Source organism: Erpetoichthys calabaricus, chromosome 1 (genome assembly GCF_900747795.2).
Source record: "Erpetoichthys calabaricus chromosome 1, fErpCal1.3, whole genome shotgun sequence".
Classification (NCBI taxonomy): domain Eukaryota; kingdom Metazoa; phylum Chordata; class Cladistia; order Polypteriformes; family Polypteridae; genus Erpetoichthys; species Erpetoichthys calabaricus.
In genome coordinates, this window is record NC_041394.2 from 36218053 (window position 1) to 36290141 (window position 72089).

At 39.8% G+C, this 72089-nt stretch overlaps 2 protein-coding genes across 2 annotated transcripts; one reads left to right on the forward strand and one right to left on the reverse strand.

Moving 5' to 3' along the window:
- Positions 1 to 33550: 33550 nt before the first annotated feature.
- Positions 33551 to 34545, reverse strand: purbb (purine-rich element binding protein Bb). The gene has a single exon (XM_051919014.1). The coding sequence runs from the start codon at positions 34507 to 34509 to the stop codon at positions 33601 to 33603; it is 909 nt and encodes a 302-aa protein (XP_051774974.1). The 5' UTR covers positions 34510 to 34545; the 3' UTR covers positions 33551 to 33600.
- An 888-nt stretch (positions 34546 to 35433) lies between these two features.
- LOC114648650 (histone H2A.V) lies at positions 35434 to 41468 on the forward strand. Its single transcript, XM_028797803.2, has 5 exons — positions 35434 to 35599; positions 37832 to 37909; positions 38346 to 38459; positions 40317 to 40446; positions 40720 to 41468. Exons 1-5 carry the CDS (start codon positions 35597 to 35599, stop codon positions 40779 to 40781), a joined length of 387 nt encoding a protein of 128 aa, XP_028653636.1. The 5' UTR covers positions 35434 to 35596; the 3' UTR covers positions 40782 to 41468.
- The last annotated feature ends 30621 nt before the right edge of the window (positions 41469 to 72089 follow it).

Sequence of the window (72089 nt, forward strand, 5' to 3'; positions counted from 1 at the left end):
TACTAACCCCTACTTTCTCTTCTGTTCTTTTTCCAGTTTTCTGTGGTGGCGGTCTGCGCCACCACCACCTGATCAAAGCACCGTGATGTCCTTACTTTGATGGATTAAAGGCCAGAAGTCCACATACTGTAACTGTCATAATCAAATTCTTCCATGAAGACCATGAATACAATGAGGACTGATTGAGGTCATTTATGTTGGGTAGAATGCCTGGAGGGTGCTGGGTGGTCTCGTGGCCTGGAACCCCTGCAGATTTTATTTTTTTCTCCAGCCGTCTGGAATTTTTTTTTGTTTTTTCTGTCCTCTCTGGCCTTCGGACCTTACTTTTATTCTATGTTAATTAGTGTTCCCTTATTTTAACTCTTATTTATTTTGTCTTTTTTTCTCTTTCTTCATCATGTAAAGCACTTTGAGCTACATTATTTGTATGAAAATGTGCTATATAGATACTGTAAATGTTGTTGTTGTTGTTTACATCATGCATTTCTGCACGCCGTGTGTTGCATGTCTGCTTTGTGTTGCTGGGTTGTGAAACTGTAATTTCGAACGTGGGTATATTTTCAGTACTAAAATCAGATCTGATTATTTTTGCTCATTGACACCAGTAATGAAATTAGCTGCAACAAATTTAGGTTTACTGTAAGTGAAGTTTGCTTGCATCCAGATGATGTGTTACTATGAAAAGCCACTAATGCATCCATGAACTCCAGTGCCAAAGTGTGTGTGTGTATCATAGCTGATACTGTGCCAAATATAATTTGGTACCCTTCTTCAGAGTCTCCTTTGTCTTCTTTAAAAAATGCCCTCTGGGTCCAAACATGAGTGAAGTTCATACACAACATAAGCAGACTGTGGAAGATTGTGGGTTCGCTTCCCGGTTCCTCCCTGTGTGGATAGCGCTTTGAGTACTGAGAAAAGCACTATATAAATGTAATGAATTATTATTTATTATTAACATCTCTAATGACCAGCAATCCAGTCATCATGCGTTATAAAATAAGCTAAATGTTAAGCTATATGTTTATCCTTTGGGGAAAGGAAGCATTTTATCTTCTTGAGATCTTGAGAAAATAATTCTATTACCTTGAGAAAACAATTAAAAGAAGCAATTGTATTCCACATCCTCTCTTGACTTCCATAAATTACGCCATACCACCATTCTTACAATGCAAAAATATAATTTGATTAAAGAAATATTTGGCGTACATAAAAAAATTAAAAGACACCGATCCCCACATATAAATATCTGTAATCACAAAATCCCCTGATGCAATGCATGGGTTAAAAAATGTTAATTTTAGTTATACCTAGTAAGAGTCCAGTACTTAACAATTTAAGAACTTTTCAGTTCTTGGAGGGAGTAATGCCATGAAAAAGGGCTGAGAACCCCTGGCCCAGAGATACCACATATTCGTCAATATTCTACTGTAGTTCAGCATTCGCTTTGATGTTGACGGGTCTACTATTATACAACAGCATGCAGTGTGACTACTGTTAGCAGTGCCCAAGATCCAAGATCACACTCCACTTCGCAGCATCGGATTTGTAAAAGTGGGGGCACAGACCAGATGGTACAACATTTTGGGGAGCCTTGACTTAAAAAAGTTTGGGAATCATCCTGATTCTAATACTGAACATTTCAGATAAATAATGTGACAGTCTTTTACCTGTTGAAAAGCCACAATCTGACATTAAAAAACTTTAAGATAATTTTGCCTGTGTTTGCTTTCTTAGTATTTTGAACATATTCACAGCACTTACATCTCAAGTAACAAACTCTGCTGTATGCTTTCTTTCAGTATTCGACTTGCTACACTAAAGCTTGTGGCATTCAAGAGATAAAGGTGGATTTAAAGTGAGTATGAAACACTTTCATAGCTGGTCTACATTCATTTGCATTATTAATATATTTGTATTAAGCAGATGCATTTTTCTGTTTCAGTTTACAAAAATGAGTCATTGCACATGGGTGAAAAGCAAGGAAAAGCCAGAAAGTAACAACAGCGCACAAGAAGTGTATTAGTAGTAGCAGTCAGAGTAACACTTTAGTTTACGTACTGCAAAAATGCATCTATTACTCCTTTAATCTTATGTAAGAGTACCTTAACAAAGGATTCTTTTGGTGTTAATTATGTTTATAAGGCATCAGTAAAGTGGTTAGTCATCTCAGTACAGCACGGCATTTTAAGAGCCTTGTAAAATTACTTATGAATGTGAAAGATTTACAGGTCTTATACTGAAATATGCAATATCAGGAGAAATACAGTATGTCTGACTTAAGCCACTCGTGACCATTTCACATTTTTTAATAGGCGACGTTGCACAGATAAATACTTTACTGATGCTTTGTAAGTGTAATGATCATCACAATATGCTTTTATTTGTGTCTTGTTACTTAATAGTATATGAGTAATAGATGCATTTTTGCAGTACCTAAACTAAATGTTTTACTGTAGCAAGAATGTAATAAAACACATAATTGTATTTAATAGAACAGAACCTGATGTACTCCTTACCTCTGTTTTCATATCATTCTTTCTTTTATGCTCTCAGTTCCTGGAACCATGCAGGTAAAAAAAACCCTGAGAAAAACTTCAGCACTGTTTTGTTGACTTGACATATCTGCAGGCTGCTACATGAAAGTGCCCTTTGAGGGTACAATGTATGGGCTATTTTAGGCCAGGGTTAAAATTTAGTAAAAAAAAAAAATCAATCTTTTTAATTTTTTTTCTAGTATGGTTAGCCACGCAGGTAGGTGAAGGCAAAAATGCTTGGTGGCTGATTGGTTCTGTCCAGCTATGGATATCTAGGAGGAGAGCAGAAAGACAGAACGTTTAAGCTGTCTCAAGATTCTTTGTCCTCAAAAGATACATGAACATTGGAATATTAGTGGCAGTTCAGATAGATGGGAATGTCACTCTACAGCTTGAAAGTTTAAACTGAGAAGCAACATTTGTCTTTACCACATCTGGTGGGAAAAGGGAATGTCAGCTCACAGGCCAAAGCAGATCAGAAATGTCTTGGAGGAGCATACAGCATGTTGAGACTAGAGACTGTGTTATGAATAGCATTTGTGTGGCATTTTTAATGTCATTCATTACATTACATGCATCATGGGAAAATTAATGGAAGGAATTATTAAGGATAAGATTGAGCAACACATGGCAAGGACAGGAGTTATTCTGAACAGTCAGCATGGGTTCAGAAGAGGGAGGTCATGTTTTACTAACATGCTGAAATTCTATAAGGAGGCAATAAAAGGATACGATCAAAGTGGAGAATATGATATTATTTATTTTGACTTTCAGAAAGCATTTGATAAGGTGCCACATGAGAGGTTGGGCATCAAATTAAAATAAGTGGGAGTTCAGGGTGATGTTTTTAGATGGGTGCAGAATTGGCTCAGACACAGGAAGCAGAGGGTGATGGTGCGAGGAACCTCATCAGAATTGGCCAATGTTAAGAGTGGCGTTCCACAGGGGTGAGTGCTAGGGCCGCTGCTATTTGTAATATATAGAAATGATTTAGATAGGATTATAAGTAACAAGCTGATTAAGTTTGTAGATAATACCAAGATAGGTGGATTAGCAGATAATTTGGAATCCGTTATATCACTACAGAAGGACTTGGATAGTATACAGGCTTGGACAGATTTGTGGCAGATGAAATTTAATGTCATCCATCCATCCAACCATCCATCCATCCATCCATGTTCCAACCCGCTGAATCCGAACACAGGGTCACGGGGGTCTGCTGGAGCCAATCCCAGCCAACACAGGGCACAAAGCAGGAACCAATCCCGGGCAGGGTGCCAACCCACCGCAGGACACACACAAACACACCCACACACCAAGCACACACTAGGGCCAATTTAGAATCGCCAATCCACCTAACTTGCATGTCTTTGGACTGTGGGAGGAAACCGGAGCGCCCGGAGGAAACCCACGCAGACACAGGGAGAACATGCAAACTCCACGCAGGGAGGACCCGGGAAACGAACCCGGGTCCCCAGGTCTCCCAACTGCGAGGCAGCAGCGCTACCCACTGCGCCACCGTGCCGCCCAATTTAATGTCAGTAGATGTAAAATATTACACATAGGAAGTAAAAATGTTAGGTTTGAAAACACAATGGGCGGTCGGAAAATCGAGAGTACAGCTTATGAGAAGGATTTAGGAATCATAGTGGACTCTAAGCTATCGACTTCCAGACAGTGTTCAGAAGCCATTATGAAGGCTAACAGAATGTCAGGTTATATAGCGCCTTGACGTGTGGAGTACAAGTCCAAGGAGGTTCTGCTCAAGCTTTATAATGCACTGGTGAGGCCTCATCTTGAGTCCTGTGTGCAGTTTTGGTCTCCAGGCTACAAAAAGGACATAGCAGCACTAGAAAATGTCCGGAGAAAAGTGACTAGGCTCAATCCTTCACTTAATAATTCCTTCCATTAATTTACTGGTGATGCATGTTAAGTTTACCGGCCCAATAGTTGCTTGGATCTGATGAATAATGTCAGAGTCAATGTAAAGCTGAAAGAATTTGCAGCGATATTTGTAAAAAATGTAGTACAAAATATGCTTTCTAAATAAACGGTCTGTCACATTCCATCAAAGGGAACTAAAAGGAACTGCTGATAAGAGAGCTGATCAAAGCCAATGCCTGAATCTGTAAATGTGCCTAACATCACTGACATCGCTCCAGAAGAAACATGGACAAGGCTGCACAGCATTCACCTTCTGACGACATGTCTAAATGAATACTTAAAGCAAGTTAACATTACTGTCTAATTGGAAATGCAAACATGCCATGCCAGCATTGTAACATGTAGTAAATCCATAGACCATAATGTTTATTTAAACTCTGTTTGTTGTTGTCGTGCCATAGTGATGCAACAGTCAAAATGACAGAAAGATATTATAGGAGAAAGAAGCACTTCTCAAACATGTGAGGCCAAGTACCTGCCATGATCTACAGTCATATGAATAAGTTTGTGAACCCCTCTCTGCCTGCATAATAATTGACTCTACTTTCAACAAAAAAGATAACAGTGGTATGTCTTTCATTTCCTAGGAACATCTGAGTACTGGGGTGTTTTCCGAGCAAAGATTTTTAGTGAAGCAGTATTTAGTTGTATGAAATGAAATCAAATGTGAAAAACTGGCAGTGCAAACATGTGGGTCCCCTTGTAATTTTGCTGATCTGAATGCCTGTCACTGCTCAATACTGATTACTTGTAACACCAAATTGGTTGGATGAGCTCATTAAGCCTTGAACTTCATAGACTGGTGTGTCCAATCATAAGAAAAGGTATTTAAGGTGGTCAATTGCAAGTTGTGCTTCCCTTTGACTCTCCTCTGAAGAGTGACAGCATGGGATCCTCAAAGCAGCTCTCGAAAGATCTGAAAGCAAAGATTGTTCAGTCTGATGGTTTAGGAGAAGGCTACAAAAAGCTATCTCAGAGGTTTAAACTGTCAGTTTCAACTGTAAGGAATGTAATCAGGAAATGGAAGACCACAGGCACAGTTGCCGTTAAACCAGGTCTGGCAGGCTAAGAAAAATACAGGAGCAGCATATGCACAGGATTGTGAGAATGGTTACAGACAACCCACAGTTCACCTCCAAAGACCTGCAAGAACATCTTGCTGCAGATGGTGTATCTGTACATCATTCTACAATTCAGCGCAATTTGCACAAAGAACATCTGTATGGCAGGATGATGAGAAAGAAGCCCTTTCTGCAATCACACCACAAACAGAGTCACTTGTTGTATGCAAATGCTCATTTAGACAAACCAGATTCATTTTGGAACAAAGTGCTTTGGACTGATGAGACAAAAATTGAGTTATTTGGACATAACAAAAAGCGCTTTGCATGGTGGAAGAAGAACACCTCATTCCAAGAAAACATCTGCTACGTACTGTCAAATTTGGTGGAGATTCCATCATGCTGTGGAGCTGTGTGGCTAATTCAGGGACTGGGCCCTTGTTAAAGTCGAGGGTCAGATGAATTCAACCCAATATCAACAAATTCTTCAGGATAATGTTCAAGCATCAGTCACAAAGTTGAATTTACACAGGGGATATGGATATTCCAACAAGACAATCAATGACCCAAAACACAGTTCGAAATCTACAAAGGCATTCATGCAGAGGGAGAAATACAATGTTCTGGAATGGCCGTCACAGTCGCCTGACTTGAATATCATCGAAAATCTATGGGATGATTTGAAGCAGGCTGTCCATGCTCAGCAACCATCAAATTAAACTGAACTGGAGAGATTTTCTATGGAAGAATTGCTAAAAATACCTCCATCCAGAATCCAGACACTCATCAAAGGCTACAGAAGGCGTCTAGAGGCTGTTATATTTTTTACAAAAGGAGGCTCAACTAAGTATTGATGTAATATTTCTGTTGGGGTGCCCAAATTTATGCACCTGTCTAATTTTGTTATGATGCATATTGCATATTTTCTGTTAATCCAATAAACTTGTCAAAAATGTCACTGCTGAAATACTACTGTTTCCATAAGGTATATCATATATTAAAAGGAAGTTGCTACTTTGAAAGCTCAGCCAATGATAAACAAAAATCAAAAGAATTAAGAGGGGTTCCCAAACTTTATCATATGACTGTACATGTACGTGTGTGTGTGTGTGTGTGTGTGTGTGTGTCTCTCTCTCTCTTCTGTCACTGTCCTCATTACAATATACAAATTAATCATTCAGCTTCAGTAACCTGCAGTGGGCTGGCGTCCTGCCCGTGGTTTGTTCCTGCCTTGCACCCTGTGCTGGCTGGGATTGGCTCCAGCAGACCCCTGTGACCCTGTGTTAGGATATAGCGGGTTGGAAAATGACTGACTGACTGGCTTTAGTAACCTTGTGCTTCAGAGCTCCAGAATTGATTACAGTAGTTTTAGCTTTCGATTGCTTCTCCATGTCAAGTCCTTTGTTCACTTTCTTTTTGTCTCTCCCTGTCTTTCTATAGTTATTTTACACATTTTCTAATACATGAGTAGAAGTGGGACACTGTGGCCCAAATGCTTAAAGTGCATGGACTTGAGGCAATCATGGTGGGTTTTTAGGAAGAAACCCTGTGAATGGAGTGTTTTTAGCAGAGAATTCTGCAGCTGTTTGCTACAAATGTTTTAGCAAGTTGTCCCCAGACGTTTGTTCTTGTTTGAGAATCAAGTCTGGCCCCGGAACACTATATTCTGTCTAACTGATCATATATTTAGCCTGCAGGTCTTTTTCTTCTTTTATTCTGCATTTAAAAAATAGCAATAGAATGAGATTTAATTTTTCCATAGCTTTAAGTTCATCATAATTTTAAATAGGGATCAAGTAAAGGTCTGCAATCAAAAATCAGTCATACCTTTTGCCAAACCCCAATCAGAAACTAATTAGCATATAGCATGGATATTAATTTGAGAAAATTAAAGTGAGAAGCTTGTATTTCAGTACCTGGAAACAAGCAAGAAGAAAAGCGCACCACACATATTTATCTGGTGACATCACAGGCCGTAACCTTCACTTATCCTGCACAGCTAGTTTCTGAACGAGAGATAAGTCCAAAATAGCTCATATGCGCATAGCACAAAAATGGCATTGTGATAAATGTTATAATAAACAAACAACTTTAAACATGTTTCAAACTAACCTTTAAAGAGCAGAATGAGAATTCAGAATTCAGCATATGTCAGAACCCTCACAAACAAAAAGAAATTCCAGAAAAGGTACATAATGAACCAGGAACCTGTTTAAACAGAAATTGAATAATAATATTGTGATGATGCCAGTCCCCTACAAACTTCCTTTTCCCACAGGGGAGTCTGCTGAACCAACACTGTCGATAGTTATGACCGAGATGAAATGACAAATGAGGACAAATTCTCTGATGATGCCAGAGGATGGTGGAAAAAGTGATCAAGTGCTTTTATTAAAAACAGTCAAAACAAAAGTAAAATCAACAAGTGTCAATTGTGCAGTGTTCTAAAAAACAGTACATATATAAATCCATAAAAAACATTGCGAAAAGTGGGGATAAAAATAATCAATAAATAAACCCATTAAAAATCTGAGGTTAAAATGCAGACTAACTGTTTCTGATTTCAGCCCACCTCCTTCTAATTCTCCCCGGCTCACCCATTGCTCCTTTAAGCCAACCTCCATCTTGGCTGCCTCCAGGCATCACGGCCAGACCGTCCGAGGTCGGCTCTCCTCCCTTCTTCCTTCGCGCTCACGTGGTTGCACCTTGGAAGCCTAGGGGGGGCACCTGCCTTGCTCGCCACACTCCACCTGAATGTTCAATGGGGCGAACTAGCTCCTAGAGCGCAACAGCTAACGCTCCTTCACAGGGCCCCAGCTCATACTACTTCCTCCTTCCAGGTGGCCAGATCAATCGCCAAGACTTCCTTTAACGTCTTTTAACCTCTGTCTGTCTTTTTCCTTTTCTTTGACTCCTCTCCCCTCTTTTTGTGCCGGCCAGTATATACACATACACTTGTCTCCGTGGGCACAGTGCCTTAATCACATGCCACAGGAAGCCAATGAAGCAATTGAGAACTCGCCCCAACCACCCCATTAACTCCCCGCGGTTGTGCAATCATGCCCACGGAGAGTGACACGGCTTTACGGATTTAAAATCTGACCCAATTTTTTTTGAAGCCATGGACCCGACATACCACATACCTCCCCCCTTAAGCTCCAGCTGAATGGGAAGGTTCCATGCCACTACCAACCCAGTGCAACTGGCAGCCCAGATCCTCGGCTCAGCCACACTACCACTGCACTAAAACCAGCAATAAATAATAAAAGCACTAAAACAATCCAATATTAAAAACAACCCAAGCCCCCTTTGTAAAAACAGGACATTAAAAGAATAAGAACCTTTAAAAGACAGTAAAATAGCAAAAAATAAATGTCTCTCAAAAAAGCTCAGTCCTTTTTAAATATCTTCCTCCGGTTTGGGTCAGTGGGTTCTTTAGATTCCAATTCATCTGCCACCATTCCAGCTGGCTCATTGATCTCCTGCTCTTCAGTCCCCACTGCCGGCTCATCCCACCGCTGCCACCTAATTGTGACGATGCCGGTCCCCTACAGACTCCCACGCGGGAAGAGGGATTCTGTAGGGGACCGGCATTGTCACAAATATTACCCTAATTTTGACAATTAGTGGCAGTTGGAACAAATGTCATTGAATGATAAGCTGCAGCCTCATCAGTGTCCAAGCAACTGGCATGATCATTTCTGGTTTAAATAACCAGAAAACCTGGAAAACCAGAATGAAAACCATGATGATGATGAATATGTTGAAAACCATGATGTCAAATACTAAATCATCTGCAGGTAACATATTAATGCTTCCTACACCTCAATCAAAAAAAAAACAATTTTTTGACACCCATGCACGCCCAACCTACCAGGAAGGGGGGTCTCATTCTGATTGCCTTTTTCTTATCTTCTTAAGGAGTCAAGGATGTGGAACTGTCAAGAAACAGCCTGATAAAGCCCACTGAGACATTCCCAATGTGATTTTGGGTATACAAGGAATACATTTTTGTTGTTGCTGAAAATGTTTGCAGAAAGCAGAATTTTTAACCATTGCAAAAAGAATTGCATAAACCAATAATAAAAGGAATTGAACTGGAAATTATTTGTACCTAACGTTAGACAGAAAAACTCAAACAGAAACTAGTGGCTTAAAAGGACCCAGGCAGAATAGTGAAGAGAAAGTGACTTGTAGAGGTCTGCACTCTCGTGGGACCCGATGCTGCACTGCTTTTCAGTAATGCGGGTGGGAGCAGGCGGTTGACACTCGTGTGCATTCAGAGCTGTGGAAAGCACATTAAAAAAATCGGGAGTGGTCTCCCCTATAGACTTTCTCGTATACTCAGATATGGGGATGGGTATTTGAGGAGTAAACCGCAAGACAATTATTATATTTTTTGTATTATGTCCAATAATGAACCATCAACAACAAATCAAATTAATGCTGTATTGAACAATTATTATAAAAGTAAAATTGAATAAAACGAACTCTGCGGCTGCCTGAATAAAAGGTAAAGTACCACTTCCGGTTAGAGGAAATAGCCCAAAAGTTGATAGAAATGTACGTTTTGTACCTGATACTTGTATGCAAAACTTGATTGTCCTAGGAGAAAGCGCACTCGGATTATCGCGTTTACACACACACACAAACACGGACATAATTCCAAGAATGGTACTTTCGGGCTCAGGGAGGCCTAAAACGTCGAGATTCATCAAAATCTCGTCATCGAATTTCTGGACGATTACAATACTTTCCCTATACTTCGTATACGAGAAAGTAATAAAGGAGAGTACAAGACTGCAAAACTCATTAAATGGACGAGATGTAACTCACTTCCAATTGATGTTGCTGGCGATGGCAAACAAATGCAGTTTACTTGTTGGCAATAAATGTGCGAAAGTGCCATACAGTGGGCACAAGTCAGGAACCTCTGGTTTAAAATGTCGCGCGTGCTAAGTAACAAAGACTCAAACTAAAATTCACATTCTTGCTAAACCTGCCAAAATAACAATAATAACTAAAGCTTAACGTGAAGCACATGATGAATGTGTAGATTGTATTTGCAAGGCATAAGGCATTACGACGCAGTGTCTGGTGATTACTTTCAATTTGAACAGCACCTCGTTAACAAGTTTAAAGAGATACTGAGAAGGGATATTGTATATGAAATACTAGTGACCGACAGGGCGTGCTGTCACAACTGATATTTGTACCGAAAACCTCTTTCAGCTACCATCCATCATATAACTGCACTGTCATAAGAGTGCTTTTTGCGACTCCGTTCGAACCAGGTACGGTTAAAACGGGTGAAAACATTTGTGCTTATACAGTACTGTTTGAAAAACTGAAGAGTTTTCGGAATTGACTTCACTCACGGCAAATAAGATTGCCTTTGTTCCTGACCGAGGAGCAAACGATCGCTGCCTTGCACGGCTACAGCAGATTAATTCTCTCAAGTGCATTTGCACCAGCAGTGATGGAGAAAACACCCGAGGCTGCACAGCTTCTGGTAAATTAAAAAATAAAAAGTTACTCAGGTATTTCTAGCATTCTGTACAGCACAGCGAGCTTACGAGGTCACACAAACAGTTCATGGAGACAGATGGAAGTCTACTTTCGATTTGCTAGATTCAGTGTTGCAGCAATTTGACGACTGACCGCATCAACAAAAATATACAACTGTGGTCTCTTCTGAGGTGCGTCGACTCGTGACAATTGAACCAAACTCGTTTGTGTGAGATGTCTAAAATAACTTGTCCGCGTACCGTTCAGCGCCAGCTCCTATTCACATGCTCTGCAAAGTAGCAACATTTCTCAGCCCAAAACTTCTCCTTCTATATCTATTATTTATTTTATATATAGGATATAGGAGAGGATTACCATAAAGTCAAAGGAACAAGATGATATTTGTAATAATTTGTAATAATCAGATTTGTAATAATTTGCAATAATCACGCGTTAATCCTACTGGCCTCTTCCACTAAATTAAAGAGTGCAGTGACATTCATTAATTCATTAATCAGTTGTTAGTAAAGCCGTCTTTCCTCTCAGAGCTAGCGAGCAGACGAGGAGATGCTAGGCAGTACGTTTACAGTGCCTTGTTTGGTTGATAAACAATTATATATATTATCCAATACTTTTTGAAAGTGTGAAGTGTTTGTTAACAGTAATATGTCGACTATAACACTCGTGTTTTATGCAAAATATGTGAGGCTTGTACGTAGACAGCACCTACCTTCCTTGTCAGAACGTCACATTTTTGTGGAATGGATAAGGTATACTGAGACCAGCTATGTTATATTGGTTGGAAGCGGTGGCACTAACTAAAACACAGGAGAAAGAGTTGGAGGTGGCAGAGTTAAAGATGTTAAGATTTACATTGGGCGTGACGAGGATGGACAGGATTAGAAATGAGTACATTAGAGGGTCAGCTCAAGTTGGACGGTTGGAAGACAAAATCAGAGAGGCAAGATTGCGTTGGTTTGAACATGTGTAGAGGAGAAATGCTGGGTATATTGGGAGAAGGATGTTAGAAGAAGAAGAAGAAGAAGAAGAAGAAGAAGAAGAAGAAGAGTAATTATTAACATAGATCTACTTTATTTCCATATGCAATAGTAAGCGGTTGCCTACTTACAAAGTTTTAATAAAACACGTTGCTTACACTGCTCTTTTCTGATACTTTCAGTTCCATTGGAGATCTGTATTAAATATTAATGACGCAGAACTGTGGCAAAAAAGTGAAAAGGGCAACTGGGCCAACAAGAGGGGAAAGCTTCAGTCCTCTCCTTGTACACGATCATGTTAAATAAGCTTATCAACCATATATGACTTTTTACTTAATGACAGCAATGTGTTTCAGCTGGCGGAAGCGGGACAAATAAGGCCAAGTGTATTCGGGAGTGGACTGGCACGTGCCTGTTTAAAAAATCAGTCCCGGCACAGACCTCTAGTGACATGCCACACTGCCCTGAACTTTGGTGTATTTGCATGATGCCAAATGAAGTTGTTATAGTCTGATGATGGCAGCCTTCTGCTGCTTCTCTCCATAAAGCTGCACAGGGCTGGCCACTTGCCTGCAGGTTACTTGACTGCTGCGCCACCGCCTTACCCGATTCTTGTGTCTTCTTCACTGACTTGATTGTTGCATGTGGATAAAAAGCACATTTTCATTCCCACTTGTTTTAAATGCGGCCATAAGTAACGGAAACGCTCCAGTGCCGAATCCAGAAGATAACAAAGTAGTTTCTGTAATTAAGTTATGAAAAAAATGTTTGCAACAATTAATTCTGCATTATACAAATTCCTTTTTAGATATTATGTTTCAGAAATACATAGTAAGTTTATGCATAATTTAAAAAAATTAATACTCGTTGGGAAGTGAACAGCTTTTGTCATCAAAATATTTGCAATGACAAATTCTTTTGGGTAGAAATTGTTGGCAATTATTTATTCTTAAAAAATAGACTCATTTTATGTTATATGATTAACAAATGCAGACACTAAAAATAACTTTAATTCGATAAAAACACTCAGGCGGATGTTGAAATGGCTTCTTGATTTTGTATTATGCTTCAGAAAACAGCACTAGCATAACAGCACTAGCAGAAAAAATGATTTTGTTAATAAATTAAAGTTCAAGAACAAGCGCCTTTGTTAAGACTGCTGCAAAAGTACAAGCCAAAGAATATCATGTAGGGGAGCTTTATATATTCATGTGGTTCACTGGGGGACCTTGGAGGAATTGAGAACCATGAGAATGTTGTGAACGATGAGAATGTTGTGTCAAAGTATATAAATCACCAAAGCCTTGATTCATTTAGAACAGCGTCTCCCATCTTATATTTATAGTCGATAATCCTTTTGCCCATATCTAGCACTTTACACTTTTCTAAGCGTTTTCCCGGTTCATAAGATTATCTCAGTATCTGTTATTGGGCCAATTTTAGTACCATCTGTGAATTTCACAAGTTTATTAACTCCACCAAAATCTGTGTCATTAATATAAATTAGACAGACTAGCAGTCCAACGGCAGACCCCTGAAGGTCTCCACTGAAGATCTCACTCCATATGAAGCCTTCTCCTCCTATATCTGTGCCCTTATTCATTTGTGTGCTTATTAGTCAGAATCAGTGGCTGTGGGTTGAGTTCTGTGGACCACAGTAACTGCAGGCCAGGGCCGGATTTTCCTATAGGCTAACTAGGCTTCAGCCTAGGGCCTCAAGATCAAGAGGGGCCTACATTCAAATTGTTAGCAAAATTAAAATTACACTATTCTAAAAACAGTGAACACTATAACACTGAACTGAAAATAAGGAGAAATTCTACGCATATGACTAATAAACAAACATAAAAATGTATTGGTTAAGATCAACGCATATTACGTATTTTATTATCTCTCATGTAATTTACAAATTTAAAAATGGAAGGTGAAAGGGCCTCATAAGTGGAATAGCCTAGGGCCTCTTTTCATATAAATCCGGCCCTGCTGCAGGCGTTCATCAAAACCCGTTTCTGCTTTTTGCTGCACTCACTTTGTCATTAAAGAATCCTCTCCTATTGATCAGAGTCAAAAAACCAAATCCAATCCACTGTGACTCAATGTTGTATCACAATAAAAAGTGAAAACGTCCAAGGAGATTTTCTAAACACGGTTAGCAGGTTTGAGATGGTAATGTTACGTTGTAAGCAGTGACCTATGCCTCCATGTGCAAGACCTAATGAATGCTATGAAGGGACCCAACAGCTCCCAGTGAATGACACATACACTTGTCTACTGGGGGCTGGCATATTTACATGGGGGGTTGGGGGGCACATTTGTGTTACAAATCCACCCATCAACAAGTCTTTGGTTTGTTGGAGAGCAAATGGATTGTATTGGACTCACCTGCTAAATTTAAATTCTTATTTATCTTTTACATTAATTTCAAAAAACCTCCAGATTTGAATTGTTTTCCTTCAAGTTAGAAGTTCATGTTTTTATGGTTTACTAAATGCGTGTGGTCTTCAGGACAAAAAACAACCCGAAGACTCCCTAACACTTTTAGTATATTGGTGAACTTGCAGAGGTATCAGCTAAGTGGGCCAGAAACGGTTGTATCTTGTCCAGGATGGATGTGTAGTCGAGTGCAACTGTAGCACAAACTGAGCAGGACAGGCTGGAACCTGGCTCAGGCAAAAGTATGGCAGCTCATTGTGTGAACGTACAACATGCATGTACCACAAATCTGAGTTTGTCTGCTTGGGCTGAATGAGAAATGAGGTGCATGCAAGTGCTGAAAAAATTTAAAAGTGTAAGCATCATCTCATCAAGTGCAAGTCTCTCTTGTATAAGCATCTACATCGAATTCACACCAACTCCAGTGGATGTGGTTGAGCGTGAACAGAGCAGACAGCTCCACACACACACACACACACACACACACATATTTCATAGTGAGAACGGAGGTGCATGCAAACTCCAAACAAAATGTAAAAGTGCACACATGCGCCATCTAGTGGCTGTGGTTGAGCGTGAGCAGAACAGATTACTCTACACCAGGGGTCTCCAACTCCAGTCCTGGAGAGCAACTGTGGCTGCAGGTTTTCATTCTAACCCTTTTTCTTAATTAGTGACCATTTTTTGCTGCTAATTAACTATTTCCCTTTATTTTAATTGACTTTTCTTGAGACTCTGACAGCTGAATTGATTCTTTTTTTCCTTAAATGGCACCTAAACATAAATTTGAGGTGAAGTGAGCCAACCAACAGATGACCAACTAAGTTGTGGCCTGAAACTCCAACCTTCATTCAGTTTCTTAATTTGAAGCCATTTCTCGCTGTTAATTAAACCCGTTATTTAATTCCATGGCACTCATTCTGCCATGGCAGACATTTCCCAAACTGTTGATTTTCTTTTTTAAGAGCGCTGGCAGAATGTTTTGTGGACCTGAGCAGATCAACATTACTGAGGCCTTCTACCTTTCTTTATTTTCAGTTATTGTGTGATGGACACAGGTTGTTGTTTATGTGTTGGTTCATTTTGTGTCTTAATATTGTTTGGTTGCTAATTAAGGAAAAAATAAATAATTAAGGGGCCTGAGTCTTAAGTTGTGCATCAATTAAAATTAAGGCAAAGAGTTAATTAGCAGCAAAATCTGGTCACTAATTAAGAAAAAGGGTTAGAATGAAAACCTGCAGCCACAGTAGCTCTCCAGGACTGGAGTTGGAGACCCCTGGTCTACACACATGCACACACACGCACACACACACACACACGCACACAAACACACACACAGAGACATATTTCATAGTGAGAACTGAGGTGCATGCAAGCTGTAAACAAAATGTAAAAGTGCACACATGCGTCATCTAGTGGCTGTGGTTTAGCGTGAGCAGATTGTACTGCTCCATACACAGACACACACACACATACAGGCCTTTCGTTTATATATGTCTAATAAGACAGAAATGTCTGTTTTTTGTCATTTTAGTTTAGGCCCACTCCACTATTTTTAAATGGCAGACTATGAGGAAGGAAGTACGCATTAGCTAAAGTTTAACCCTTTATTGAAATCAATTGTAAATCATAGACCTATTACAAAACTGACATTATCACTAATAACCTCCAAGTCTGTAATGCAACGTTGGGGTGGTGATTAGTGACTAGCTGACCTTCAAGGACCTTGCTACCATGGTCTGTTGGTCTTGCAGATTCACCCCATACAACATCCATATGTGACAGAGTATGTGACCAACCCCTGGTGCCGGCTTTGGTGTTTTTTAGTGTCAAGACAACTGCAACTCTCCCAGCATGTGTCACCAAGTCACTGCAGATGATTCAAAATGCTGTGGCACATCTGGCATTTAACCAGTTGAGGTGGGCACATGTCACCCCTCTCTCCAGTTCATTACATTGGCTCCCTATAGCAGCAGATATTAAGTTCAAATGGTGGGTACTTACTTACAGTGTAGTGAATGGGTCAACATCTATAAGTATGGGGACACTTTTGGGGTCCCGTGTTCCTTCTAAGCCACTCAGGTCTGCTGATTAACAATATCTGGTGATCCCACCTCTGTGTAGTATTGTATCTCAATCCAGACTCTTCAAGTGTACCTAAGGTCCTACTTGGTGGAATGAGCTTCCCAACTTCATTTGAAATTCTGATCCCTCAATGTGTTTAGGAAGTGTTTGCAGACTCTCATTTGGTAAATGTCTGTCTATCTGATAGGTTTTATAACCTAGGAGTTGTAACTCGCTTGTGTTCTGTTCCGCCATCTTAACTTGTGGTGATCAATTCTGTAACCTTGTCCTGAAACACTTGTTCCCAAACAGTCCCTCAGATTTATGTTAACTTGATTATATTAGTAAGTCAATTTGGATAAAAGTGTCTATTAAGCAAATAAATATAAATGTAAGTGATTCAATCTGTGTCTCCAGCTTAGATAGTGTTGCCACTTTACTGCTTGCCTTTTCCACAAACAGACTCTGGTCACAGAACAAGTTGTCTCTACATTCACCTTTACATTTATTCATTTAGCAGGCGCCTTTATCCAAAGTGACTTACAAAAGAGTTCAACATAATCAAGTAAACATCAGCCTGGGGGAGTGTTTGGGAACAAGTGTTACAAGCGTCTCTGCTCAGAAATTCGTTCAGGGTGATACCACCACTTGTCATATCTCAGCCAGGGTTTCTCCTCTGGCTGGGATTCAAGTTCATGATGAATGTCTCTTTTGTTCATTTTTGATTTTGTAAATGTATCTACAGTACATAAAGTTTATTCTTTATTTTCAGTTTTGTCTGGGTTCATATGTAGCCTGTGTTATGTTCCATGTGTTTTAGAGGTGGTTCTCCAAGAGGCAGGGACCCCTGACAATCACCGCAAGGAACTGCCCCACACCCTATAAACTGGAGGGTCTTTCATAGACCCTGGAAGTTCATTTCAATATGCACTAGGGAGTTTGTGGTCAGTATTTTTTGCTTTGCCTTGTGCTTATTAGGATGTATTGGAACATTTTGACCTTCTGCTCTTCTTTTGACTTCACCTTTCTGTATTGTTTCCTTTGGATTGCCTTGCCTTTTCCGGCAACTCTTTTTTGTACTCCATGCAGCATTTTTGTTAAAAATAAATCTTTTATTTAACAAAGATTCTTCCACACTCTCTTTGTTTCTTGTTGGGGTGTTAATGTTAAGTCCCCCTTTTAGTAAACTATTTTTCAAGTATTTATGTGACTTATGTGCTTTTGGGACTCCCAGTTCGTGACTCATCTCAGCTGCTGATCCTTCCTGATATGACTGAAGCAGGACATGGAGCCAGGTAAAGGAAAACCACCTTTAGTATTTTAGTAGAGAAGGGTCTTCTGTAATGCCAAGACCCTGAAGTCAAGTCCTTTAACAGAGGATTGTCAGATGAGAGGGGATGACCCTGAGTGAACATCTGTGCAAGGACACCATTCTAAAAAAGACTGCAGAATTAAGTTTGTCAATGGACTGGCATGGTTGGATGGTGCTTAATAATAATAATACATTTTATTTATATAGCGCCTTTCCCATGCTCAAGGCACTTCACAGAGTTTAAGAAAGAACGGCATTGTATACAGTATGTAGCATTGTACAAACCAGATAAATAAATAAAGAAGATTAAGACAGTAAATTCAGAGAAAAAAAGCCTAAGAGACAACATAATTGATGGTCTAGCCCACACACACAGGTTACATGAGCATCTTGACATAAAGGTAAACTGAGAGAAGGGTAATAAAGTCAAGTAGAGCTAAAAGCCTTCCTGAACAGATGAGTTTTGAGTTGTTTTTTAAAAAGAATTCATGGAGTCAGCTGATCTAATTAATTTCAGTAGGTCATTCCAGAGTCTGGGCGCTATACAGCTGAAGGCCCTGTCACCCATGGAGTGTAGATTAGTGTGGGGCACAACAAGATTGCCAGAATCAAACAACCTTAGTGGGCGGACAGGCACATACAGTAGTGATGGAGAAGGTCACTGATGAAGTTTGGCGCAAGGTCGTTTAAGGCTTTGTTGGTTATTAGTAGGATTTTATATTCGATTCTGTAAGACACAGGGAGCCAGTGAAGGCGGAGCAGGATGGGTGTGATGTGCTCGCTGCTGCTGGTTCATGTAAGGACTCTTGTGGCCGAGTTTTGAATAAGCTGGAGTTGTGATATAAGATTAGAAATGGCACCTGCCAGCAGTGAGTTACAATAATCGATTCGGATGTGATAAAAGCATGGACAAGTTTCTCAGCATTAGAGAAGGAGAGGAAGGAGCGAACACGGGATATGTTACGGAGGTGAAAGTAAGAATGTTTCTTAATGTGATTTATGTGGGCGGAGTAAGAAAGGGAGGAATCAAAAATGACACCAAGATTCTTTGCAGTAGAGGCAGGTCTGATGAGATCACCACCAAGATGGACTGGGAAGGAGCTCATTTTATTGAGTTGCACTTTAGTCCCAATTTGCAGGAGTTCAGTTTTGTTGCAATTTAATTTTAAAGAGTTCTGCTCCATCCAGGTTTTAATTTCACTAAGGCAGGTTGTGAGCCGAGAAAGCTCTGATGAAGTTGCACTTTTAACATTAAAACAGAGTTGAGTGTCATCTGCATAAAAATGATAACCCAGTCCATAGCTACGAATAATATGGCCAAGGGGAAGCATATAAATACAGAAAAGAAGAGGGCCGGGGACAGAGCCCTGAGGAACTCCTTGTGTGACTGGCGCTGAGCTGGATCTGCTGTTGCCAAGACTAGCAAACTCTTGACTATCAGTCAGATAGGACTTGAACCACTGGAGGGCAGTGCCAGAGATACCCAGCTTAGCCCTGTAGTTTCATGGATTCAGCATTCTTGGTTGCAATCAAGCAACTGCTCATTGGCCATGTGGAGTTTGCATGTTCTCCTGGTGTCAGTGTCACCTTTCCTCGCTCTTCCTCAAAGATGTACATATTAGGTTGATCACCAACTTTAAATTTGTCCCATTTGGGGGTGAGTGTGACCTGCAATGTACTGGAAGTGGTATTTTGTCTTAATTCTAGTTATTGTCTCTTATTCTAATTTAAAGCTTTGTGTTTCTTGTACTTATCTTTTTTTAGTGTTTTATGTTGATATTACTTTGCATTTAATATTGTGCATTTGATCTTCAACACTTTTTCCCTATTGTTCATTTTTGACACTCTGTGAAAGGCTTTGAGCATTGAAAAGGTGCTATATACTGTGAATTCATCCATCCATCCATCCATTTTCCAACCCGCTGAATCCAAACACAGGGTCACGGGGGTCTGCTGGAGCCAATCCCAGCCAACACAGGGCAAAAGGCAGGAACCAATCCTGGGCAGGGTGCCAACCCACCGCAGTGTGAATTCATTCATTTTTTAAATTTTATTAATTCAAATATACTGCAACAAATTTATTATTATTATTATTACTTTATTAATTAATACCCAAGTTACTACTGCTAATTTAGCATACTCTCTCGCCTCAATGATTAAATACTTTCAACTTCTTTTCTTTTTTTTAATCTAATCTGAAGCCAAACAATAATGACATGCAAAGCAAACCTTCCTCAGTCCTGCACCCCAAACTAAATGCTGAAACTCTTGAAGTTTATTTTTCTATATTAAGATCATTTTGCAATTTCTGCATAATATACATTATCATTATAAACATTATTATATACATATCATTATTATACATTATGAATAATTGTATTACTTTTCCTAGGAGTATGTATTATGTATGTATTACTTATTGATTGTATTATTGTATTGATTACATACATTATTATTCATTATGATTGAGTGCATTATTTGTCCTAGGAGTATTTATTATTTATTAATTGTATTATTATAGTGATTATATGCATTATCATTATTATACATTATGATTGAGTGTATTATTTGTCCTAGGAGTATGTATTATTTATTGATTGTATTATTATATTGATTACTACAGGGATCCACCCCCTGCTCGCTTCGCTCACCCACCCCCGGGTTTGGTTTACTGGATATAAAATTTAAAGAGATTGTTATTTTCATGGGAATTGTTACATATGCATTATTTTCACTTTTACTTTAAAACTTGCGTAAAAAAAAATACTGTACTTGTCCTTTATTTCTGGCCCCGGGAGTGGTTAAATCTCTTTCTCGCAGGACTTATAACACTGCTTGCATTGTGAAGGGGGGGGGGCGACTGAACACACGCTAAGGAGAAGCGGTTGGATCATCTGCTGGCTTGTTGCTACTGCTGCTGCTGGCGAGCTGCGTGTTCTGCTTATTGCGCTACACATCGATCATTTAAAAGCCTGTACAGCAGCTTTCCTTTTGCTCTATTGTGTCTCTACCGCTTGCGTTGTGAAGGGGGTGGGGAGGCTTGGTTTGGCTGAACGCATGCTAAGGAGACTCGGTCAGATCATGTGCTGGCTTGCTGCTGCTGGCGAGCTGCATGTTCTGCTTGTCATTGTTTAAAGAGCTGGGAGTATATGAAGCGTGTCTGCCAAAAGCATTCCAGCAACTGCTAGGTTAGATGTCCATGAACTTGTTTTAAATGTTGTCTCACTGCTTTGTTTCGCGGGACGTTAAAGTGTCTCTCATGGGACGTCAAATTGTCTTCCGAGAAGATCATGTCTCGTCTCTCTTCCAAGATTTCTTTTTATAATAGTGAGATATACATTATCATTATTATACATTATGATTGAGTGTATTAGTTGTCCTAGGAGTATGTATTACTTATTGATTGAATTATTGCATAGATTATATATATTATCATTATTATACATTATGATTGATTGTATTATTTGTCCTAGGAGTCTGTATTCTTGTTTTTTGCATTTCTACTGCTGTATGCATCTAAATTTCTCTTCTGATTAAATGAGAAGTGAAGCAAAGTGACCCCTTTTATTGGCCAACTGAACAGATCACAATATGCAAGCTTTCAAGGGATCTCAGGCCCCTCCTTCAATCAAGGGGGTCATTTTTCTTCACTTCTCATTCCATTCATAATGGCTAACATGGTACATCACCTTACTACTCTTGGAATTAATAAAGTTAATCTGTTCTTATCTAATTTAATGTAATCTAATCTGAGCCAATAGATTACCAGCTAAGTAACGGGCCTCAAACAGTCCTGGAGGGCCGCCATTTTCATTCCTCTTGAAATGTTCATGAAATCCATTATTTAATTCTGTGTCTTGTTAGTGTACACCTTCTGCCACACCCATCATTTCTAAAACTGATTTTCTATTTGTCTAGAATCATCATCCAAATGCTTTTTTTTTGGTTTACTTTATTTATCCCAGAGGATGCATGACCTTTGGGGGTCATAGTACAGGGTCAGCCATTTTGAAACACCCCTGGAGCAATTTGCGAGTTAAGGGTGTTGCTCAAGGGCCCAACAGAGTAAGATGCCTTCTGGCAGTAACGGGATTTGAACCAGCAACTTTCCAGATAGTTGAGAACAACAACAGATGCACACCATTTCTTTATTTTCAAACTAGGGGGCTCTGCCCCTTGCTCGCCCATCCCCAGGTTTGGTTATCCAGATAAACAATTTAAAGAGAGTGCTATTTTAATGGGATATGTAAATACTCTTTTGATTCTCTGTTGCATCACTTCTCCATGATCATAAATATACACCTGACCGAATTGTGGTTTCTTCAAAATTAAACTTGTCGTAGCTTTAATTGTTGCGGGACCTCAGATTCTCAAAGCGTATGGTCCATTATTGTGTAAATTTTCATTTTGAGCATTGAATGATGCCACGTGAACAAATTATTGTAGATTCTGATTTTCTGCCTGTAGTGTGTGTGGATTTCACTTTCATCATACAACAAATCTTTTAATTCTCACGGATACGCCTCTTCATTGAGAGGCAACACTACTTTTCCTATATGGCAACACGAAATAGGCGATCTACAAGTCTCCGACTTAAAATTTAAAGCCTTACAATATCTACATACTTCTATCATATTACCTATGTCCGTATATTCAATCTCTTTTTGCTGTTCCATTATTTCACCGAGTAATCATTTACGTTTGTTTGTGCTAATGCAATTTTTACTTTCTTTTTTTTTTGATACTTTCACATTTTACTACTTTCATAATCTCTAACCTGCTTTGCTTGTGTATCGTGCCAACGTTTTTGAACGTCTTTATGAAGTCTTTTATTTCTGATCCTGATTGGACCTACAAGGTTTTCAATTCCACTTGGTCCAGGCAGATTATTTCTCTCCTTATTTTCAGAATTTGCACATAGCTGCTGTTTCTTCTTTGCTTAGTTGTTGACGTGCCATATAGAATGTATATAATTTTTAAGAGCTGGGAGCACATGAAGTGTGTCTGCCAAAAGTATTTCAACAACTGAGAGGTTAGATGTCCGTGATCTTGTTTTAAATTGTTTGTAAGTAAGGCGTGACGTCTAAAAGTGACCGTCTCACAGGTTTTGTTTCCATATGTTGTAAATTCTAGTCTTGCGGGACGTCAAAGTTTCTTTCCGAGTAGATCACGTCTTGACATTTTTTTTACTATAATAGAGAGATATTTAATATGAAAAGTATTAAAGACACAGGCGCAGAAGTGATTTGAGTTAGCTTGTTCAACTGTTGGCTTGCTTTACATTTCATTGTTGTTTGACTGCTAACTAAGAAAAAAAAAAGTAAAATGTAAGTCAATTAAGGCAACCTAGCATGTTCCATTAGCATCGGTAATTGGTTACTGATGGAGAACGTGGTGGCTGGAAGATAAACCTGCAGCCATTATTGTGCTCCAGGACCTGAATTTGGTTAGTGAGCTGAACTACCTCAACTTGAAACATCTGGCTTCCTTACCTAAAAATTCTCAGAATGCAGTAACCATTTGTGCATTGAGAACATTAGACATAGAGAAGTGAACAATATTACTTGAAGACTACTTATCAATGAGAAAGAGGACAAAAAAGTGTTCTTAATACCACTTAATGCATGATTTTTCATCAGATAAGTTAAAGGAACGATTCCAAAAATGGTTTGTTGAAGCTTGTCTTTCTAAGGTATGGCCACAAGTAGCGGGGGGGGGGGGCGCTTGTGTGTGTGTTTGGGGGGGTTGGCATGTCTCACCAGCTTAGATCAGAACCCACACACTTGTACTATGTCAACTTCATGGCCATGTCACATTCCATCACGTTTTCAGGGGTTTCCAGTCGTACAGTCCATTAACATAATTTTAGTGAGTTGGAGTCAGGCTCCTGTGATCGTTGGTCGTGTAGTGTGACATCCTCAGCATCCTGCCCTGACAAACTTAAAACAGGCTTGTCATAAGTCAGGGAAGCGGGCGCTTAGTGCATGAGATCTGATAGTCACTGAGCACTCAGCTGTAAGTACAGTACAATGCACAGAGTGCAGCAATGAGGATTAACAAATATGGATGTCGTGGACCTCGAAGAACAGAAAAGTAGCTCGCCTGTCTGATGTCATGTGTTTTATGTACCACACACAAAAAAAAAACGGATAAAAGAAAAATGGCTGAGACTGAGGCTGACCTTGCACACCTGTTAACCCTTTGCATGGACACTGCCTCTGTCAGGTAGCATGTTATTAGCTATCAGAAAAACGGGTGAGCTAGCAGTGCTTTAGAAATGTGAAACTGTACTGTGAAACTCTAAATGCAATCAGAGCTTACTTCTCCTCTGGAAACACCAAGACTATTTTAAGTGGAGGTGTCCTTTCATCGCAATGTGATTAAGTCTGTTATCACTTCCAGCTTCATTGTCTGGTTTAGTGGTCTATGAGACCGAAATTCAAAAAAGCTCCAGCAGATTACCAAACCTGCAGCTAAAGTTATTGGGGCTGATGCAGATGATTGGGTAAGTGTGTGTGTGAGGGCAATGATGGAAAAGAAAAAAATAAATAAACGGAAATCAACTCAACTGGTGACAGGCACCCATTACACACAGAGGATAGTCGCTTTGAAAGCCCACACAAATTGTTGCAGCAATTCCATTCCTCCCAGTGCCTTTTTAATAAGGAATATCAGAGCTAGAAGTGTACAGTTTTTCTTACATATTATGTTACCATTTCTCTAACAAGAAACTCATTTTCTTAATGTATCTCGTGTTTGTTTTAATAATTTCCTTTCTGTCTGCTATTGGATGCAACTGAGAAGGCAAATGTTATGTTTTTGTCTGTAAACATGAGTAACTATAAAAACGTTACGGAAAGTCATTATACAATTTTGACAGTTTTACTGTCAGTCTAGAAATGCAAAACAGGATTTGACTTTATAAAGGAATTGCACAAGTATAATTAAAAGCAGGCTATGTTACTTTATGTGACTTTTCCAGTGTTTATCAGTCATAGTCTTCATTTACATAATCTTAGCAAGTGAGTGATGGCCGACAGCAGTGGCGTAGCTGGAGTTCGTGCCACCCTCCAACATATCTGAATATGTTAACCTATTTACAGTAAATAGAAAATTTATCTTAATTTTTTGTTTTAATTTTTCATAGATTTATTCATATATAGAGAAACAGTAATAATTTTTCACATAATTATTTATAAGGATCAATTAGACAAGAATATAGTATAGATGCACTGATAAGCTGTGTTCTATTAGTTTAATATAATTACGCTGCGTAAACCAGAACCAGTGTAGTGTACAAGTGATAGGTGGGGATGTTTTCTGCGCATAGCAAGAACACATTCGGATTGATAACGAAACAAAATTATAAATTAGTTATCTTCCTAGAAATTATTATCGGTGTAATGTTTCTTTATTTTTGTTATTGTCTCATGAATTTCAACTGCTGGGTCTGATGCCGTCACAGTAGGATAGTCTGAAAATTATTTTTGAAGCATTTGTGGATAAAAATCAGAGAATTTTACTTTTTTCATTCACGAGTGATATTTTTCCAAACTGTGCTGCTTACACATGAATTGTACTGAGCCTTTTGGCCAATAATGCCATCCCCAAAAATTTGCTGCCTGGCGCAGACTGCCCCCTCTGCCACTGTCCAACAGTGCACTCCCATGAAGACCAGCCGCCTAGTCGGACGTATTAAGCAACTCAGTCCAAACAGTTCATATTTTGTCCTGAACAAGTCAAACAGGTTTGATTTTGTCTTTAGTGAGAGGGGTGGGCTGTGTGTGTGAGAGATCTGACCACCAATGAACGCTCATCTTGAAGTACAATGTAACGCAGCAACAAAGAATAAAGAACGTGGATGTTCTAGACCTCACAAACTGAAGATAATGTTATCTGTCTGAAGTTCTGGTGTTTAATGTATCACGACAGAATAGGAAAAAGAAAAAAAGGACCAAGCTTGTGGCTGAACTTACCATACCAATTATTGCTTCACACAGCAGCAAGCTTTTGAAACGAAGAGCCTCTTCACCCCCAGTACGTTGGCCAAGTGTTCTGTCTTCCATCCTGTGTGAGATGGTCTTGGGTTGTGGGACCGTTTGTTTTAAATGAGGAACCAGTTGAACAGTATTATAGCTCAAAATGCACGTTTTGAGTATTCCACTGGATGACTCTGTGGATTATGCGACACAAGTAACGCAAGATTTTTTCATGGACGTTTGCCATTCCCAGCGTTGGCCGCTATCCACGTCCATTGAAGCATAAACCTTACTGGCTTGGTTTTGCATTAAAACATAAGGTTAAGGCCATCACTACAAAATACATGGGGTATGTAACATTTAAAATATATTTCTGGGTGGAGTATTCTTTTAAATAACAATGGCATTTCAAAATAAAAAACAGCAAAATTTCAAGATCTGGAAAATGTCATTGTATTTTTTTTTTTAATTTTTGATAAAAAATAAATGTGTGATTTTGTAACAACACAATAAAGATCTAATGCAGTATATATGGGTGTGCTTAATTAAAACAGGAGTTCAAGTTAAAAGTGGGTTTGAGTGGCACAAACCCCCCCCCCCCCCCCCCCCCAAAACCACTTCTTCCCTGCATGGACTGAGTCAAGTAGCTTGGCTCTAGAGCAGGGGTGTCAAACTCAGATCCCCAGAGGGCTGCAGGCTTTTGTTTCAGCCTCTTTCTTCTTAATTAGTAATTAATTAATTAATGCTGCTCATTTAACAGATGTCTTTTTGCCAAATTTTATTTGACGTGCTTTTTAAGAATCAGCATTTTTTTTTGTTTTTTTCCTTAACTGGCAGCCAAACAAAATTGAGATACAAAGTAAGCAAACTGTTGACCAGCTAAGCTGAGGGTGTCCAACTCTAGCCAGTTTCTTAATTAGAAGCCCATTTTTGTTTATATTGGAAATTTCCAAAACTGTATATTTTCATTTCTTGTAGGGCAACATTAAAATGTTCTGTTGACTAGAGTAGACTGACATTTGTTAGATCTTATTGAAACAGATGTTCCATGGACACATTAGATCAGGAGGGCTGATCACGTCTTGGCCTGCTTAGAACCTTATTATTGTTCATCCAGTAATTAAAGAATCAAGAAGTCAGACACTTACAAAAACAAAACAAAAAAAAAACACTTAAAATGAAGACAAAAGAAATCTGTTTCATTGGCAACAGTAACTGGGTGGCAATGAAGAAAAGTGGCTGGAATGTAGCTGCTGTGGAGCTCCAGGATCTGAGTTTGGCACCCCTGCTCTACAGAAAACCCACATGAATAATCGATAAAACATGTAAAAACTCTAGATATCAAAGAAGCTGGAAATCAAACCACCGCCACTCGAAATGTACGATTTGACAGTGCTAAACCACGCTGCCCCTTCTGCCGACTGGAAAGCGTCAAAACAACAATGCAATCAAATATGGACTGATTTTTAAACTTTTTGACACTCTTTGATGATCTAAGTTTGTGAATGAATAACGGTTCTTAAAAAGTGACACCATGTTATAAAAAGATACAGAAAATGAAACAAACTGAAATATTGGGAGTTTTAGACTTCTGGCATTATAATCAGGTATGACAAAAAAGTAGACGGGGGTAAAAAAATACGTTGGCAGGCTAATTTATGTTTTTTTTTTAATAAATAAAATATAGTTCTGTATTTTAACATAGTCTTAATCATTTTGCTGGAAAGTGACAACATGTTGCATGCTGGATGAAAATTTCATTTGAGCAAGAATGTCCCTGTAATATATAAGACAATACTGCCATTAGTAGACAACTTGTTCTATTGTCAGCCTTAATGTACAAATATTTTCATTGGAAAACCTTTAACTTGCAAGAGTGAAGGTTTGTTTTGCACATTAGGGGTTAAATATAAATACTGCCTAACAACACCTGCTTGATTTTGTATTTAATATACTTAGTCATTAGAAATTATAGTATTAATAATAATAATCTAAGTAAATGTGGTATATCTTTGGTTTTGTTGGTTAATCTGTGGAAAGCACATTGAGTTGTATGTAGATATATGATAAGATGATATATAAAAGTTATTAACTACTAATTGTACATAACTGAGTATTCTATGTGTAAGAATGAATGTTATCTATGGTATGTCCTAATATCAGACTGATAAAATTGCAGAGCAAAGTGAAGATAAAGTAATAGACTACCTCTTCACACCTTACTCAACCTCTGTTCTGCAGATATTATGCTTAGTTTTCTAAAAAGAAATTAAAGAAAATATTCTATTTTCAGATGATTATCGACAAAATCTGGAAATTGCTGTTGTGCTCAGAACCAAAACCCTGCTGACAACAATGAGCCATTAATCTCAGTAATTCCCATGTAGATTGCCTTTTGTTACATGTGAGCAATAGGTGCAGTCATTGTGGCTTACTAGACTGGCGGTCTCTAGGCCTCCACTTACTACTGTAGAGACCAACCGAAATATTTTCCTTCTTATGTTATTGTCCATAACAAATACTGTAACAAAAAAAATATATATATTATAAATTGAAAATTAAAAAAAAAAGTGTCAATAAAAATATCTGAACAAGTTCCCCACCCACCTTTATGAGATATACAGTGTGTTAGTTCCAGCCACAATAACAGAGTAAGAGCCTTACCATAACTACTTGCCACAAACATGTGAACTGGGCAATTACTGCAATAACAAAAAAAAATATTTTTTATAGAAAAAATGAAGAAAAGAAAGCTGTTTCTACACTTTGCTACTATTCTGAAATGATTCATGATGAATGCTGTAAAAACCTTGGATGGAAACAGAGCAGGTCTTATTGGTAATCCTTACGTCAAAAGATCAAGGCCAGGGTTGTCTTTGCAGCGCTGATCCAAGCAAGATGGTCACACAATTCTGTCATTAATTATACTTTCTTTATTTGATACAAACATACATTACACTTCTAAATATAGACTGTAAAACTCCATTTGCAAAAAATTGCTAGTAAAAGGATTGCCAACTAGCAGAATGAAATGCGGACTTTTTCCGTTCGACTAGTTGATTAGTGGTACGTCCAGGCCCTCTTCGCGCTGTGCTGTGTTCACCACTCTGAGATGATGGGGCTACAACATCTCTTCCTTCCCATCCACCATTCTGCTTGGGCAAGCCAATGTGGTGGCAGGAGTGGAAGAGTAAACCAATAGTCTATTTAGGAAAATATATATATATCCCCCCCCCCCCCCAATATACCCCAGCCCATGAAATTTAGCTCATTTAAGCACAGCTTCATAACACCAACACCCACAGATCCTGCCCCATTAAGATTTCTTGCAAAAATCACAGCATTACATGCAGCCGTGGACAAAGAACACTGGCAGGACTTGCCCTAAGAGTTCTTTTATCTGGAAGTTTTTTTATGTCTTTACTTTAAAAACGCCATCTTACAGCAGCACAAATAGCAATACTTTAAAACCAAAAGAGTAACCTAGCAAGCATTTCTGAACTAAACTGAAAACAGGCCTAGTGACCATTACAAATGACCACAAAAGAATCGTTAGGATTCCACATTTCATAAAAGTTTGCGATTTTTTTTTTTATATAATAGTTATTTTTTCCTTTGCGTTTTACGCAGTGCTGATACAGCACTGGCAGTTCAAATTACCTTAAGGATGCTGTTTAAGGCTTACATATTGAAGGGGCTGTCAGGGTTTGCTGGTTGTCTGACATGAAGGTCACTGGTTGACTCTGTGTCTCATTGTGAGGTAGTGCAGAAAACCCATTTGTGGGCTTCTAAATTCTAATGTTTTAAACATCCCCCTTCCCTCCACCTCCACAAATAATATTCTGTTACAAGCAAATGCACTTACTAAAAAAAAAATTGTTTTTTATAAGAAAGACAAATTCTAAAAGTGCCATAACTGCAGCAGAGCTCATCTGAAGATTCTGACAGCACTCTTATGCAATACAGAAATAAAATGCTTGCTCCCTCAATCGCCAGAGTTCAACAGCTGCAACTGTGGACAGCTGAAGCCCCTGTGTGAGGCTAGCAGGGCCAGCTGGCAGCAACAGGAAGACACAGCAGATAGCTCCAACCTCAGCTGCCTGGGCAAACAGACCAGACACTTGTGCCACTCAGGCAAAAAAGCCAGGCTCTGAGAAGCGCAGCCTATCTGAACATATTCATTTTATATGGCCAGAGACTCCAGAGTCAACTACATCAGAAATTATATATAGCAGCTTAACAAGAGAATAAGGATCTCTTCCTGAGTTTGAAAAAAATGGATATTAATAGTTTTGAATAAATCCAAACACTTAAAACACCTAAAAAAATAGATCAAATTTAGCTTTTGCTTGAACCTCCTGCCCCTGGACGGAAGAGCTCCCCCCCCACACCCCGACACTAATCAAGCTCACAGAGTGAACACAGCACTGACCGCTCCTCTTTTGGCCAGAAGGTGCCCCAGAGACGGCTGCCAACCACACACACACCCCTCCCACCCTGAACACTCCCCATATCTGTTCCTTCAGGCTGAGAACTCCAAAGAGCACCATCTCCAAAACTGCGTCCTAACATCTTGCTGCAAAGCATTTGCGTGATCCTACAAAGCCAAGAAAACACCAAGATGCAATTCTTCTTCCACACTAAAGGTGACTTTGCAACAAAAACAACTGTTATTGTAAGACAATTCAACATTTCTGTGTATGGACCTTGTCTATTTTTACTGTGTCAGCAAAGACTTTTCAGATCACAAGCACTAGTGGGTTACATGATCTAACCAAGGATGAAGAACACCATTCACATCAACTAATTGGTCTTCAGTTAGCTACTTTTGCTGGTTTTGGTTTCAATGGGAAGGGAAAAAAAAAATACAAAAACACCACCACAGAAGTCTCAGTCACCCTTAGGACAGCAGTGACCAATGCACTCTGAGAAGTGTCACCCACAGCATATTTTAAGGATGGGGTTGTTTAGATGTTTAACTGACATTAGTACTAAACGTCAATACTCAGTCAATAAAAACCCACATTGATCTCTAAAACAGAAGAACTTTTTCTGACATGCTGAGAGGTGCCGACATCACACTTGTAGCACATTTTACAAACAAGTGCAACAAATGAGTATCTCAATTGTTCTTTAAGGGGGGCAGCAGAGAAACCCAAGTCTCCAAAATGACCAAAGAGTTTGTTTGTCAGTCTATCAACCATGTGCCTTAAAATACACCCACAGCCAAATAGTATGCCTATTACCAAGCACCCAAACATGCAGCGAAATGACTCGAAACAAACTGGGAAGCGCTGCACTGTAACACCCAAGTACATTCTGGCACCTTGCTGTCCCCAAATTCTTAGAAGTTAGCCAAAGTCTACCTGCTGAAAAGTTAACTGTTATCTTCGCCGGTATTCCACAGCAAAGAATCTGAACATTTAAGGAACTTTAAAATCATATTAATACAGCAGGACACACATTGGACTGAAAACAGCTGCCTTATCACAAAATACAGTACGAGGATTAGGATGTAGTTAAAAACAAACATTAAAAATTACTATTGCTCCCATAAGTTTTGAATGACAAACTCTTTGCTGTGGAGAAAATTAAAAATGAAGGAAAAAAAAAATTCACAAAAAAGCCAAAAAATGCACAGCCTACCAAGCAAAAATTAAAATTACATTTCATGTTTAAAAGTGCAACAAAGGATGTGGCAAAGAAATGCATTTCTAAAATTTAACACACTGTAGTCGGTTTTTACCTTTTTGAGTTCACAGCAAATAAAAGCTGGAGCACCAGAGGGTTACCGACTGCTCTCTAACTCAATCTGAAATTTTAAATCATCTTTTTGCTTGATAAAATTGGAAACGTAAATTAAGCCACAAATGTCTATTGTTGCAACAGCTTAAAAAAAAGGTACTAAAACATTATCTTCTAAATTGGATAAATATTAACATACAGTAATAAGAATATGCAATAAATTAAAAGGCAGCTTCAGAAGGGACAGGCATGCACAACTAAAATGTCTAACAGGAGCTGTTGTGCTAAATCAATAACGAACTCTGGAATGAATAGCACGCTATTCACTTCAAAGTTGTCAAACACAATCAGATAAATAATGGACACTTGAGGGCCTGGAGATTTTACTGTAAAAAGGTACAATATACATAGATCTGATATCTTCCTTAAAATATAACAGGTGATTCATTGTTTAAATTTTGCCTTGGACATTTTTCATCTGAGCTTTAGTACAATCCATGAAATAAACCTTTGGTTTTATTTCGCAAGCATATTTTTTTCTGCATTTAATATAAGAATCAAGAACAAACAATCCTGCTGGTTTCTGCTGTGTCTTTTCTCCAAACATGTATATATTCTTCAGTTTTACGTTTACAGTAAATGCCTTTCCAATTGTTTCACTGTGAGAAAAATCCACTGATCTTGAACAAACTTGCATTTGAGAATTAAGCACAGCCTCCAATGCCTTAAAAGTAAAAGAAATGACTGGCAGCAGGCAGCTGCTCCATGCATCCTAAGAGCATTTCTCACAACTCTTAGGAGTCCATCAAAAACCTGCAGTTCCTCCTGCAATAGTAGCACATCAAGGAGGAAGACGGTAAATTGCTGCAGGTTGGCTCTGTGGCTCCTGCGACCTATGAAAGGCTGAGGAAACAGTGGTGCAAAACATCCAAGGGACCTGCTTCGTCACTGTTGACTCAAAAAGTCCATCTTCTAGAGACTAATATACGAAGGGATCTTCAAAATAGCCAAATTTGACAGCTGTTGTTACCGCCACCATTTGTTAGTTACATTTAATTTACTTTTTCCAAACATTATCCAGGAGTGCAAAGCAGATGTCCTTGACACATGTGAAGCAAAGTTGCCCTTTCTTTGCATCTCACTGAAAAGGAAAGCGCTCTTTTGTGTGCAGGCCAGAACAAGATAGTGTCACGTGTACCCAATGATACTTTAGTATACTTGTACTCAATTACACATGCCCACATAGTGTCCACTTTTATTCCTAAACAGGTGTTTCTCTGAAGTTTTGGTGTCATCTTCGTTTCTTGTATAATAATCAAACTGCCTCATTAACTTGTTTCCCTCTGAAACACTACATGGACAGGCAGGTAGGTGTGTGCAAAATAAAAATTAAGTAAGAAAAAAGAAGAAAAAAAACATCATGGGTGCTGGTCTACTTGTTTTTTAAACATTTCCTACTTTATTATGAAGATGTGCCAGAATAAAGTCCTAGTTGCTTTTCTGTTGAATTAAGATTTATTTTTTATTTCTCTTCTTATTTCTTCAAAAAAATAAAAAAAAAACTGGATTAAAAAGGTTTAATATTGTATCCTGGTCAGGTTACAAACTGATTGCTGGTCTGCAAAGGGAGAGGGATGATGATGTGTCAAAAATGAAAGTCTATAATCCCCAAACAAAATATATATATATATTTATATATACGTATATTCATTTTAGACAGTGTCTGTTTTCAGAATTATCCAATATTTTTTGCACTCTAGTAGCCACCCTTAAAACAACCCCATTTAAAATTCTTTTTTTTGACAAGCTTTAACTCACGACAATAAATATTTTGTTTTGTTGCAGTCAAATGTACTCAACTCCACGATATTGTTTAATGCTCAATTCTCATGCAGGTTATAATCTTTCTTACTTGTTTGCGGTTTTTGTCTTCTCGATATTTGTTATTGACTTTTTTTTTAATTTTGCGCACTTTCTATTTTTTTTCTTCTTCTTTTAGATCGCGGGGAACCTACGATTCATTCAGTCGTCGTCCACGTCTTCCCCTTCAGACTCATCGGCCCCTCTCCTCTCAAACATCTTGTCCCGCTGTCTCTCCTGGATCTCCTTCATCTCCTCGGCATAGCGACAGAAGGCCCCACCGAATTTGCCCCAGGCTTTGTAGGGCACGGTGATGGAGTTCCTGTAACTGGGCTTCACCTCGCTGACCCGAAGGAAAACCCCATACTTGTTAGAGCCGACGTCAAAAAAGAAACGCTTAGAGTCCACCATGATGGATGTGCCTTCAGGTAACTCGCCGTACCCACCGCCTGCTCCGCTGCCCGTTAGCTCCTCGTCCTCCCCTCCATAGTCATCAATTAGCTTGGCCAGAGCGTCCCGGAACTCGATCAGTCCCTGCGCTGGCAGGGCAATAGTTTGGCCGGCCTGCATGCCTCCGCCAGGTCCTCCTCCTCCGCCGACCCCGAAGCCTGGGCCCCGGTTAATGGTTTGCCGGATCCGCAGGAATCTACCGCGCTGGTTTTCTTTCAAGTCGAGATAGTACTTGCGATTCTCCCGTACCAAGAACTCGCTCTTCAGCGCTCGCCGAGGCCCACCATCTTCACCCCCTGAAGACTGTGCAATCTGTTCTGGACTACTGGGGCCGAGCTGGGCGTAATGTTCGATGAAGTCCCCGAGGTAGTCGCGAAACTCGGCCGCTACAGACATTGAGAGGGTCAGGCGGCTCTTTGAGCCTCCGGCTCCTACCTCGGCAATCTTGATGAACCTGCCCTTGGAATTCTGCTTTACGTCAAGATAGAAGCGTTTGTTCTGAATATCCAGACGTTTTGACGCCAGCTCTTGAGTTTCTTGCTCACGTTGGAAGTGCTGAAACCCACTGCCGGTTCCCCCACCGCTACCGCCGCGCTCGCTCCCACTGTCTCCATCCGCCATCTTCAACCAGCCGCTTCTCCCTCCTGCGGTTCTTCCCCCCCACCAACCCCCCTACAGGGCAGAGACTCCCCCGCCCCAAAGCTCCCAGTTCTATCACTATTGGGTATTGATGCTGACACTCAATACTGGAAAAGAAATTGTGCCCCTCTATTGGCTTAATGATGCCATCAATCGATGACATTACCATCGTCCAGTGGGTTACAATTGGACATTTAAGCTTCTGCCACCACCACTTTTTCCATACCGCTTGCGTCCTGTTGGTTCGTTTTTGGTCATTGCCATGCCCCGCCCCATTCCTTACATTTATTGGCTAGCCAAGAAGACTCTAGCGAAGAGGAAGTTGTCAACCGCCCTCCCTTGAATTGTTTGGGATTGCTGTCAGTCATTATAAATTCGGAAACGAGACATCTTAATGGCGTATTTTACACGTCAGTCACCAATTGTGAGCTGATTTTCTGGTTGACAGGACGGTTGCTAAGGCGTTAAAGAAGACATTATCGTGAAACAGTTGCCATTTCGGCTCTACATATACAGTACACTTAACTGCGAGAGCCAATATGGCCACCGTACTGCTAACTTGTGAAAATGCATTTCTTATTGCATCATTATATTATATCAGGCGTGACGTTAAAATCCCTATGTCAGAAAAGTACCCGCATGTTATCTAGTGGACGTAATTCCCATGTCGGGTTCACTAACGTGATCGTTGATTTGCCTAGATTCGTTTAAACGGATTAACGATCATTCCTAGGGTTGATATCCATTATACTGAATGGTTGGACATGGTGTCAATCAACGCCTTATCCCGCCCTTTAAAAGGCCCGTGTGCAAAAGATTAAAAAAAAAAAAAAGCCGTTGAGGCTCCTCTTCGAGTGGGGGAAGGGTTCATAACTAACACGACCCGGCGCGATTGGGTGTCACATATTTTTGAACCAGTAAGAAGTTCTCTCATTGGCTGCTCACATTGCTCGCGAGGATCCTCGCTTGCTGGGCTCGCGGTCGGGTTTATTGTTTCTCCCCGTCTCGAGCGGAAAATCGTTTTCGACCTCGCGACTTCTGACAGGAATCAAATATATTAAACTGCAAAATGGTAATTAGTCCTTTTCATATTTTTTGTTATATATATTTTTGGTCCCCCTTACACAACGGCCTTTTGCTACATTTTAAAGCTCTTACAGTTAATTTAGCCGTGAGGTATATGTTGCTGGTAAGTGAGGTTATTCGGTGTTCTGCAAACTTAAGGCTGTAACGTTTCTTGCTTAATCATTAAACTGGTTGTTTTATGCAGGCGCGCATTTTAAACTGTGTTTTTTTTTATTTGCGACAGCAAAGGCGATAGGATTTGGTTGTTAACAGCATGTTAAGTTGATTTTCAGCGTTGCCTTACGCGTACTGGTTATTGCTGTACCCGTCTTGGCATTTACATCGGATTGTCGCTGTAATTTTGACTGTAGATTGCTGCCCTCTTACTTTTGGCGTGATGTGAATAGTTTTCGGCGCTTGGCGGGAAAAAAAGTAATGAAGCGTCTTCGTTGGGACAGTCTCCTCGGGGTACCCATTCTGGGAGTGGGATTCACTACCGGACAGTCCCGCGCACTGCAGCGTTTGTGGGTTATTTATTTTATGCACTTTGTTTCCACGTTGACAAGATATCGAGTGCATACTGGGTACCTCGGAGGGACTATGAGTGGACTCCCCAGAAATCCGGACATGCCTTTTTTTTACATTCATTTGTGGGGAAAAAAGTGTAAAAATATATATAATAGATACTGCCGTAAGCGTAGGTCCCCAGTTACCAAACTGCACATGTACTGTATGCAACATCACCTTCTAAGATCTGAAAGGTAACGTAACTGTTTAATGACTTGGTTTATCATACCGGCCGGTCAACTCGCAGGAACCAGGTTTTGGGCAGGACGATCAGCCCTCCTGGGGCACCCACCCACACTTCTTACACGGTTCAATTTACTGCGTCCAGAATCGTATGATTCACTGCATGAATACATATTTATACACGAGTTGTTGTTTCAGTCATAGTGCCGAGAATTCATTAGTTTGAAACACCTGCGCTTTTGTTGTAAAGCTAAAAGTAGGTGTGCCCTCAAACCCCCCCAACAACATAAACGCGTGAATTAAATCACAAAGTAGGTTTGTGGACAGTAATACTTAAAGCACCTTCAGAACTTGATTTCATATATTTTTTTGAGGAATAAGGTGACTAGAATTTGTTTGTCGTGTTGGTACCACAGCCTTTGCTATTGCTGTTTCCTTTTGAATACGTTTCATTCTTTAATTTTATTGAAAGTAAGTTTCATATTTTTGACTGACACATCTTGGTTCGAACGTGTTACAACTTTTCTGTCTTTTGTTGATCAGTTCCGGCTGTATATAATTACTTGGGGCTGCTGTAATGAACATCTTAAAACTGCATTTTTTTCATCCCTTGTCGCTTTGAAGAGTAATGTGGAGTAGCTGTTGAGATTTCCTATCAGAACGTTTAACATGTCATTTAAGGTCGGTCTTATTAGATTTATGTTTTAATTTTAGGCTTGGCATTGTAAATGGGGTGGTATTCTCTATTAAGTTTGCACTGTTTGATTGGCACAAGCAGCTGAACTAGGAAGTGTTCTGTCTCAGGTGGTATGTAGGGACTATTTTGCCAATTCATTCTATATGTCCAGGACAGGCGAATCAAACAGAGCTGACGTTTCACAAGAGTATCCACAGAATAGGGAGCCTTAACACTGTAAATCCAAAGAAAGCTGAAAGGAGCCATTCATTGCAGCACATTTATTAATTGCACTAAACATGGATAAGGCAGATTGGGATACCAGTACAGTGGTGTGTGTATGTGTGTGTTACTTGATACTACATTATAAAGTGGATGCTGAATGTTTAACATTTTTGGAGTAATCCTATAAGTGTATGTCTGTGTATACAAGTATTTGTATATAATATAAAATACAATTTGCTACTTTTTTTCCTTCAATATTTCCACCTAAAACTAAATAAGGTTACAGAAAGTGTTTGTTATAAAGTTACATTTAATGGTTTTTTTTTCTTGGTTGAATTTATTTGTTCTGAATTGTTTTTCTTGTGCACAGTTATTCCCCATAGGAGTTCAGTAAGTAATGAATCAAAAGTGGTGTAGTGTTTGTTAGTTTACTTTTTAAGGTCCTGATAGAACACCACCATTAAAGCTCCATATTATCAGTTATGTTCTAACTCTTATTAAATTACTATGTTTGATGATGGTTAATAGTATGATGCTGTTACTGTTTCAAAATAATATTTTATGTATCATTTTTGTTTTTTTGTGTAGGCTGGAGGAAAGGCAGGAAAAGACAGTGGCAAAGCAAAAGCTAAAGCAGTCTCTCGCTCTCAAAGAGCTGGGTTGCAGGTAAAGTTTTTTTTTTATATATATATATATATATAATACACCTTATTTTTATATTATATATGTGTGTGTGTAGTATTTGAATTTCTTTGGCACCTCAGGCTTAGGTTTATACTATACGTTTTGCCTAAAGGTTTTTGGTAACATTTTAAATCGGTATCATGCACTTGAAAACTCGTGAGTAATGTTGTGGCAGTGTCTCACTCTGCAGTCCACAAAAAGCTAAAACTATTATTGATCTGTTAAAAGCGGTCATTTCCTGTAATCTCCCAGAAATTGGTTTGATTAATTCTAATTTTAAAAAATGTTAACTATTGTACTTTTGAAGCTACATATCTATGTCATTCACTACATTTTAATTTATCCATTGATATGAAGATTGCTAATTGTGTCATGTTGCATTTCTGATAGAGCTTTCAATACGTTCTGTTAATTTCAGTTCCCAGTAGGTCGCATCCACAGACACTTGAAAACTCGTACTACAAGCCACGGCCGTGTGGGTGCTACTGCTGCTGTTTACAGTGCTGCCATTCTTGAATATCTCACAGCTGAGGTAAGATAATGGGCTTTTCTGATTTATATCTGAGAAGTGGTTGGGAGTTTGTCTAATCTGTCTTCATATACGTAGTTTCTCTTAAATTAATATACTTATTGGGAATTTGTTAATCCGCAGTTTAAAAATCCTTTCTATTTCAGGATTGGAATTTTTACCCACCACTTTTAAGTTGCATATATTTTACATTCCCTTTGTAAATTGCTTAGAAGTTGCATGGTGTGTGAACAAATCTGTTAGTATTGACCATGTTTCACTTCCAGTATTCCTTAAGGTCAAAGTAAATGTGTTTATGTGCCAACATGTTCATTACAATTGCATATTTCAGACTTGAATTTAATGGAGTAGTTTAAGATACAATACACTATACTATGTTTTTTGTGTGCAAGTGCTGAAACATTTTGTGCATACAAAATTTTAACAGAGCCTAGCAAAGCCTTGTATATACTTATGACACCCTGGTTTTATTGTTCAGAGCTATTGTGCTTCTGAAATTGATTAGTATTGCATGTGTTTGCCATACATTTTGGTCAACAAGCCTGAATTTGACCAAGTACTCTGCACCTTTTTTCCTTGTGTTCACAATATTCACTCGTGCTTTCTGCTGGTAGAAACATTCTTACAATTTTCAAGGAAATTTGTATATCAGAAGCTGATTTGGGCACATTAAAAGCAAAGCAACTTATTTTTTAGGTGGTGGTGTGAATCAGGAAACAGCCCGTAACCTCGGAATTCGTTTTTACAAATGTGATCCCTTTATATACTGTATTAAGAGAAAAAAATGTTTGAACCCTTTTAAAATATGTTCATATTTGTAGTGCCTATTTTGTTTAGTGGCCTGCAGCTCCCCAAACCTGAAATAGACAGACAGAAACTAGGCACAACTCCCAACAACATAGAGGCTTTATTAGTGGGAATTTCTTTTCAGTTATTCCCACCTGCTTAACACAGTACAATAAAGCACAGCAATACACACACAACTTTGGCTTTTCTTTGTCTTTCCACCTCCACTACTCCTCTGGCAAGCGTTGTCTTCTCCCACCTGACTCTGGCTTCCACGAATGAATTGAGTTGGACCCTTTTATGCTGCACTTGGGAGCATGTCAAGAGGCCAATCGTTGTAATTCGGAAGTATTCCAAATCCCTTGTACACTGAGGGAATTCGAGGCACCACTGAAACCCCGGGAGGCTGTCATCTAGTGCTTCAGAGGAGGTAGTTCCCTGTGCATGTCAGCTTCCTGGTCCTTCCTTTAAACAGACGTCCTGGCCAGGAAAGGGTCCCAACTGTCCGTCCATTTGTGTTGGTGTTGTATATATTTACATTTTGATCTTAAACATAGTTTTTCTGCAACTGCAAAGCTTTTAGAAGCAAACCAAATTATATTGTTGAAGCTCATACTTGGTGCTTGACACTTTTTGTAACTTCTGTATTGTAGAAGAGAGTGGCTTCCGCCCTTGTCTCCATTTAGGTGATAAGTAGCTCAGTACTGAGATTAAAAACATCAAGTCTACTGTTTGTTTGAGAGGATATGAGGGAAAAGCTGCTTTTTGCCATCCGCATACAGGTAAGGATAGAAAATGGCATAGGCTGAGAACAGCAGCATGATGTGAACATCTTCACAGCTCTAACCTTCGTGTATTAAAAAAAAAAAAAAAAAAGTGGTGAGAGGTATTTCAGTTTTATTACCCAAGTATCTTTAAATTGTGATAAGGTGTTTTTATTGTTTTGTGTTTTAAATATACCATTTTTGAGGCTCAGTGCTTGTTGATTACCTTGTTGTTTACTTTTCTGTTTCGGCTTTTAAATGTAGCGTTTAGAGTGCCCTGAAGGAGCTCACAATTAAATTTTGCTTGCAGGTGCTGGAATTGGCAGGGAATGCCTCTAAGGATTTGAAGGTGAAACGCATAACTCCTCGTCATTTGCAGCTTGCCATTCGTGGGGATGAAGAATTGGATTCTCTCATCAAGGCCACCATTGCTGGTGGAGGTAAGAAGCCTGGTTTTGGGAGTGACATCATAACATAGTAAACATGGAAAACTTGCATTTTCCCCACAGATTCATCACAGTGTAATACCTAAATATCCATTTAATGTCCAGAGTTCGAGTAAATGGAAGAACATTTAACTCTAGTTCTGTTGATCTATGAAAGTGATGAGGCCAATTATTTTGCTTGGCACAGTGACATGATATTGTAATGATCTCTTTGCCATTGTATGTCATTTACTTCCTAATTTATACATTTTCTTTTTCTTTTAAAAGGTGTCATTCCTCATATTCATAAGTCTCTGATTGGGAAGAAGGGACAGCAGAAGACTGCATAAAAGATACTATATTCACCGTCTCCCTGTCTCCTTGTGTACTAAAGACGTCTAGGGAGACTTTAATTTTTTTAAGTAGTTACACAAAAGAAATATATAGTCAGCAGTTGATAGATTTGCGTTGTAATACTTGGAAAAACAAAAAAAAAAAAATTTGTATGTTAGATTTTAAGTTTGACAAATGTACCTTGTTATGTGGCAGCAATTTGTGTGTTGATTGGCTAGGGTTTAACAGTGTTTTATACAACAAAAAACTGAGTTGTTAAAGAACATTTTTTTCTTTTTTACAAAATTATGTCTTGCGTCTTTATTTAAAAAAAAAAAAGAAAGAAAAGAAAATCAAACTTGGAAAATATTCATCTTCCTATCCTTATTAATCACAAGAATGTTGAATAACTTCTAATCAGTTTTTGTTTTTCATTATCTAGCTTCAGAAATATCGATCCCTATGGGGTGAGTGGGACAAATTATTACTAAATTGGGATATATGAACCCAGGTTAATTTTTTAATCAAATTTTGGAATGAATACAGTTTAATTTTAGGGATTTGCTTATTTACACGTTTCAAGTATTAGTGTCACCCAAATTGAGTACTTGTGTGTTTGTTATGTAGTAGTAATTAAACCTACCAATTTGGTGTATTCCTTTAAATTATCTAAGGACCTATTGTAATAAAACTTTTTACTGTAATTATTTGAATCTCCTTCTTAGTCTGTGAATATTTACTTCTAAAAAGAGAACTCATTGCTTACATGGTTGTTTTACTTACGTTTCAGAATATTTTTTTTCTTTCCCTTCATCTTTGGATGGCATTGCTTCCAGGTTTCCAGAGCCTTGAAAATTAGGCCAGTTGGTGATTCTAAACTGACCCTGATTAGTTTTGTACATGAGTGAATCCTGCAGTCAAGGCAGTGTTCTGCCTTGTTCCAGTGCTGCTGGTATAGGCTTCAGCCACCGCTCTGAATTGGTTGTACGACTGCATGATTATATTGGTCATTTTTGGTTCTTTAGCTTTCAAAACTATTTTGATGCACTTGTAAATGTATGAACCGTCAGATAGGGATTGTGCCATTTAAGTAGCATGTATGTGAGTTTCAGTATGAGCCTATTTGTAGTACTGGTGTGACTATGCAGTAGGACTGGTCCTGTATTGGATTGGTTGGGTTACGTTTGAGCACTAGTGTGCTAGTTCATAATACATAGTATATGAAGTGTGCAGTGTACCAAACTGATCAGGTTAAGTCGTTCACATTATGCACAGGATAATTAAAAAAAGCTTAGGAAAAATGGTATAGTGAAGAAACCATTGCAGAGAACAGTGACCCAGTAGGTACGTTTTATGTTCACGACTGAATCAAGATGTAATGGTTTTTGTATATGGTATCTGCATTTGATATGGCGCTAATTTTATATATAAAAAAAAAAAGAGAGAGAGCCTAGGCACAGAAGTCAATTAGATGTGTAAATTTTAAAGAACTACACTTTTTTTATCAATGTGTTACCTCATGATATTTGTAGTGATAGACAAATTATTGATTTCATTGGTCAAGAGTACTTTCTTCAGTTTAAAAGCACAGAATCTTGGTAGTCTGTCCTGTTTACTATTCATGTCTCCTTTCCAGGAAGTAACTTAATACTATTTTGGCCTAAAGAAAAGCATTCATTTTCCACATTTTGAGCAAGCTACTACTAATACATATAGATTATTTGACACAAGTAACATGATTCCCAAAATGTTTACCGTTGTCTAGAAGGGGTTGTCATAGACTTCATAGTGTCAAGGATGTCTGTCTCTCTTTTTCTGTGTGAAATCATGAGGTTAAAGTTTTTTCTCTGCCATTGCTAAAAACTTCAAGGGGATCTTTTTTTTTTTTTTTTTGAGTGGAGTATTTCTGTAATATATTTAACTGCTTATTATAAACAATTGTTTGGATGTCCGTACCTGATAAGCTTGGTATTTTTCAAGTTGAGGTTGTATCTTTAAATCCTGGTATATATCAATTTGCCAAATTGTTCTAAAGTTAAGAGTTTTGCTTTACAGTGGAAGGTAATGTCGCATAGGCCACCACCGTGAACTAAAAACTTAATGATTATGTCCAAGACACTTGTCGAGTATTGTTCTACATCTAGTGATTACACACATACTGTAAAATAGTTTACATGTCATTTTTAACAAAAAAACATCAATATTACGAGATTCTGCAAATTTAAAAGAACGATTAGCTGTGTACACCACCTCAGTATTTGTCGTCTTCCGCAATAATATCCCCCAACCCACCCAAGGGGTGTGGTTTCCTCTCGAAAGACCAAATCACAGTAAACTTTTCATGCCGTGTGGTTGATTTTGTTCTGAATTACTTCCGTATTTATGCGAGAACTCACACAAGCAAATAGAAAATGTATCCTTATCACAAGAAAGTACTACCAAGAATATAAAATAGTGATTTTCAGATCCATTTTGTTCTCACAAGCTTGTTGGAAACATGGAAGGCTTGTTTCTTTTTTCAAACCTTGTTCCATTTCATCAGTAAGTTTTTAGGCTTTTATTTTCTGATGGTGATCTCTGTACCATTTAGCCTGCATTATAAAGCGCCAGTGTGCATAAGATCTATATATAATTTTTTTTTTTTTTTTTAATTTCCAGAAAAAGCTTAGCTGTACAGCAAAGTGACAAGTGATAAATACCATGTGTGTGAACTTAACATATCTTTTAAGATAGCCAAGTTATTATGCTTTTTTTAAATTTTTTTTTTTTTGTAACAGACAAAAAATTTAAATTAAAAATGCACACCCAGAGTAATAAAGGAAAAAAAAAACAGTGGCATAGACTATCAATAATCTAGAAGAGTAACTCTCAAACTCGGTCCAACTGTTGGCTGCAGGTTTTTTTTACTGATCTCATTTTAAGAGGCTGGTCTCTTTTTCCTGTTATTTTTCATTAGCTGTGTAACTTTTTTTTTTTCTGGGGAATTTCCTAAGAAGCGGTTTGGTTAAAGTGACATCAGAAGTACTGTATAACTGCTTGTACTTTTCTGTGTACGACTAACTGTTCTATCTCTCTAAGGTGGGTTTGGATGTTAGTAATTAATGTAGACCTCAGTGTTGACATGTGCAGTGTGTCCGCCCAGTTGGTCTCTCTTGAACATGCTACATACGTTTGACCGTGAGTAAAACATTTGTGCCATAGATCTTTTTCTGCTGACTGAATTTTGCTTTTATTGATGGTCACTGGAAAATGCAATTTTAACAGGAAACTTATTTTGAAATGAAGCAGGTAATTAGGTGGAATAATGTGAAAGTTGGATATTAATAATAATAATAAAGTTGCATTTATAGAGCACCTTTCACAAACCCAGGTCGCTTTACATACACACTAAAAAAAAATTAGTGTAATTTTGACCTGTTGCACATCCTGTAAAAGTTGTAACTCATATCAGATTTGAATATTATGGTTTGATCTGTAATCTTGTACCATTAACCCTCTGAACTCTGCCCTCCCCAGCCTACTGGCACTAAAAAAAAAAACTTTAAAAGTCAAATTTAGTAAAATTTGAAGCCACAGCGTTATAAGAACAGCTTGCTACAACAGAACAAGTTGTATTTCTTTTAGTACTGCTTTTTTCATCAAATTCTACCATCCATTATAAGAGCCTAATGCCAAAACTGCACCTGTTGAGTAAAGTGCATTAAAGCAGTTTTTAGAGCTAGAAGCAATAAACAAGATTTCTCTTCAATTGCCCTGTGTCTCCCCTTTCTGCCGCCAAGCACCTGAACTACCTCAAGTGTTGTGTGAGCTGCTGTGGTGACAGTGGTAGGTAGGGGTTTTGTCTTGGGAGATGCATCTGTCACATCATAATGCTGATGTCCTAAGGTGAGCTCAGCAAGGAAAGAAACCTATGGAGCAGAAGGGCAAAAGCTTTCCTCCTGCTTGTGTTTCTCTGCACCCACTAAGCTTTTTCTGTTTCAAGTTGCTCCCATGCTAAAGTACAACTGAAATTGTTACTGTACCCCCACCCCCCAATCCTACAACATAAAATTGCAGCTAAAAAATGACCAGCATAAGTAATTAATGTGTTGGCCTAACTACATACTTGCTGTATTATGTGTGTAGTCCAATACAGCTTAGCAGCTGAATTATGACAGCAGGGAGGTGTGTAGCAGCCTTTTGGGAGTATGCCTCTCCATGGCAGGCTGCAACATTTCAAGAGTCGAGTAGTGTAACAGTAGCACGGCGTAACACATTTATATGCCATTGTTCAGACCACCAGGATTATGATGGTTGATGGGCCGTTATACTGACCTTTTAAGTATACACCACTAAGCGTGAAGCCTGAAAATCAGCCTGGTGGGATCAAAGAGTTAAAAAGTTTTGGGAGCTTTAGATCAAAAACAAAATACACAGTCATTTTTTTTTTTATTATTACAGCATTGATGTTTACAGGCTGCACATTTACATGGGCTGTGCAAAGGAGTAAGACATTTTGGGCATCATACGGAAAGTAACTGGTTGAAAGTAAGTAGTATTGTAATTAAATAATGTACAGTGTCCACCTCCTCTGTATTCTGTCCATGGGAACACCTTTTGCTAATCTGTGCAACCATTGGAAGTGGGCCACTATACTGTACCAGCACTTCCCTGCTTTCTTTGCAAACCAGAGTGTGGCGGCATATCATGGTCTGATCTGATGGAGACACTCCAGCTCTTTGGAACATTGCACATATTTCACCAACAGGGACCTGTTTTCCCTAACCCATTGTTTAAAATAAATATACAAACACACTTGACAGTCCACAGGGGACAACACCCCCTTTTGAATTTGTGTTTTATACCACATTTTGAGGAGTAGGAACAAGCCGACAGACAAAGGAGTGCTGTGTTTACCCAGTGACACTCTTTGAGCTTCACCATCCTCCACTTTGCTTCTGGTAATGGTATTTATTTGCATAAAGCGGCTGCCCCATTTCTTTGCTTGATTACTGCCTCAGGCTTGGACAGTAGTGCTGTTTTGCTGGTAGCCTTCATTTGTATGACCTGCAAGTCCAATTTGTGCTGAAATGTAAGCTATATAAATAAAATGTATTATTATTATTAACAAAGAAATGGTGCCTAAGAATAATGAGCGAGTCAGTAAGTCTGTCACCTTTACATTATAGATTGTGGTCGAATAAACATGGCAGGTTCCCACAGGAAAGTGTCAAAATGAAACAAAAATGGGCCACTCTGCATGTCTGTACAAAAAAACCAAGAGCAAGGCAAATAAGCCGGTTCTCTTCTCGTTCTTTGTCATTACGTTTTTGGGAGCTCCACTCTCTGTTTCAGCCAGTACAAAACTGACCTCCTCTTTTTGGCAGCAGTGAGTTTTAAAGATGGGAGTTTGGAAGGGGTGGAGTTATTTGCCCTCACTGGGCATCTTCTTGGCACTGTGAAGGGAAAAGAAAAGGAGAAGGTTAGCTTGAGTGCCCTCTCTCTGCCCGGGTTGGTTAAACCTGATTCTGATGAGCCTGAAGGGTGATCCATAGATGGGCATGCATGAAAATATATATATATGCGGTGGGTTGGCACCCTGCCCGGGATTGGTTCCTGCCTTGTGCCCTGTGTTGGCTGGGATTGGCTCCAGCAGACCCCCGTGACCCTGTGTTCGGATTCAGCGGGTTGGAAAATGGATGGATATATATATATATAACAATCTAGATGAAAACAGACCATTTAGCCCAAAAAAGCTCCTCAGTAATAGCCACTTAATTTTTCTAAAATAACATCAAGTTTTGATGGTCTCTAAAGTCCCACTGTCTACCACACTCCTTGGTAACTTACTACACGTGTCTATGTTTCTCTGGGGTACTCTCGATTTTCAGACCTCCCATTGTGTATTCAAACCTAACATTTTTACTTCCTGTGTGTAATATTGTACATTTACTTACATTAAATTCCATCTGCCCAAGCCTGTATGCTGTCCAAATCCCTCTGTAATGATATAACGGATTCCAAATTATCTGCCAATCCACCTATCTTGGTATCAACTGCAAACTCAACCAGTTTGTTACTTATATTCCTATCCAAATCATTTAAATATATTAAAAATATCAATGGCCCTAGCACTGACGCCTGTGGGCCACCACTCTTAACATCAGCCAATTCTGATAAGGTTCCTTCCACCATCCTCTGCTTCCTGTGTCTGAGCCAATTTTGTACCCACCTGTACACACTAGAGCTTCCCTTCTGTTTGTGCAGTCCATAACACTCTAATACTGCTTTCCTCGGGACTGTGTTGTATACATTGCACTTCCAACTGAGTGCTCTTTGGTTGTCACCTGTTGCATGCGGAAGAGCCTGTCCCTACAATTTAAGATATCAAATTTTAAAACAAGAACTTAAAATCAATATAACTGGTGTCACAAGCCGTCTACTAAAACAGATGGCCTGCTAGTAGTTTGGGACCAACCAGGACTGAGGGGGTAATAAGAGAGGCATGAGAGAGGCAGATGTTCAAAACCAAAGGTAATTTTAATTTTGATGTAAAAAGGATGCACAAAAATGTATAAATAATCCAGTGACACGGCAAAATCAAATCATGAAGAAGGGGGAAAAAAAAATAGGACAAAAAAAATAAAAATTGTAAAACACAAAGGCTCTTACCCTAATATATATATACTCAATTCCAGTCCATGCAAGGGCATCAGCAGCCTTAAAATAATACAAAGCTGGACTCTGTTTCAGTCCAGGTCACAAGTACAACTCCTCAAAAAAAAAAATCTCAGGAGTCGTTTTTGGTTCTCAGGAGCCTACCACACTCCTTTACACCAACCAACAGCGCAGCCACCAGGCATCTCTTGTCTGGTGTTCTTCGCACTACCTACCACCTATTAATTCTCTACACGCAAACCTCCTCCATTGCGGCCACAACTGTGCTTATAAAGCCTTTTCCATTAGCAGGACCGGCTTACCTGCTCATACGGAGATACCATTTAAGACCTGCCGGGGAAATCGTACCCTCCAAGTACAAATCAAAATATCCGACAACTATATATACCTAATAAAACAATAAACAACAAAACAACAAAAACATTTATACCTAACATCGAGGTTATTAATATACAAACTTAAACATTACGGTACACGTACGCTACTAATACTATTTGGACTTCTCCTACAGCTATCGTTTGACCTTCCCAGGCACCTGTGACTGCGTTTAGCATCTGCACTGCCTTTAAAACACCAATCGGTAAAAATGATAGGTTACGTGCGAGTCTTGCGCTCGAAAAATACGGCGAAACCTCTGAAAAAAAAAAAAACCTTAACAAACAGCCAGATGGTAAGACCAAATATCTTACAAAAGTTAGAAAAAAAAATTTTCTTTTTTTTCCCTCATTGCAAACCCGCTAGTACTTTGCTCACTGTAGTTAATATGTAAAAGTTATTGAAAGTCTTGACACGTATCTATCCGTGCTATAAATACATCAGCGTCACGGTGAGGCTATAGCGTCACAACTGGAATTTTCATGTGCATTTTGGAAATGCGCATGGTGTTGTAGTGGGTATAATTGCTGCCTCATGGATCCCATTTTCTAGGTTCAAATTCCATGCCCAATCATTGTCTGTGTTGTCACACTCTCTCTGCATCTGAGTTGGTGTTTCCTGTGGTTTTCCAAAGATATACTGTTTAGGTTGGTTCTTAATTCCAGATCATGATTGTTGATTGTCAATTGCTGGCCATGTACAGTATAAATATGGCAGTGAGTGGGCCCTGAAATGGACTGGCACTCTATCCAGGGATGTTTTCTGCTCATATATATTGTGGTCACAATGAGCACTGCAGCTCCCCAAACACCCAACACAAAGAGCTTGGACACAAGTTTAATCACAAACAAAGTGTTTTATTTGTGTGAAACTCTTATAAGACAAGGGTTTTCCACACCACAACCACTATTACAATTCTAATGCACAGCAGCACTTTTGTCTTCTCCTGTCTCTCAGCCTCCTCTACTCCTCCCAGCAAGTTTTGTCCTCCTCTTTCCGACTTTAGCTCCCGGAATTGAGGTGAGTAGGGCTCGCTAGTTTTTTCAACACCCCCCTGGTGGCACCCATGGATGCCAACAGGGGTATTTACCTTTCTTTATAAGCCATTTAGTAATGCTTCTGGTTCTAGAGGGTTTTGTTTATTAACCTCCCTGGTGTTAACCCAAATGTCAAGCTCAGAATTCTGTGTACATATGGTTAAGTCAGAGTCAGAGTTGGGGTGACATATTATGACCACTTTATTGTTTCAAGCCCAGATAACTCGCAGTACAGTATTCAGCTGCCAGCTTCTGGATAAAATAACATCTTGCTGCAAAATAATTACAAATATTTCAATGCATTTTGCCACTTTATGGTAACGCTATGGTAACTCATCAGTATTCATGAGTGGGGTGGCGCCTTCAACAAAAAAGACAATAACACAATAGCAAATGAAAAGCTGTAAAGCCAGTTTTAGAACAAACTAATTGAGCTATTGCTTGAAATGGGCCCACAGTGATGACAATGTGAATTGGTTATCAGACAGTGGAATATTCCAAGATGCCTAGTTTCAATGATACTCATGTCTGGTGTCGGCTTCATTGTACTACTGACAATCCTGCACCTCCTCATTGTTGATTTATGGGTAAACCTGTTCTAAAGAGGTCTGTTAATTGTGATTATGCGGACTATTTACGGTTTGCCAATGATAGTCTGGTGAAGAAAATACTTGTTGAAATGAAGCACCATGCCAAACAGTGTCAGAAAAGTCTGCTTATCCTGGTAATGTGTGTTTTTCTGCTTTCTGGTACTGTAGGGCATAGTGGGTAAACTAGTTCAATCCCATAAACTGGTTGTTGTAGCAGAGGCTCATTACGAGTGAGTGTCGTTTATCACTCGTTATGAAATACCTGCATTTCACTAATAACGATGAATACAGTATGCATTGAAACTGTACAAACTGGGAGGTGTATCAAGTGATCATCAAAAATATGCAGAAAGTGTAGGTTCCCAATTGTGACCCAAGCATTGATGGAAGTGAAGGCTGTCATGGATCCAGTACATCGCAGCCACGTGAGCAGGATTCGGTATCAAGTTCTACATGCTGTGGGAAGTGAGCTCTGTGTATGCCTGGAACTCGATACTTTACAGCAGTAGAAGGACCAGCTGGGATGGCAAGTACACTCAATATACTTGTACAAATCTGGCACTGATAGTCTACCCTTTCATTTGCAAGCAACAGAAAAAAAATTACAAAAAAATCGTTCGACAAGCTCAAGCAGTGAAATGTTAATAATGTACATGGATGACGGTTTCAAAACATGTCACACGAAGCACGTGTACTAAATCTGCATGAGCATAGCAATGGACACTACACATGCTTTATCTTGCTGTGATTATGCTGATATTTTGGTGTTTATATTTTTCTGTTACACAGAATATCTTTTTATTGTTGAAAAAAATTCAACATTTTTGGCTCATTTTTTCCAGGGCTAAATATACAACTAAGGAGGTTTTCATCTGTGTGGTTAGATCTCTTTTAACTGCACCTTAATGTAAAGACAATATGGAGTAGAGAATATGAATGAATGCTGAAAGGATGCAACTACTTCAATGTCAGACCCACTAACGTGCTGATTAAGGAAAAAATGTGGAAAAGCAGATTGAGAAACACAATGGTGATGGCTATCTCAAAAAACAAGGAATCAACAACAACAACACCATGTATTTATATAGCACATTTTCATACAAAAAGTAGCTCAAAGTGCTTTACATAATGAAGAGAAGAAAAATAAAAGACAAAATAAGAAATTAAAATAAGACAACATTAGTTAACATAGAAAGGAGTAAGGTCCGATGGCCAGGGTGGACAGAAAAAACAAAAAAAAACTCCAGAAGGCTGGAGAAAAAAATAAAATCTGTAGGGGTTCCAGGCCACGAGACCGCCCAGTCCCCTCTGGGCATTCTACCTCACATAAATGAAATAGTCCTCTTTGTAGTTCGGGTTTTTCACGGAGTCAGTTGATGCTGATGGTCATACAGACTTCTGGCTTTTAATCCATCCATCATTGTTGGAACATCATGGTGCTTTGGGTAGATGGTGGTGGCGCACGCCACTACCAACAGGACACCGGAAAAGGAAACAGAAGAGAGAGTAGGGGTTAGTACAGATTTTGAATGAATAGTTATTATAATGAATTGGATATACAGAGTATCAGGATTAAATTACAGTGAAGTTATGAGAAGGCCATGTTAAAATAATGTGTTTTCAGTAGTTTTTTAAAGTGCTCCACTGTATTAGCCTGGCGAATTCCTACTGGCAGGCTATTCCAGATTTTAGGTGCATAACAGCAGAAGGCCGCCTCACCACTTCTTTTAAGTTTTGCTCTTGGAATTCTAAGGAGACACTCAGTTGAGGATCTGAGGTTACGATTTGGAATATAAGGTGTCAGACATTCCGATATATAAGCCGGGGCGAGATTATTTAAAGCTTTATAAACCATAAGCAGAATTTTAAAGTCAATTCTGAATGACACAGGTAACCAGTGTAGTGACATCAAAACTGGAGAAATGTGTTCGGATTTTCTTTTCCTGGTAAGGATTCTAGCAGCTGCATTCTGCACTAGTTGCAAACGATCGATGTCTTTTTTGGGTAGACCTGAGAGGAGTGCATTACAGTAATCTAGCCAACTGAAAACAAACGCATGAACTAATTTCTCTGCATCTTTCGATGATATAAGAGGTCTAACTTTTGCTATGTTTCTTAGGTGAAAAAATGCTGTCCTAGTGATCTGATTAATATGCGATTTAAAATTCAGATTACAATCAACGGTTACCCCTAAGCTTTTTACCTCCGATTTGACTTTTAATCCTAATGCATCCAGTTTATTTCTAATAGCCTCATTGTATCCATTATTGCCAATCACTAAGATTTCGTTTTTTTCTTTATTTAATTTGAGAAAGTTACTATTCATCCATTCTGAGATACAAGTTAGACATTGTGTTAGCGAATCAAGAGATTTGGGGTCATCAGGTGCTATTGATAAATACAGCTGTGTGTCATCAGCATAGCTGTGGTAGCTCACGTTGTGCCCTGAGATAATCTGACCTAATGGAAGCATGTAGATTGAGAAGAGCAGTGGACCCAGGATAGAGCCTTGTGGAACACCATATAGAATATCATGTGTCTTTGAGTTATAATTACCACAACTAACAAAGAATCAGCGAGAAGTCAAGCAAAATGACACCTTATATTGGCTAACTTAAAAGATTACAATATGCAAGCTTACAAGATGTAAGAAGGGGCCTGAGTTGCCTTGAAAGCCTTGCATATTGTAATCTTTTTAGTTAGCCAATAAAAGGTGTCATTTTGCTTGACTTCTCCCTCATCCATAATGGTTAGCACTGTACAACACCGTAGTACTTGAAAAAACAAGTTAGAAGCATTCCCATGTAATACACATAAAGGCTTGATGCAAAAGTTTGGGCAACCTTGCTTAAAATGTCTGTCACTATGAGTATTTAAGTGAACAGAAGAGGAACTGATCACCAAAAGGCAAATTCTGGTACTTTTTTTTTAGGTGTTGTGAATGTTACTGAATATAAGCTTCCAAGATTTTGGTAGGCAAACACCATCTTTGGGCAGGATGGGACTGTACAATAATTAGCCACAATATTAAAACCATCTGCCTAATATTGTGGAGGTTCCCCCTCATGCTGCCAAAACAGCTCTGACACGCTGAGGCACGGACTCCACAAGACATCTGAAGGTGTCCTGAGGTAGCAGCAGATCTTTCCTGTAAGTTGCAAGGTGAGGCCTCCATGGATCAGACTTGTGTTTCCAAGCACATCCCAGCGAGGCCTAATTGGACTGAGATCTTCAGAATCTGTAGGCCAAGTCAAGACCTTAAATTCTTTGACATGTTCCTAAAACCATTCCTGAACAATTTTTGCAGTGTGGCAGGGCACATTACTCTGCTGAAAGAGGCCATAGCCATCAGGGAATACTGGTGCCATGAAGGGATGTACGTGGTCTGCAACAATCTTTAGATAGGTGATACGTCTCAATGTAATTTCCACATGAATGTCACGACCCAAGGTTTCCCAGCAGAACATTGCCCACAGCATCACATTGCCTCTGCCGGCTTGCCTTTTTCCCATAGTGCGTCCTGCTGTTGTCTAATCCTCACGTAAATGATGCACACACACCCAGCCAGCCATCTACAGTTAGGTCCATAAATATTTGGACAGAGACAACTTTTTTCTAATTTTGGTTCTGTACATTACGACAATGAATTTTAAATGAAACAACTCAGATGCAGTTGAAGTGCAGACTTTCAGCTTTAATTCAGTGGGGTGAACAAAACGATTGTATTAAAATGTGAGGCAACTAAAGCATTTTTTTAACACAGTCCCTTCATTTCAGGGGCTCAAAAGTAATTGGACAATTGACTCAAAGGCTATTTCATGGGCAGGTGTGGGCAAGTCCGTCGTTATGTCATTATCAATTAAGCAGATAAAAGGCCTGGAGTTGATTTGAGGTGTGGTGCTTGCATGTAGAAGATTTTGCTGTGAACAGACAACATGCGGTCAAAGGAGCTCTCCATGCAGGTGAAAGAAGCCATCCTTAAGCTGCAAAAACAGAAAAAACCCATCCAAGAAATTGCTACAATATTACGAGTGGCAAAATCTACAGTTTGGTACATCCTGAGAAAGAAAGCAAGCAAACTCAGCAACGCAAAAAGACCTGGACGTCCACGGAAGACAACAGTGGTGGATGACCGCAGAATCATTTCCATGGTGAAGAGAAACCCCTTCACAACAGCCAACCAAGTGAACAACACTCTCCAGGGGGTAGGCGTATCGATATCCAAGTCTACCATAAAGAGAAGACTGCATGAAAGTAAATACAGAGGGTGCACTGCAAGGTGCAAGCCACTCATAAGCCTGAAGAATAGAAAGGCTAGATTGGACTTTGCTAAAGAACATCTAAAAAAGCCAGCACAGTTCTGGAAAAACATTCTTTGGACAGATGAAACCAAGATCAACCTCTACCAGAATGATGGCAAGAAAAAAGTATGGAGAAGGCGTGGAACAGCTCATTATCCAAAGCATACCACATCATCTGAAAAACACGGTGGATGCAGTGTGATGGCTTAGGTGTGCATCGCTGCCAGTGGCACTGGGACACTAGTGTTTATTGATGATGTGACACAGGACAGAAGCAGCCGAATGAATTCTGAGGTGTTCAGAGACATACTGTCTGCTCAAATCCATCTAAATGCAGTCAAATTGATTGGGCGGCGTTTCATGATACAGATGGACAATGACCCAAAACATGCAGCCAAAGCAACCCACGAGTTTATTAAAGCAAAGTTCTTGAATGGCCAAGTCAGTCACCTGATCTTAACCCAATTGAGCATGCATTTCACTTGTTGAAGACTAAATTTCAGACAGAAAGGCCCACAAACAAACAGCAACTGAAAGCCGCTGCAGTAAAGGCCTGGCAGAGCATTAAAAAGGAGGAAACCCAGCATCTGGTGATGTCCAGGAGTTCAAGACTTCAGGCTGTCATTGCCAGCAAAGGGTTTTCAACAAGTATTAGAAATGAACATTTTATTTCCAGTTATTTAATTTGTCCAATTACTTTTAAGCCCCTGAAATGAAGGGATTGTGTTCAAAAAATGCTTTAGTTGCCTCACATTTTTATGCAATTGTTTTGTTCACCCCACTGAATTAAAACTGAAAGTCTGCACTTCAACTGCATCTGAGTTGTTTTATTTAAAATTCATTGTAGTAATGTACAGAACCAAAACTAGAAAAAAGTTGTCTCTGTCCAAATATTTATGGACCTAACTGTACATGATCTTAAAGGAAATGTCATTCATCAGACCAGGCCACTTTCTTCAGTTGTTTCATAGCCCAGTTCTGATGCTCACATGTCCATTGTAGGCACTTTTGGTTGGGGACTGTGCAAACTCTGACTGGTCTGCCGCCATGTAGTCCCTAATGCAGCAAGCTGTGAGGCATTGCGTGTTCTGACACCAAGTTGTACTCTTCTGTGGGATCAGACAAGCTGGGCAGGCCTTCACTTGCCAATCACATCAATGAGCTTTGGGCAACCATAACCCTGTCACCAATTCACTTGTGAATTGTGAATGCACTTCCTTGGATCACTTTTGGTAGGTACAGACCACTCCATGCTGGGAACACCCTCAAGACCTGCTGTTTTGGAGATGCTCTAAACCCAGTTGTCTAGCCATCACAGTTTGGCTTTTGTCAAAGTCGCTCAGATCCTTATGCTTGCCCATATTCCCAGCTTCTAACACATCACCTTTAAGAAGAGTCTGTTCACTTGCTGACTGATATATCCCATCGCTTGACAGGTGCCACTGTAACGACAAGATCAGTGTAAGTCACTTCACCTGTCAGTTGTTTAAATGTTCAGGATGATCAGTGTATATTTTTACGTGACGTTTCTTTTCTGTTACATTTGTAAATTTACTATTTGTTTCATTTAATTTGTGACTTGGCTATTGGGCATCTGTTCTAACTCCTGTGGCATTTTGCCATCGTAAACGCATTAGAAAGTTATGCCAGTATTTCACCGAATCGCCTGTTTCATACTCAAACATGATAAAGCAAACACTGTACCTGAATAAGGCACTAACCAATTTAAATTATTTGAAAAACCCAAAGCTGTGGATTGGGCTTGATTTAGAGGTCTGCTGCTATCAAAAGAATTTTCTTTGTCTGTTACAAAATAAATTACTAAGAAATTAGTTTTAGTAGTTTTCATTCGGTTTTCATTCAGTTCACAACTGGGCAGCCTTATTTGTGAATTCTTCATGTCTCTGCAGGTTTCTGTTTCCTCCAGAGGCTCTGGTTTCCTCTCTTTTGCCCATAAAAGTACCGAAGGGTGTATTAGTTACTGTAAACTGGCCCCAGCATCAGCGTATATGATTGTACCATGACAGGCCATCCCACCCAGGATAATAACGGGTAGCCAGTAAGCACATCAGAAAATCGCTGGCTAAAGGAAATGATTAGAACAATCTACAAGAGCAGGACATTCAGCCCAGTCTTACCACTTAATTCTTCTAAAGAAACATCAAGTCAAGTTTTGAAAGTCCCTAAAGTCCTACTGTCCATCGCACCACTTAACTTATTCCATGCGTCTGTGATTTTTTGGGTGAAGGAAAACTTCCTAATGTTTGTGCAAAATTTACTCTTAACAAGTTTCCAATTACGTCCCCATGTTCCTGATGAGCTCATTTTAAAGTTAGAGTCTCGATTCAGTGGACAAATTCCCTTCATAATTTTAAACACTTCAATCATGTCACTCTTAATCTTCTTTTGCCTAAACTGTAAAGGCTCAGCTCTTTTAATCTTTCCTCATAATATTACCAATCGGCCTAGTCGCTCTTCTCTGGACCTTTTCTAGCACTGCTATATCCTATTTGTAGCCTGGAGGCCAAAACTGCACCCAGTACTCCAGATGAGGCCTCACCAGTGTATTATAAAGCCTGAGCAGAACCTCCTTGGACTTGTACTCCACATATCAGGGATCTACATAACCTAACATTCTGGCTTCTGAACACTGTCTGGAAGTCGATAGTCCACTATGATTTCTAAATCCTTCTCATAAGGTGCACTCTCAATTTTTAGACCCCTCATTGTGTATTCAGACCTAACATTTGTATTTCCTACATGTTATCCATTACATTTATTGATATTAAATGTCATCTGCCACAAGTTTGCCCAAGCCTGTATGCTGTCCAAGTCCTTTTGTGAAGATTCAACAGATTTAAGATTATCTGCCAATCCATCTATCTTGGTATCATCTGCAAACTTAATCACCCTGTTATTTATATTCTTATCCAGTTCATTTATGTATATTAAAAAAGCAGCAGGCATACAGTAATCCCTCGCTATATTGCGTTCAACTTTCACGGCTTCACTCTATCGCAGATTTTATATGTAAGCATATTTAAATATATATCACAGATTTTTCGCTGGTTCGCGGATTTCTGCGGACAATGGGTCTTTTAATTTCTGGTACATGCTTCCTCAGTTGGTTTGCCCAGTTGATTTCATACAAGGGACGCTATTGGTGGATGGCTGAGAAGCTACCCAATTAGAGCACGCGGTTAAGTTTCTGGGTGCTGATTGGCTCAGCGACAGAGAGCAGCATTCAATTCCGCTCAGCATCTTGTCTCGCTCATTCAGCATCAACGTGTTTTGCTGTGTAAAGAGTTAACTTTTGTGCTCTTTTGTGTTTATCTTTGTGCATAGTCAAGCCCTTCGTTACGTCTCCAAAATGATCTACTCCAGCTACTGCTTTCAGGGCCATGCTCAAGTGCCAACGGATGATACTAACGATTGCCGAAAAGGTAAAAGTTTTGGATAGGACACCATTACGGCATCATTATGTATTAAATAAAACTCCTCAATGATATAAGATACGTATGTTTGTGCATAGTATATAAACAGTGTTTACATGCATAATTTCACCGAATCTTACCTAATATCTAAGAGAATATAAATGGTTTATGCTGTTTAACTCTGTGGGAAATGTTTATAAGAGTGTGGGAGAGTTTATAAGGGCTTAAAATATATAGAAACAACCATATAAACATACTGTATGGTTATTACTTCGCAGATTTTCACCTTTCGCGGGGGGTTCTGGAATGCAACCCCTGCGATCGAGGAGGGATCACTGTAGCTCTTTTTCCTGTGGAACACAACTCTTAAAGTCACCCAATTCAGCATCCTCACACCATCACCCTCTGATTCCTAACCCTCACCCTAACTTAACCAGCTTGTTACTTATATTCCTATCTAAATCATTTATATATACTGTATATATTAAAAATAGCAGCAGCCCCAGCATCGACCCCTGCTGGACAACACTGTTAACGTCAGCCAGTTCTGATTTAGTTCCTCACACCATCACCCTCTGCTTCCTGTCTGAGCCAATTTTGCCCCATCTACAAACACTACCCTGAACTCCTACTTCTTTTATTTTGATGCCCACCCTCTCATGTGACACCTTATCAAATGCTTTCTAAAAGTCTTGCCCATGTCTAATTTGTGGATTCAAATGTGGATTACATTTACCTTAGGCAAGCCATCCTTGTTTGTTTTCTAGTGCTAGAGAAGAAGCTGGACGACCCTGCACATTCTGTAAAAAAGGATGCAACTGGGGATGGGATGCAAGTTCATTACAGGGCACATGTTACCGTAATGGGGGAGGATGTGGAAAGAAACTGAAGAAATCGATATCTAGTTCAGGGTCTTGGGGCCTAATTTATAAACCTTGTGTATTCACAAAAAAGAAGCTCAAAATGTGCGTATGCAAGTTCCCACGTAAACATCAGGATTTATAAAACAAAATTTGATGGGGAAACACGAATATATTTATGGCAACTCTGACCCATGCATACTGAATATTTCAGAGAAACTGAGAAATGATGACAGGCGTGATCATAAAGGGAAATGCACCCAAACCAGGTAAACAACTCTCTCACATAATTATAATATGATAAATTATAATAACAGTTTAGTGATATTTTATAATAATTCATATTACCAAGCCATTATTATAATATGTGTTAATGTGACAAACATATTAAACCTCTAAAGTGATGAATTTGATGTACAGACTGTATTTCAGTTCCCTTACACTTGGTCTGATGCGACAGAAATTAAACTGTCTGGGCAGAACTCCATGCACTATGTCTGGCAAAGACCAGGCACTGCCCATCACTTGCCTAATGCCATCCCTGACGTGAAGCATTATGGTGGCAGCATCACGCTCTGGGGATGCTTCTCAATGCCGGGGACAGGGGGGCTGGTCAGAGAGGTCCATAAAGAAAACCTGCTCCAGAGTGTACATGAACTCAGACTGGAGTGATGATTCACCTTTTAGCATAACAATGACCCGAAGCATACAGCCAAGACAACACTGAAGTGGCTTTGAGATGGATTTCTGACTGCCCTTGAGTGTTTCTTCCAAAGTGCACACTTAAACCCCAATGAACATCTGCAGAGAGAATTGAGATGGCATCCAATCTAACTGAGCTTGAGAGGATCTGCCAGAAATGATGAGATAAACCGCCCAAATCCAGGTGTACAAAGCTTGTAAAGACTTTCCCAAGAAGACTTAAAGCTGGAATTACTGCCAAAGGGGCTTCTACAATGTACCGAATTAAGGGTCTAAAGACTTATGTGAGTGAGAGATTGCCGTTTTTTGATTTCTCTTTATAAATTGCAAATCGTTTTGAAAACATGTTGTTACTTAATCATTAAGGGTTATTAAGAGCTGATTAGTGGTGAAAAATGGCAAATTTGTTTATTTAAAAATAATTCACAACACAATAAAGAGTGCAGAAACAGAAGAATCCACACTGTTTTTATTGCACATACTGTATTACAAAGCACTAAAGCTGGATCATAGCACTTTGGACCATAAGGGGGCGCCTGTGCTGTAATACTGTATACCCTACGATGCTGTGTGAAATGCTAATGAAGAAGAGGAGCCTGCGGACAGAGCACCACAGTGGTTAGTTAGCACAGCCTCCTCATTTTAAATCCAGCTCTTGATCTTTATCTGTGTGGAGTCTTCATAATGTGGTCAGGGCTGTGTAGCATTCATCTGACATTTTCTAAAATATGCAGTTTAGGCCCATTGGTCATTTTTAATCTGTGGTGGGCTGGCACCCTGCCCAGGGTTTGTTTCCTGCCTTGCGCCCTGTGTTGGCTGGGATTGGCTCCAGCAGACCCCCGTGACCCTGTAGTTAGGATATAGCGGGTTGGATAATGGATGGATGGATGGTAATTTTTAATTGAGCTTATAGGTGTTTGGTTAAATGGACATACTCTTCCCAGCCTTTGTACCTCTTTTGAAATTAATGATGGTAGAGAGACACTGACCCTGACTTGCACTGAGTAGGCTTGAGTATGCTTAAAAGTTTTAGACAGTTAATTCATTGTTTATCAGCAGTTGTTCATCAAGGGGGTGGACTGGTAGAGATATAATTTTTATGAACAGATGACCAAGTGTAATTTTAATTCAAAAGACGTGTTTGCTCTCTGCCAAAATGTGGACATGGAATTGGACCTTAGCCCATAATGAGAGGCAAAGTGGACTTAGATAAATACTGTTGTCTTACAGATATTCAAAGGATGTTACACCCTCGGGCATGTGATGTCAAAACAAAAAAAATGTAATGGTGGTGTTCATCTGCAAATTTCGATTAGAAGTCAACCTAAAGTGGCAGTATCATATGAAAGTAAAAAAAAAACAATCTTAGATGAAATGCAGGTCATCACAAACAGCTTTAATGTTCACAATTTGGGACAGAGCAAGAAAATGTGGTGCCTGGGGAAAACACAAATGAGCACAAATCCCGAGGCTTAGAATGGTTTTCTGCCTAAACAGACAAAGCAGATATGACAAGACAGACAATTGATGGCCTTTACTGATTAGCAATGTCAACTCATCCCACTCAGAGTCAGTCAGGAGTTCAACTCTCAAGTCTCATTCATCCAAGTCTCATTCTTGTGGATTTTGAACAGTCTTCACTTGGATACCTGAGCTTGTCTCTGGTTTTCCTGCTATATCCCAAAGGTCTGCATGCTAAACACACTTAAAAAACGGTTCTTTGATTTGTTGTGTGGCTGCATATGGATGTGTGTGTGAATGGGCCCTGTCACCTGCAGGTGAGCCACTGGCCTGTGAAAATATAAGACTACAGGGCACCTCATGTTCTAACTGCTGTCGTAATATTGTGTGGGGAACAGAGAGATGACCAGTGCTAGAAGACCTGAGAAAAGGAGCTAGAATGTAAGTTGGAAGAAGAGCAGGAAGATAAGAAGGGAAAAGGCTGCTTTGTATGTAAGTACAGTACTGCAGTGTGGTGTACTTTCAGGGGTCACTGCTGGGACCACTGCTATTTTTAATTTATTGTATATAAATGATCTGAATAGAAATATAAACAGCAATCTGGTTAAGTTTGTAGGTTATACCGAGCTAGGTGATGTGGCATTTTAATCTAAAATTCATTGAATCATTACAGAGGAACTTGGACAGAAAACAGACCTGGGGCAGATTTACAGCAGATTAAATTTAATGTCAGTAAATGTAAAGTATTAGATGTAATAAGTAAAAATATTAGGTTTGAATACACAATGGGAGGTCTAAAAATCACAAGTACATGTTATGAGAAGGATTTAGGAGTCGTAGTGGACTTCCCGACAGTGCTCAGAAGCCATTAAGAAGACTAATTGAATGCTAGGTTATATAGCACGAGGTGTGGAAGTACATAAGTCCAAGGAGGGTCTGCTCAAGCTTTATAACACACTGGTGAGAGCTTATCTGCAGTACTGTGTGCAGTTTTGGTCTCCAGGCTACAAAAGTGACATAGTATCTATAAAGAGGGTCCAGAGATGAGCGACTAGGCTGATTCCAGGACTGCAGGGGATGAGTTATGAGGAAAGACAGGAGTTGAAAATGAACCTGAAGAAGTGACAGAGTACGACTGAAATGTCTAAAATTATGAAAGGAATTAGTACAGTGGATCTAGAGTTTTACTTTAAAGTGTGTTTAACAAGAACACCAGGGTACGGTTGGAAACTTGTTAAGGGTAAATTTCACATGAACATTAGGAGGTTTTTCTTCTCATAGAGAACCATAGACACTTGGAATAAGCTACCAAGTAGTGTGGTAGTCAGTAGAACTTTAGGGCCCTTCAAAACTTGACTTGATGTTATTTTGGAGAAATTAAGAAGATAGAATTGTTGAGTTTTTTCTGGCTGAATGTTCTGTGTTTGTCGATGTTTTACTAATGCTGATATCTTCTAATTTTCTGAAAGTATTAGGAGCCAGTGTAACTGGAAAAGAACAGGAGTGACGCTGGCTGCTGACTTTTAGATATTTTGCAATTTCTTGAGGGATTTGGCTGGTAAGCCAGAATATAATGAACTGCAGTAGTTCAGAGGTGAGGTAATAAAAGCATGAATTATGATCTCTGCATCATGGAAAGTAAGCGAGGAGCAGAGACAGGCAATATTACGCCAGTGACAGAATGCTGGATTGGTTAAGGAATGAATATGTCTGGATGTGTTTGGAAAGAGAGTGTGGAATCAAAAGTAACATCAAGATTACAAACAGTACTGGAAGGAGAACTTTACTACCATCTAAGTTGAAAGAAAATTTACTGACCTGTATAAGATCAGCCTTAAAATCTCAGGTGTATCCTAACTTAACATAAAAAATAAGATGCTTTCCAGTGCATGATTTAATTATTCAGAGCAGAAGTTGGAATGGAACCAGTGGGATGAGTTCTTAGATACAGCTGGGTGTCATCCATTAGGCTTGGGGGTGCCAGACGAACCATAAAAAACAAAACATTTTGTTTACAGTCACAACCGTACTGTTAAATATTTACATCTCATCTCAAGTCACATATCATAAATTTCTTGTAGTATAAGGTTACACTATAACCTAAACTTCACTTACAATAACACACTTAAAACTTTGAAATTCTGAACGTTATTTAAAATAACAGAAATTATGCTTTTCTTGGCTACATATTGTACTTATGCCACAATAAACCCATTCCTTTTTGTTAAACAATTAGAAATTCTATACATGGCATCAGGTGTTCAGGGATTGAGTTAACTGTTTTAGAAGACGTACAAATTAGGTGGATTGGAGAAGCTGAATTGACCCCTGAAGTGTGTGTGTGTGTGCACACCCTGCAATTGCTTGGCATCCTGTCCAGGGACTGTTCCTACCTTGCTCCTTATGAACTTCCCTTCATCCCAGATGTTGTTTTAGAAAATGAATAGTTTAGACGGAAAGTTGAAGGAGTTTTAATTTTTAATTACTTCATCAAAGAGATTGGGAGCAGGTCACACCTCAGCACCACACTGGAACAGTAACACTTTGTTTTTTAAACAGTTTGTCACAGTAGGGTGTGTGACGTGGCATAGAGATTTCCTCAGACCACCGCACCGCTCATTGTACAGGCATAAGACATTTACACGTAGATATGCACACTTGACTTTGTGGTCATTTGAATACCTGCTTGGGGATCTGTTTGCTGACAGAAGGAGCTATGCAATATGTAAAAAAGGAAAATAATGCATTCAAAATATGCAAGTTGAAATAACTTCTCTCAGGCTGAATTTCAAACAGTAAAGTAATCCATCATTTACTGTATGTAGTAGAGAGTGTTTCTTGGTATTTTTTAAGGACAGGCGACGGGTGGGCAAAAGTATCTTAGGCAGGATGGATTTAATAATCATATTCAGAATCAGGATTCACTTTATTGGTACGGTACACTAGTGTGCACTAGGAACTTGTCTTGATAGTATTGGTGCAACATACAAGGACAACGCCGAATACAACAGATAAATATAACAAGATAAAATATAAAGTGATAAAATATGATGCAGCATACTTGGACAATACAAAAATAAAGAGTAGGACTAAAATGTCCAGGCCGTCTAGTGTCCAGGGACATACATGCTGATTAGGAGCTCAGACCTGTTTAGTAAGAATAACTGAACCTGGGAAAAAAATCTGTTTAGATGACAAGTTGTTTTATCTTTCACTGCACAAAGACGTTTTCTGGAGAGAGGTCTTTGGTGAGGTGACGTCCTGGGTGAGTCGTATCAGCAGTGATCTTTGAGGCCCTCTTCCTTACCCTGGACTCATACAGGACTTCAATGTGCGGTAACTTACAGCCTATGATCAGTTCGCAGGCTTTGATGATGCTCTGCAGATTGGCCTTACCCTGAACAGAGGCAGCACCAAACCAGACAGTTATAGATGAGGTCAGAATTATCTCGATGTCGGATGTGTAGAATTGGCCCAATATTGCTGAAAGGAGATTAAACTTCCTCAGCTGACACAAAAAGAACATTCTTTGATGGGCGTTTTTAATAATGAATTTGATGCTATTGGCACAATTAAGGTTTTGCGACAACATAGTGCCCAGAAACTTAAATGATTCTGTATTCCCAATGGCTCAGCCATTTATAGGAAGTGATAGGTGAGCAGGTGACTGTTTCAGGTGACCAAAGGGTATGTGCCCCTTGCTGCCTTACCAACACCTTTTCCAGCAGCAACCCAAGATTTTCTTGGTTGGTCTCTCATCCAAGTACTGGCTGGGCCCAAACATGCTCAGCTTCAGGTGGATGACCTGTTCAGAACTACATGTGGTATAGCTGCTGGCCATCATGGTGTGATGTCATCTGCAGATTAAGTAAATTTGATAGACATATCACCGGAGGTACAGTCATTTGTACAAAGTGAGAAGAGTAGTGGGGAACAGGACACAACCCTGAGGTGCACCAGTACTAAGGGGTAATGGGTCAGACATGTGTGCACCCCAACCACACTTACTGTTTCCTATCTGTAAAAGAAAGACTGTGATCCAATTGCAGGTTGAACTGGGTGAGTTTCTTATCTAGGACCTCTGGGATGATTGAATTGAAAGCAGAGCTAAAATCCACAAACACGATCCTCACATCTGCCCCTGGATTATGAAGATGTTGGTAAATTAAGCTCAAACCTAAATTCACTGCATCATCCACCGACCGCTTGGCTCTGTATGCAAACTGAAATGGGTCCAGGAAGTCTCCTGTAACATCCTTGAGGTAATTCAGAATAAGGCATTCAAAGATCTTCATTACCACAGAGGTTAAAGCTACTGGTCTGTAGTCATTAAGGCCTGTAACCTTTGATTTTTTTTTCTTTTTTTTGCTTTGAGTGACAATGGCAGTTTAAAAGAGACAGGAACCAAGCCAGAAGCCAGAAAACTGTTTATAATGCAAGAAATAGAACTTGAAAGAATAAGAAGACAGGTTTTGAGCTGTGATGTTGAGTGTGGGTCAAGAGGACAAGTAGAGATATTTGATTTCATGATTAGCTCATGAATGTGCACAGGATCAATGGGCGTCAAACAACTAGACAGAGTAACAGACAAAATGTTAGATGGAGGGCAACATGGAAGTTGTTCATGTATACTATAAATCATTCAACACTCAACCAAGTGACAACCATGTTCACAAGCAAGCCACAAATTCCACAACAATAGCTGATCTCATTGCCTTGACTAACAATTTAGCTGTTACCTGGACTATTAGATAGATAGATAGATAGATAGATAGATAGATAGATAGATAGATAGATAGATAGATAGATAGATAGATAGATAGATAGATAGATAGATAGATAGATAGATAGATAGATAGATAGATAGATAGATAGATAGATAGATAGATAGATAGATAGATAGATAGATAGATAGATAGATAGATAGATAGATAGATAGGAGACATAAGTACCACTGGTCTGTAGTCATTAGGTGAACAGGCGCCTGCCTTCTTTGGCACAGGAACAATGCCAGGTGTATTTCACAGCAGCTGCACTGTCTGAAGCCTTAGGGACAGACTGAACAGGTGACAGAGGACACCACAAACTTGGTTAGCAAAGGCCTTAAGAACTCGAGGACTCACTCCATCTGGTCCCAAAAGTTTTTCCTGTGTGTAGGTTCCTCAGTTGTTTCCTTAGTTGGTCTTCAGTTATGGGCAGTTAAAACTGTTTGTGAGAGGTGGACTTGTCACTGCCCAGTCCTTCCAGGATGAATCAACTTTTGATCTTATCTTTGCTATATGTTTCTCTAAATATCATTGAGGCACAAATAAATAAAACCATCCTTGATCCTTCAAGAAATAAAGTGTTACTAGCCAATCCGCGGCATAGCATACGCCACATAATTATGTATTGATGGGTGAACACTTCCTGAAAGACACAGTTGTCCAAATGGGGTGGGTTTGAGGATATGACTGTAGATGAATGAAAAGATGGAACTCTGGAGAGAACATACAATTGTCCGTGACTCAAAACTGGAGGACCGCCGTCGCGCCTCCACCTCCCAGAGCGAGGGACGGGGCTGGACGGCGCTCTGGCGCAGAGGGCAAAATGGGGGGAGAGGGGAAGGACACCCATTCCGCCCCCTCCGCCCCGGCCCCCCCGCCATTCTAGTCTGCTGATTTCTTAGTCATCTATTAGTCATCGTTCAGTACTCATTGCCTGCTCATGTGCCCGCCCCCAACTCCTCACCTGAGTCGCTTTCGTCTGTGTACAGTCCACATGCACCTGTGAGTCACGTTGACTGTTCATTTTCCAAACACCGCCTCAGTCGCTTTCGTCTCTGCTACAGTCCACATGCAACTCTGAGCCACATTGACTTATCATTGTTCTTTGCAGTCCCAGCTGCTTTTCTATATACAATCCACCAAGTCACCCGACCATGGTAGTAGCGACAGGGGGTGTGTACAAAGGGCAGGGACTTAATCAGTGCGAGCGTATGACCCGCACTTACTGGGAATTTCTTGTTCGTGGGGAACAAGCCCCGGTCTCCATCACGAATGGGGTTCAACGGCATAGCCACACCTCTCGGCGCCGGGTAGACACACGTTGATCCATTTAGTGTAGCGCGCGTGCAGCACTGGACATCTAAGGGCATCACAGACCTGTTATTGCTCAATCTCACGTGGCTGAAAGCAACTTGTCCCTCTAAGAAGTTGGATGCCGACCTCTCTTTTGTCGCGTAACTATTTAGCAGGAGGGAGTCTCGTTTGTTATCAGAATTAACCAGACAAATCGCTAAGAACTAAAAACGGCCATGCACCACCACCCACAGAATTGAGAAAGAGCTATCAATCTGTCAATCCTCTCCGTGTCCGGGCCGGGTGAGGTTTTCCCCGTGTTGAGTCAAATTAAGCGAAAGGCTCCACACCTGGTGGTGCCCTTCCGTCAATTCCTTTATGTTTCAGCTTTGCAACCATACTCCCCCCGGAACCCAAAGACTTTGGTTACCCGGTTGGCTGCCCGGCGGGTCATGGGAATAACGCCGCCGGATTGCCAGTCGGCATCGTTTATGGTCGGAGCTACGACAGTATGTGATCGTCTTCGAACCTCCGACTTTCGTTCTTGATTAATGAAAACATTCTTGGCAAATGCTTTCGCTCTCGCTCGAATTGTTGGTGGGCGGGGCTCTGTGAGTTGACGGGCGTGGCTCTGTCGTGCGTGTGCCATGGTCGGCTGCTTAGTGAATTGTTGGTGGGTGGGGCTCTGTGAGTTGGCGGGCGTGGCTCTGTCTTGCATGCGTCTTGCTTGCCATGGACTTAGTGAATTCTTAGAGTTGGTGGGCGTGGCTCTGTGAGTTGTCATCGTATCCCATGGTCTTAGAGTTGGTGGGTGGGGTGCTGGTAACAGCCAGGCGGGCGTGTGGGCAGGCGTTCTCGTCCCATGCTCTTAGAGTTGGTGGGCATGGCTCTGTGAGCTGTCATCGTATCCCATGGTGTTAGAGTTGGTGGGCGGGTCTCTGTGAGTTGGCGGGCGTGGCTATGTCGTGTGTATCCCATGGTTGTCTTGCGTGCCCTGTCAGCTGCTTAGTGAATTATATATATAGATTCCTGAAAGAACCTTAAGCAACATTCATTACTTAGTTGATGCGACTGCCCTTCAGGCTGGACCTTCTTCCATAGCAAATATTATCAATTCTTTCCACTAAAAAGGACACAGTGATTCTGAGCTACATTGCCTCAATCTTGGAGAAAACCATGCCTCAGTGCACAATGATGTAGCCAACCATTCTGTAACAGATCTAATTAGAATCAAAGACCAGTCACCCTCTTACACCTGGCTTGGAGGCACTATGTGTTATAAGCGCTCCTGATTCTGGAATAATGGATCACAATATGTTTATCAATAGTGGGCTACTTATCAACCAGATAACCATAATAGGTTGGGGAATTGTCGCGTGACTGATGTTCAAGGCATCCCTTTACAACATGCTGCTACTAAAATATTTGCAAATGATCCACTCTTATAAGTACTTGGGGGTCCACATTAATGGTCTCAGGACACAGAGGAACTATATAAGAAAGGGCAGAGCATGTTCCTTTTCCTTAGAAGACTGCATTCCTTAATATGGGTAGTGACATCCTTTACATCTTCTACAACTCTGTCATGGCCAGTGTGATATTCTACATTCTTGTGTGCTGGGCTGGTCACATTACTTCAAGAGAGGCCCACCAAATCAACAAGCCAATTAATATGGCAAGTTTAGTTATGAGATGCACTGTGAACCCATTGGAGGTCGCAGCAAAAGACAGGATTTAAACAAAACTGAGTGCCATTATGAACAATTCTGTACATCCTCTCTCCAAGACACACTATCACTGAGGACTTTCAGCCAATGAATTATTCAGCAGAAGTGTGTCAAGAAACACTACTGGGGGCTCCTTCATACCAACAGCAATATGCCTGAATAGTGTATCATTGTTACTGTGACTGTCGAGTAAGAAGTCTTCTTTCTTTTTAAATTTTCTTACTTTTTAGTCATTCTGGTATACGTCTAGACTGGTGTGTGTGCATTTTTCTATATATTTATCCATCCATCCATCCATCCATCCATTATCCAACCCGCTATATCCTAACTACAGGGTCACGGGGGTCTGCTGGAGCCAATCACCAGCCCACCGCAGGGCACGCACACACACACACACTAGGGACAATGTAGAATTGCCAATACACCTAATCTGCATGTCTTTGGACTGTGGGAGGAAACCGGAGCACCCAGGGGAAACCCACGCAGACACGGGGAGAACATGCAAACTCCACGCAGGGAAGATCCGGGAAGTGAACCCAGGTCTCCTAACTGCGAGGCAGCAGCAGTACCCACTGCGCCACTGTGCCACCCTCTATCTATTTATGAATTTATTTATTTAAATACCTCCTGTAAAAAGCCAAATTTCCCCATGGGGACAAATAATGTTCTATCTATCTATTATATAGTGCCTTTCCTATCTGTCTGTCTTCCTTGGTGAGTATCAAACATCTGACACTACCTTCTGGGAGTGGGTCAGATTTACAGGGCTAGGACCAAAAGTAGAGGAGCCATCTCTGAAGGAGAAGACAATGTTAGCGTTAGCGCCGATCTTATCTCAGCATGAAAGTGCTTACCTCACTAGAGTTAAGAAGGTGGTCTCCAGACATGCATGCAGGAATCTATCTATCTATCTATCTATCTATCTATCTATCTATCTATCTATCTATCTATCTATCTATCTATCTATCTATCTATCTATCTATCTATCTATCTATCTATCTATCTATCTATCTATCTATCTATCTATTGGGTCTCACTGGTGTGGCGGGAGTTTAGTAATGACAATCATTACTGCTGCAGTGTGGTAAACTCTAACAGAGCTATCACTCCACCTGCACACCTACCATCTTGGGTTCAAAAGGGTATCTTAGCATTCATTTCTTTCTCCTCACACTAGTTTAACAAGATGAAAGAGATCTCCGTCACTCTGAAAGACCTGGAAGTGGTTAGTATGTCTGACTTTCAGCTATAGAGACTCTAGTTTAAGATCCCAGCCTGGACGTATGGGCATTCTCAGGGTAATCTAGTGAGAAGTCAAGCAAAATGACACCATTTTTTGGCTTACTAAAAAGATTACAATGTGCAAACTATGCAACTCAGTCCCCTTCTTCAGGCAAAATGTGATTGATTACATGAAGAAGGGGCCTGAGTTGCCTCGAAAGCTTGCATATTGTAATCTTTTTAGTTCGCCAATAGAAGGTGTCATTTTGCTTGACTTCTCACTACATTCATAATGGCTAACACGGTACAACACCCTAGTACTGCAGACATTCAGGATAATCTGTGTTTTTTGCCCTGTCACATCCTAAAAATGCTCAAGTTAATCTAATTAAGGAATCTCAGTTGGCCCACTTTGCAGGTGTTTGTGGGAGTGTGCCATATGAAAGACTTGGCATCCTTACAGAGTTTGCTCATGTTATGACCCAAATGCCATCCAATGAACCCATGATGGACTAATTGAATAAAAAAGTTTAGAAATGAAAGAGAAAATAATATAACTTGAACTCTCAGCGCATGTTAAATTATGACTTTCGAGTAGTTTCACTGTAATCTCTTACATTTTTTCCCTTTTTCCATGCTGTGGTGGTATCTGAAACACAAGACATCAGACAGATGAGCCTCTGTTCTGTTTGAGAGGTCTAAAACATCTGTGCTAACTGTTGCCTAGAGTCAACATGTGATGCCCAGTGTGTCCACAGCCATGGGTATCTTCCTTTTCCTGGCCCATTGATAGTCATAATTGAGATGGACTAGGGTGAATGAGGGCACAACAACAGTTAATGGTACAAAACAGTGCATTGTGCATGTTTATTCATCAAATCAAAGAGGTATATAGTGTCCTTTACAAAGTGTGGTGCAGTAAAAAATCCATTAAATCAATGATGTGGTGAGGATAATTCAATAAATAAGAAAAAAATCATAAGTTAAAACATAAATAAAATCAGAGTTAGAATCGCTTTTTTCAACTCCTTCTCCATTGCTTTGCTTCCTCTCTCGTCTCACTCTGCTCACCCAGCTCATCAGGTATGTTTAGCAGGGCTGAGACCTCGGACTCTGCATTTCATGTCACAACTTTCATCACAGCCACCCTCCATCAGCGTCTGCCAAGACACTCTGAGCCTGACTTCTTTGTCCTGCCACCTCCGTCAACATCTACAGCACCCCTGACCACTCGCTCAAACGCTCCTGCTACACAGCTCAACAGGAGCAATCCGATTCAATCCGCCACCCTTATCTTTTGTGTTATTCTTTTGTTTTTATTTTTTTTTAATATCCTGCAATCATGGATCCTCTAATCTAGTTCTTCCCAAACTCGGTCCTGGGAACCCACTGTGGCTGCAATTTTTGTTCTAACCAGATTCATAATCAGTGACAACACCTAATAACACTTAATTATTTAATTAGCTTGTATTTTTTCTCTCTTAGTCTACATTCAGAAATGCACAGCAGCATATTTTTACATTTAGAAAAATTTCTGTTTATGCTTATCTCTCCTTTGTTGATTTCTCTGTGCAGGGGACTGTGCTTTCTCCGGTCTTGTTCAGCCTATATACATCAGACTTCCAATACAACTCGGAGTCCTGCCACGTGCAAAAGTTTGCTGACGACACTGCTATTGTGGGCTGCATCAGGAGTGGGCAGGAGGAGGAGTATAGGGACCTAATCAAGGACTTTGTTAAATGGTGCGACTCAAACCACCTACACCTGAACACCAGCAAAACCAAGGAGCTGGTGGTGGATTTTAGGAGGACCAGGCCCCTCATGGACCACGTGATCATCAGAGGTGACTGTGTGCAGAGGGTACAGACCTATAAATACCTGGAAGTGCAGCTGGATGATAAATCGGACTGGACTGCCAATACTGATGCTCTGTGCAAGAGAGGACAGAGCCAACTATACTTCCTTAGAAGGCTGGCGTCTTTCAACATCTGCAATAAGATGCTGCAGATGTTCTATCAGACGGTTGTGGCGAGTGCCTTCTTCTACGCAGTGGTGTGCTGGGGAGGCAGCATAAAGAAGAGGGACACCTCACGCCTGGACAAACTGGTGAGGAAGGCAGGCTCTATTGTAGGCATGGAGTTGGACAGTTTGACATCCGTGGCAGAGCGACGGGCGCTGAGCAGGCTCCTATCAATTATGGAGAATTCACTGCATCCACTAAACAGTATCATCTCCAGACAGAAGAGCAGCTTCAGCAACAGACTGCTGTCACTGTCCTGCTCCACTGACAGACTGAGGAGATCGTTCCTCCCCCACACTATGCGACTCTTCAATTCCACCCGGGGGGGAAAACGTTAAAATTATACAAAGTTATTGTCTGTCTGTATACCTGCATTGTTATCGGCATTGTTATCACTCTTTAATTTAATATTGTTCTTTATCAGTATGCTGCTGCTGGAGTATGTGAATTTCCCCTTGGGATTAATGAAGTATCTATCTATCTATCTATCTATCTATCTATCTATCTATCTATCTATCTATCTATCTATCTATCTATCTATCTATCTATCTATCTATCTATCTATCTATCTATCTATCTATCTATCTATCTATCTATCTATCTTTTCCCCCTTCATTGTAGAATTAAAAACGAGTAGAGCAGACACCCAGGCAAACATCACTGAATAATTAAAGGCTGCAACTACTTTAGTGTCGGACCCACTACTTAGTAAATAATGGATTCATTAAACAATAAGAACACCTGGAAAGAGAGAGAGAGAGGTTAGGAGCGCGCGCTGTTACAGCGCATTGCTGCACGCACCACATAACAAACCAACTCAGGATCCTAGATTAGGACTCAAGTGCAGCCATGCAACAGGTGACACCTCAGCACCACACAAG

Bases quoted from the DNA above. Each gene is read 5' to 3' on its own strand.
- LOC114648650 (XM_028797803.2), top strand. The intron at 37,910-38,345 runs GTAAAGTTTTTT...TGTTAATTTCAG, and splicing joins CTCAAAGAGCTGGGTTGCAG to TTCCCAGTAGGTCGCATCCA. The intron at 40,447-40,719 runs GTAAGAAGCCTG...TTCTTTTAAAAG, and splicing joins GGCCACCATTGCTGGTGGAG to GTGTCATTCCTCATATTCAT.
- purbb (XM_051919014.1), bottom strand. From the start codon at position 34,509: ATGGCGGATGGAGACAGTGGGAGCGAGCGCGGCGGTAGCGGTGGGGGA.